The following is a 61,452-nucleotide window of genomic DNA, read 5'->3' as shown; positions in this document are numbered from 1 at the left end:
TCTTAAAAGTCGTGTCCCCACCAAATGTGACTCCTATTATGAGACAGATGGAATATAAAATAGTTGGATATAATGTAAAATAGTAAAATAGAGAATATTATAGAATAGAGTCTCTTATCTACATTATGCTATCTCTTACTTCACATTTTCTCCACTCTAACTATTTTATACTTCCTCCGTCCATGAAAAATAGATCACATTGTGAATGCCACGAGTTTTAATGTGGAATTGGAAAAGTAAGAGAGAAGGGAAAAAAGTAAGAGAGAAGGGAAAAAAGTAAGAGAGAAGTAGTGTTAGTGGAATGTGTGGTCCATATTATTAGTAGTGTTTAATTGTGTTAAGTAGCAAATGTAGAGTCCTTTTTCAAACTTGGTCTATTTTTCGTGGACAACCAAAAATGGCAAATTTGATTTATTTTTCGTGGACTGAGTGAGTATCATTTTTTCAAAACGAGTACAAAAATGAAGCGTTTCGCTTATGGTGGGACGAAGGGAATATATAAAAGTAGAACTCACATTCCACCAATGTTTTAAAAACCGGACCGGCAAATGAACCGACGAAGCTACTGATTCGTGGTTCAACTGGTCCAGCCGGTCCAACCACTGATCGGGGCGTTTTACTGTAGCATATATAATAAATATATATTATATAATAAAATGTAGTTTTGATCAAATTCATAAAATAAAATGTAGTTTATGATCAATTTAGTGAATAATAAAATCTTATTAAACTTAATTGAGGATAAGTATAATTAAATTTTAGTGATATATAAATATATACCTAATATACTGAAACTTATATTTAATTATATATATATATATATATATATATATATATATATATAGGGTTTTGATCTATGCAAAACTAGATTTAAATACAGAAACGCAGAACAATATCATAATTAGGGCACTTTTAGGTCATAATTAGGTAATTTTTAGGTCATGCTAACAAAGCATGACCTAAAACGATTTTAGCATGACATTAAACCCAAATATTATAATATGACCTAAAATTGTTTAATTATGACCTTCCGTGTTTTTGGTTAATTATTGACCATTAGATCATCTAATCCTAGGGCCAAGATTTGGTCTGCATTTCTGGATTTAAACACATACTTATTTTGATCATCTCCCTATATATATATATATATATATATATATATATATATATATATATATATATATATAGGGATGTATTCATTTCCTTTTCCTATATTTCCTCCTTTTTCCTTCTTAATATCAGCCATTAGATTAGAGAAATGGACGGTCCAGATCAACATTGGGTAATTAATCCCGTGTTGCATTATTTGTCCTATTTTGTGCATTATGAGGGTACAATAGTAATCTAATAATGGCTGGAAACCGCTACGAATAATGCACCACATGGTCACGAGTAATGCATATAATTGCCTATATAATGCACAATATGTGAACTGCAATGCATACGAACAAGATGTGCTGTGTTATGATGTTTGACACACGTTTCTTGTTTCCCCTAAGGGTTTAATAAGCTTAGGGGCTAGGGTATAGTACGTAGACATGTATGTAATCTTCACATGGTAACGAGTAATGAATATAATTGACTATATAATGCAAAATTTGTGAACTGCAATGCATACGAACAAGATGTGTTGTGTTATTATGTTTGACACACGTTTCTTGTTTCCCCTAAGGGTTTAATAAGCTTAGGGGCTAGGGTATAGTACGTACGCATTAATAACAAATTATAAAATGATACGAATAATTCACCAAATTGTCACGAGTAATGGATGTTATTAACTATATAATGCACAATATGTGAGCTGCAATGCATACGAATAAGATGTACCATGTTATGATGTTTGACACACGTTTCTTGTTTCCCCTAAGGGTTTAATAAGCTTAGGGGCTAGGGTATAGTACGTAGACATTACTAAATGCACGTATGTAATCTTCAATCCGTTGATTAACCCATATACACAATACCTCTAATAATGCATAATATACTGAGATAATGACAATTAACAGCTACATAATGCACTACCTAAACCAAATAATGCACATACGTATATTCCAATAACAACAATTTGTTAGTAATGTCTACGTGCTATACCCTAGCCCCTAAGCTTATTAAACCCTTAGGGAAACAAGAAACATGTGTCAAACATCATAACATGGTACATCTTATTCGTATGCATTGCAGTTCACATATTGTGCATTATATAGTTAATAACATCCATTACTCGTGACAATTTGGTGAATTATTCGTATCGTTTTATAATTTGTTATTAATGCGTACATACTATACCCTAGCCCCTAAGCTTATTAAACCCTTAGGGGAAACAAGAAACGTGTGTCAAACATCATAACACAGCACATCTTATTCGTATGCATTGGAGTTCACAAATTGTGAATTATATAGTCAATTATATCCATTTCTCGTTACCATGTGAAGATTACATACGTGTCTACGTACTATACCCTAGCCCCTAAGCTTATTAAACCCTTAGGGGAAACAAGAAACGTGTGTCCAAACATCATAACATGGTACATCTTATTCGTATGCATTGCAGTTCACATATTGTGCATTATATAGTCAATTATATGCATTACTCGTGACCATGTGGTGCATTATTCGCAGATACCAAAATGTGGCAGTTACTTTTCCGTAAAATGTCAATAATAACCCTGTAATGCATACAACCACCTTCTATAATGCAACACGGAACCAGTTTTATAGAATCAATCTGATCCGTTGATGCCTTAGATCTAACGCGTAATATTAAGAAGGAAAAAGGATCTAAGATGTGAAAAGGAGAATAACGCTCCCCTATATATATATATATATATATATATATATATGACAATATTCAAATTTAGTGTGTTAAATTACTATTAAAATTTATTAGATAAAAAATATAAATAATATATTTTATTAATAATTAATCATAATTAATTAATCAGTTTATAAAAATAATAATTAATCATAGAATGAATGAAAATTTATTTATTGATTATAAGAATAATTAAAGTTATTATTATATCACAATAATTGAATTGGTGGAGTGGTAATGGAATTGGAATGGCATACATGAGGTCTATGGTTCGAATCTTATTAAACTCAAATTTTTGAAAAAAACTGTTGAAACTTTAGAAAACAGGTTCAACCGGTTGGCGGTTCCCAGTCGAACCGGTCAGTTCAACCAGTTGGAAACGGCTCAACCTCCCGGCGGTTTTATGTGGTGAACCAGATCGGATTGAGCATCGGTTCGCAGCCGAACCGGTCCGACCGGCTGGTCCGGTCCGGTTTTTAAAACACTGCTTCCACTAACTTTTTCTATTAACTTTTACTATCAAAGTCAAACAAATTTTTAAAACCCGCACCGATTAAACATGAGACATTTAATGAAGATCGGAGGGAGTATTATTATAATTATAAAACTCATTTTAAAAGAAGCGTGTAGTTTTGCTTTAAAAAACGTGCCACGTCCTTCTGAAATAGAACTGCTTTAATTTTTCTAAGTCCATTTAAATTAGAGTGAACTACACTAATAGTCACTGATCTTGTTGAAAAATGTACCAATGGTCCCTAAAAAAAATTTATAGCCTATTTGGTCCCTAAAAATTATATTTTTGGTACCTGTCGGTCTTTTATACCTCTTTGCATTCGAAAAATCTCCTAAATGTCATGGGGGGCATTTTCGGTATATGGAATTTACAGTTTTGGTACCTCTTCATCATGCAATTATTTTGGACATACATAAATCACCTTTTACAACAAAAAATATTTTCTTTTGACTTAATTCACTTTAATTTTTTAAACAATTACTTGAATAATGTATAAATTAAACTTTATAATAAAAAAATTACTATAGTTCACTTTAATATTTTTATTAAAAAAATGTTACTTACAAGAGTTCGCTTTAATTTACGTTAGATATAATTCACTTAAATTTTAATTATTTTATTTAAAAAATATTTTTTACTATATTATATTTTAATTAACGTAATTAAAATATTTATTTTTCACTTAAGTATAGTAACATTTAAATTTTTAAGTAACATTTTTTAAATAAAAAATTACTAAAATTCACTATAATATTTTTTCTTCTCAAATTTTAAAAATTCAAGTAAAATTTTTAAGTAAAAATAAATCCCACAAAGAATTTTCTATAACTCACTTTAATGTTTATTTTAAAAAATGTTACTATTAAATATAAGTTTTTCTTCGCAAACATACAGATTACAGATTAAGTTGTATACTGATAAATATCATTTAATTTTAAAAACAAATAAAGCATAATTAAAATATTTGGTTTCGTATTTAAATTTTTGAAATCATAAAGCATCAAATATTATTTAAATGTAAGTATAATTGAGTTTATAAAGAAAATGGTGATGGAAGAAAAAATGGAAAAAATTAAAAGGAGAGTTGAAAGGTCTAAAATGCCCCAAAACTTTAAATATTCACACTAGTGGTGCCTAGGGTTACTTTAGTCTTATCGTACCAAAAACAATATAAATTTTTTTTAAGGACTATTGATGCATTTTCGACAAGAACAGGGACTATTAGTATAGTTCACTCTTTAAATTAAATTTAAAGTGCTACATTTGCAAAGAAGTACTAGTATGTAATTTGCGTGAGCAAAATTTAATGCATAACTTAATTTTCAATAAAATACCCTCACTTCCTAGGAACAAAAGCACATTAATGGAAAAAATGTTGAATAAACATTGTTTGAACATGTAATAACAGAATGAGAGGGCAAAGATAACAATCAATGTCTGTTTATAAATTCACACTTACCCCGAAGCAATTCAAATTCGCAATTACAGAGTTTGAGTCTACACAAACAATCATCATGGTCTCTCTGTCATTCATTTCTCTTCTGTTTTATTATCTAATTGTTATTATTGCAGGCAAGCAACTGAACCATTAAGAGAATTCACCTGAATCATATCTTGTCATTTCAGTTGGACGAGGCATAGCATCTTGCCACAAACCGACAATTTCAAATTCATAGTTTGTCAACCTACCGCGATTATTTCTGCGAGTTAGACCCGACGCTCGTGCATTAGTGGGACAGCATGGCCAAGGCCTACAAAATCACGCTGGGATCATACAATTTGGGACTTGATAGGCCTTTTTCCGCCAGGACCACCCACAAGCTGTGGTGGGAGCATAGATCATGTTGCCGCTAATGGGCCGATTAAGGTTAGGATCAACTTTGCTAATTAATCACTAGTAGTATTAAATACTCCATCTGTCCCATTAGAAATTTGCACGTATTTTGAGAAATTAATAATAAATAGTTAAAGTGAAAAATAGGTAAAGTAAGAAAGATAATGATGTAGATGAGACTCTTTTTGTCACATTAGAAATTTGCACGTGCAAATTTTTATAGAAATATGCACGTGCAAATTTCTAATGTTTCGTGAGTACTATGTAAATAGGATTGGATCTTTATTTTAAACTCACACGCACATAATTCAAACTTTTGAAATGACACGTGTTTTAAGGCCCAATTTGGAAAGTGTGAGAGAATAATTGGAATAGTAAGAGATAAGAAAAGAAAAATGGGTTAAGTGAAAGAGTGAAGGAGAAAAAATAATGAAAGTAATGTTAGTGGACTGTGAATTCACGTCCTAAAGTAGAAAGTTTAGAAATAATCTATTTTTTTAGGGATGATCCAAAATAGAAATAGTTTATATTTTTAAGAGACGGCCATATGTTAGTGTTAGAAAGATAATATCCACAATAAATAATGAGATATCTCAAAATTGAGCAGATTTCGTGATTTGAACAGTCACCAAATCCACCATAAATAATGAGATAGTATGAAATTGACCATATTTCATGATTTGAAATTGGAAAATATAATATTCGCCATATCCACCAGAAATCAAGCATATTACTCCGTATGATTTGAACTTGAACATCAATAATTTGCAAATGCAAAAGAAAATATTGAGCTAGAAAAAGATAATGAAAGAGCATAAAAAGGGAAATTTGATGTCTCATAACAAACTTTAACTTTGACCTTAAAGACGAATCCTTATACGAGCAACCCAAGCTTCAAAAACCAACTCAGATTATTTTCAAATTTTGACCCATTTACAATTATACTGATACTATTAACTTACACGATTTCTCCAATAGGCTATTGTCCCTATTCTTAACCTCAAAGCTGTTGAACAAATCCATGGTTACATCAAACCATAATTTGAGAGATGAATATCCATGTAATAGAAATAGCATGGATTTCAGATCATTCATGCACCAATTGGTCATCAAGGTGATAATTCATGTTATACAAATATGTAGCATTTGAAGCCTCATATTCAAATCTACAACATTCACTCAAAGTTATGAGCAAGTGCAACTTGTACATATTCTACTACTTGGTTGCATGTCAGGACCTTTGATTCATAAGCATGGATCAAATTAATCATCTCAACTTCTGCAGTTGAATTTACTGTGATTGTACAGCCTGATTATTATGTGACCAATACTCCTTCACTAGCTCACCAAATAATGAACCTTCTCTCTTCATCAGCTTCATTGGTTCATCATACTCCACCAATTTCCCTGTTTATCACATAAAATATTTCAGTCTTTTACTGAATCATGCCACATACTATGTCTTAAACACGAGACACTCACCATCGCTGATGGCGAGAACCATCGTTGAGTCCATCACCGTGGGTATTCTGTGAGCCACGGTGATCACGGTGCAATCTGCAAACTCTGTCCTTATAGTCTTCTGCAAGATTGTGTCGGTTGCATTGTCAATAGAAGCAGTTGCTTCGTCTAGTACCAGAACCTTGCTCCGTCTCAACAGGGCTCGCCCCAAACAGAACAGCTGACGCTGCCCCATACTCCAGTTCGATCCATCTTCCACAACTGTGATCACATTTTTTTTGTCAACTACAACTCAATCTACTCATATATATCCAAGAAATGTAATTGAAGAATCAATTACCAGGTGCATTTAACCCCTCTTCTTTTTCTTGAACAACCTCTTTCAGCTGACACTTCCCTAAAACCTTTAGTTTCAACAAAGAAAACCACTCTTTAATAACACTACACTCAAATCTTCATAGATAATAAAATACTAATTTCTTGAAATTTTTACCTCCCATATTTCCATGTCACTATGCTGGCCTAATGGATCCAAATTGTATCTAACAGTGCCAGTGAAAAGAGTAGGGTCTTGAGGTATGATCCCAAAGTGAGACCTCAAGTCATGAAGGCCGATTGTCGAGATATCAATTCCATCCACCACGATCCTCCCTCCCGCTGGCTCCACCAGACGGAAGAGGGCGCTGATGAGGGTAGTTTTCCCACTGCCAGTTCTACCAACAATCCCAATTTTATGTCCTCCCTCGAATGTGCAGCTGATCCCGCGTAAAACAAGTGGTGCATCTTCTCTATACCTGATCTGTTCAAATCAAAACGCGGTTTAAAATCACGCTGAGAGCTGAGAGCTGAGAGCTGAGGAAAATAAAAGTTACCTTTAGGTCATGAATCTCTACTCTACCCTCACTTGGCCAATTGGTCGGGGGTCGACTCTCTTCTACCACCTCCGGTGCCTCACTAGGTATGTGCATATACTGGTCGAGCCGCTCCACAGAAATGATGTAGTTCGACAGCATACACTGGTTGTTGATAGAGAACACTAGGGACATATTTAACGAGAGACCATATGACAAAGCCATTCCAATGAATCCTGCAACGACAAATGAAGGTCGTGTAAGAAAAAGAAACGAAAGATGAAATGAAAACCACGATGTAACAGTACTATCACGCACCGGAGCTGAAAGTTCCGGTAGGAAGTAAAACCATACAAAGCCCTGCAAAGGAAAGAACTGTTGCACTAATGATTTCCAGCCTCTGGATCAGCCACTCGTTCGCTGAAAAGTAGTTGAAGTAAGGACTGCCATTTGTGTCGATCAGTTCAAGATTCTTTTCTAAGAACCGGTCTTCCTCGTTGAAAGCTCGTATAGTGGTGACTCCAGCTACAGATTCAGCAAGATGGTTAGCTACAAGAGATTTTGTGGTTCCGTTGATCCTCATCAGCTCTTTAGCCGAGCAGTAGTAGTAGCTCTGTGATATAGAAATTTGTATCAGAATGATTGTTTAAACATCACAACGTCTATAAAATCCGTATCTATAGCGAAAAAAACGAAACAGCTACCTGTAGTCGAATAGCGAGAATGATCATTGGAATGGAAACAAACAAAACTTGCCATGTTATAATGGCCAAAACAGCAAGGTTAGCATAGCAATTCGTAGTCGATCCAACCGTGAATATCAAGTTGAAGGGGAGATCAAGATCAACTATACTCAAATCAGCAGAGACCTATGCCAAAACAATCATGTACACATATTTAGTTTTACAGATATCATATGAAAAGATCAGAGTTTCAGCTTGGAAATTTACCCGGCTCAGTATTCGTCCCAAAGGCGTAGAGTCATAAAACGCCATTGGTGCACGGAACAAAGATATCAGCAGCTGTGAAAACAATGCTCGTGACGACTGCACGCCCATGACAACGGTAGTAAGAGTCCTACCAAGGAGAAACACTGTTGAGACGAACCCGATCAGCAAGTATACGAGGATCAATCTCAGGCTGTCAAAATTTGGATCATCAACATTTGCTGCCATCCATGAGTTTTGCAGTATTTGACCAACGACAAACGTTAAATGACAGAGAGCACCCACGCCAAACGTCAAGAATCCCTTGTTCTGCTTTAGATACAGGAGATACGGCTTGAATCCAGTATCTCCGACCTCCCTCTCTTCTTTCTTTATCAACTGATCAACCCCAGCCGCTGGTGCCTTCTGCTCAGCGTAACTCCTACGAATCTCTCTTGAGGAAGCTTCACTTGTTCGGCCCTCAGTCATCTCCGAGAGCCCTTCAGAACCAGCAGTTTCTCTGTGAGCATGGATAAGATCCTGAAACTCTTTGCTCGATTCCAGCAATTGAGAATACGGAGCCGCACACAAAATCTCACCATCCGACATCAACTGTCAAAGAAAGTGAAAACTTCATGAAAACCGAACTGTCGAAATCTCTGGCCAAAATGACTATCTTTGTCCATAACTCACCAAAACAGAATCAAATGCTGGAAGAAAATCAACTTGATGAGTCACGAGTAAAACTGTCTTCCCCGAGAGGGCGCCCACGATGTATTCCTGTCCATTCGAAATGAGCGTGTTACTACTTAACAGCCGCGAAAGTTACAAGTTCATAAAATAAGTAGATACACTCACGTTAAACAGGCTTGTGGCAGTGTGTGCATCAACAGCACTGAAGGGGTCATCCAAGAGATACACATCGGCATTCTTGTAGAGAGCTCGGGCGAGCTGGATCCGCTGTTTCTGCCCACCACTGAGATTAATACCTCTCTCCCCTATCTCAGTGAGATCACCATAAGGCAGCAGCTCAAGATCCTTCACGAGCGAACATCTCTCCAACGTATCTTGATATCTCTTGCTGTCCATCGCTGACCCGAAAAGAATGTTCTCCCGGATACTCCCTGTCTGTATCCATGCTGATTGTGACACATAGGCAATGGATCCTTGTACTTGAACCTGAAAACAAGAGATCAATGTGTGTTAAAACAGAATTAGTCAAGCCGAAAACAAACATCCATGTTCGATAACTCACTGTTCCTCGGGTTATTGGAACCTCTCGAAGAACTGCAGCTAGAAGGGTGGACTTGCCAGAGCCCACTTCTCCACAAATAGCAATCTTTTCACCTTGTCTGAGTTCCAAGTTGATGTTACGAAGCGTTGGCTTCGATGGATCCTCATCCCACGACAGATCAGCCGATTTAAAACTAACACTGGAAACTTCACCATTCGCTCGAGACTTAGCCCGGGCATTTGAAGCTTCCAGCTCAGGCGCTTCGAGAAACTTCACTAGCCTGACAAATGCAACATTAGCTTGGATGAACACTGCGAGAACATCAGGAATCGTTCTGATGGGATCTTGAACGAGGCGTAGCGTTGCCACAAAAGTGAAGACATTGCTAGACGACAACGGGACGCCAAGGACATAGCATGCACCGAAGGTAGCTGCAGAGACTAATACAGGAGAAGACCAGAAAAGGTAGGAATTGTATGCTTTACGCAGCTGAACAGCCGACAGGCATTTTTCTTCGACCTTTCTCAGATTCTCTACGACGTGCCTGAAATGAGTCTCCCACGCGTATAACTTCAACACCTTCATATTCACTAGAGCCTCGCTCATGGCCTTCAACCTCCCGTCCTGCGCCACCATGAGCCTCGACTGGAACTTATGCTGCAATTTTGCAAGAGGCATGTTGCACAGAACAGATAGAAGGATAACAACTATAGACGCGAACGTTGCTAGTCCAACAGCATTGAAGAGGATGATGACCGCGAGGCAGAGCTGGAGAGACGTCGTCCATATCTGATGGAACCAGAATGGGAACTCTCCGATTCTGTAAGCATCAACGGTTACATAGCTCATTATCTCACCACTGGAATGAGTCAGCCGAGCAGCGTTGGATAGTTTCAATTGTTTCTGATAGACGGCTGCAGTGAGTAACGATCTCAGCTTAAGACCGACTAGCCTTGATTTAAAGTACCACTGTCGTTGCGCTAAAGATTCAGTCGTCTTAGTTAGGAAAAGTGCTGCAACCAGCATGTATTTCTCGTACTCGGATCTAGCATTGCCTTCTGCAACGTTGATGAAGGCGTTGAGGAGCACGGGACCAAGAGAGAGAGCGACCACCTTCAAGCACGCGTACAACCCCGACACGAGGATCTCTTTCCAGTGGCACAGTAAAATGATCTTCAAGATGGAGGGAGGACTCGAACGACTAGACTCTTTCTGCTTGTTATATATATCAGAAAAAAGCAAGTAGCACGACTCTGCACGGTCATCCTGACGAAGCTTGGGCATATCTTCATCCTCGAGCGTTTTCTCCTTCCCTCTCTTCATCAATGGATTCAGCCACCAAAAGGTGAGCTTGTTCAAAAAACCAGCTTCTGCAAAGGGAGTCACGTCTCCGCGAGATGATGTTTTACCGCTGCCATTGGCAACAACACCGAGCAACGGATCACTAACACCATTTTCGCCATCACCATCCTCTTGATTCCGGTAACCTTTGTACACACACAAGATCAGCATACTCGATCCAACAAATGATAATATGTCGAAGACTATCTTAACTGACATCTCTTTACTAAGAACGGCTGTGAAAACCGATATTCCACATGTGATTGCAGCGAAGAGGAACGCAAGACTGGATAACAGCCTCAACGGAGTTCTTGAAAAACGATGCCCCCTGAGGCTAACAGCTAACCCCAGCAGCAGCCATACTAATCCATGAAACAAGTATAGCACCCACCAATGCAGGGGCAAAACAGAATCCAATTTTCGCAACTTCTCTTCCAAAATCCAGACTCCAAAACACAAATAGGCCAATCCCAGAAAACCATTATAAATTGCTGATGCTAGCTGCAAATTCGACCGAAAAGATGCAGCCACACGCGAGGATTTGAGTGGTTTCTTGAAAAATACGGTGAAGCATAACATCACCAGGAGCAAAACATCAAAACAGACTATCAAGGCATGATTGCTGCAGGAAGAAGGTTGTGTCACAAAACTCAAATCTGCACTACAAGATACTCCGTCTCCGTCTCCTCCTCCTCCACCTGCACAGTCGTGTTCGCCACAAAACACACTCCACAGACTCCCCATCTCTCTCCCTTCCTATTCACATCAAATAGCTAATGAACATCAGCAAAAAGCATACTTGAGCAATAGATAAGTTCAAATTGCTATTGACTTGATCACCAACTAAGGTTTTACACTAAACATCAACTATTACAAGCTCAGACAAGGCAAGGAAAGATGAATTGAGTGAGGATCTCATCAGTCATTAGGAACATACAGCTGTATCTTTAATTAATGCTCACAACAAACACAAATGCACAAAGGAGACTGGAAAATAAGTAAACAAAGACCTTAAAGAAGTGTAAATCATCCAATGCTCATCAATGAACAGTCTCAAATGCAGACATGCATATTAATTAATAGTACATATACATCATAAATGTCTGGATCATGACCGTTTCCATATTTCAACGCATATGCTTAAAAAGGGAAAGGGCAGCCGCTGACAAAGGAATCTGTAACAAACAAGTGATGAATGTGTGTATAGCATTAAATATTAGTATTATACTATATCAAAAATCAGAAGAAAAAGAATAAAAAAAAGATTAATAGAGAGAGATAATGGGATGCAGAGACTAACCACACAAATCCCTGCGGCTTCGGAGATGTAGCAACTCCTCCCGAGAAGGGAGGAATATTTATATATATATATATGAATGTTGGTTTCACATAAGAAAGCAATAAAATTTCAGATTCTGCTAATTATGAAGCGTTATCAAATAATCAAAAGTGGAGTATGTTATATATATGTGTGTGTGTGATTAAGAAGGGCGTCATTGCTCACGTCTCTCACCGCTCGACAAGTGTTGCCTGGCTTTTTGATGATAATAAACAAGATAATTTTCGAATATACTAATGCAAAAAACGAAATTTACTTGGATTGTTTCAGTTTCAGCTTGTGGAGTTCGGCAGTTTCCGTAACATAAGCAAACTCTGTGAATAGTATAGCAAAAAAAAGGAATCTTTGATGAGTAAGCAGAAAACGTGTTATCTTAGATATTTAAAACTGACTAAGAGAAAACGTACTTCAAATTGACGATTTTTGTGTAATTATTTTTCTTGTAGCTTGCCTTTCGGAGAAAATACAGTAATAATGATCAAATCCGGAAAATCAACCAAATAACAACAAAATAGAGAAGAAAATGCAAAATTTGCTCTCTAACTTTAGTTGTCGTAAGGCCATTAGCAATAGGGCGCCCTATGGCGCGCCACGTCATCAGTTTTATCCTCCTACCCCCACCTGCAATGGGGCGCCCTAAGGCGCGCCCTATATGTTTTACTATTGTTTTATTAATTAATTTAAATGTTTTCAAATATGTACTGCAAATTAATTAAAAAACACAACGATTAACTAAAAACCGGCGAAGATTGCATTGATTAAACAAAAGTTACACGATTCAAATTGACTAATCTACGCAATTCCCAACTTCCGGCGGAGTAGGGGTATTTATACAAAAAATCGAAAACGCAATTCCCCAAACATCATACTCTTGGGACTTGAATCTATTTCGTAGTAATAATAAAAATGTGAGTTTCGAGAGTGAAATCCTGAATGAAACGTTACAAATGAAGGTGGGGTAGGGGTATTTATACAAAAAATCGAAAACGCGTGTCATCATTCGCGACCATCGTCCGCCGATCCCGCAATGGGGCGCCCGATGGCGCGGATGATGGCCTATCGTCCGTCGAGCACACAATGGCGCGGACGTCGAGCACACAATGGCGCTGACGATGGTGCGGACGATAGGCAATCGTCCGCGACGTAGGGCGCGGACGATTGCGGCCACCCACAATGTGGGCATCGTCCGCGCCCAAGGACGATGGACGCCATCGGGCGTGCCATCGGGCGCCCCATGGCGGGTGGCTTAATGCTGGTCCAATTAGAAAATTGGATACAACATAGGAGGGCATATACTGTTTAATTTGGGGTTCGTTTTAAAATTTAAATTGGTAATTGCCTTAACTTCGTTATCTAATTAGACCTCATCTGCATATAAGTATATTAATGTGTCTGAATTGCATATATTCAATATTATCTAAAAGTATAAAGTCGAAAATATTGTGTATATTCACTTTGTCCGCGCTCATAGAAATACTAATTTTAAAATTGTTTTGGAATGTTTGCCTTCAATTTCAACGGATCGGACAGATTAATAATCAACTATTTAATTTTATTCTTATTTCATTTTATTCTATATATAAATGACGTAAGATCGGTGATCACGAATTATATAATTTTATTTATATATTGTCAATTATAATTTTATTTATATTTAATCCAAATGTAAGATCGGTGGTCCGCACAAATCAAATTGTATACCCTTTGTCCGTGATATAATATGCATTATTTTTATCATTTCGATAACTAAAAATCTAACAAAACCTTTTTTATATAAATGGACCCACTCTAATCTATAGATTTGTAATGACGTCATTGCTCACGTCTCTCATGCAGTTATGAAGAGTGTCCACATCGGGGGAGCCGCGGCCAGTGGCTCGGATGCGCGGCCCCCACTGCAGAGAGCCACGATTCGCGGTTGAGGGCCGAGAGCCACGAGGGAGCCGCGGCCCTCCACTGCAGCGGGCCATAAAACGCGACTGAGCCACGAAAAATTATTTTTTTTTTAATTTTTGAAAATTCTTTTATAAATACTACCATTTCCATTTCCATTTTTTCCACTCCATTTTACACTTCAACACCACAAAATCCTAATTAAAATCCTACCAAATATGCAAGGTGGAGATGGTGATTCCCCGGGGTATGGAGACTCGGGATACGACAACTTTCCAAATCAGATGTGGAGTCCACAATCTCCACAATATCATGTTCAGTCGTCCTCCCATCAGCAGAGGAACGTGGTTCGCCAACCATCGGGATTCGGTGACTACCGGCCGAATATGGACGCGATCAACAACCCGTCTCAGCACTTCCAATCCTCCCAATTCCAATACACCCAGTCTCCTTGGTCTATAATTCGTTTTTTTATTAAATTATGTTTATTTTCCAAATTATTAGGCTAATTAAATTTGTTGTAGTTAAATTTAAAAATATAATTAAAAAAGTAAACAAATTAATTTTTTTTTTGGAGAGGGCCACATTTCGTGGCCCTTGTTGTTTTTGTTTATTTACCATTGCGGAGGGCCATGGAGAGCCACATTTCGTGGCCGAGCCAACTTTGGTGACCTTCAAGGGCCACCATTGTGGACACTCGAATAGTGTCTTGTCGATCTCGTGTTTAGAGATTCATTCAAGCATAAATCTTATATGTATCATACTTATTTATTTATAATTAGTGTATTCTCATTTCTCCATCAACACTTATTTATTTATAATAATGCAAATAATATTCCGTGATTTTAATTAAATCTATATTTTGTCCTGAAAATTGTACTTCCAAAATAGTTTTACTTATATAAATGCAGTAATAACTTTTTTTTCTATAAAATAGTACTCTACTACTATAAGATAATTAAGGAACACTTAACATAATTATTTATTCTTAATTGGATTGCACATTGTACTTTTACCAAAACAATTTCAGTTTATGGAGTACTTATTTCATTAGATTTGGTTAAAATTTGAAAAATTGGTGCTGGTTTAAGGTAAGACATTTTTTGTTTAGTTATTAGACCTTTTCATAAACAATTAAAACCAAACGTCAAAGTTCAAATAGGTCATTCCAAATTTATATATGTTTCAAAAATCTGAATGAACTTCTTTTATGTATGTCATTAATTTTGTGGAAACAATATAGTGCAATGAGTCAGTGGTGATGTTGAATGGTAATAACATGGACAGATTATAACGTAACGTTTTTAACGTTATTCATAAAGTCAGATTCCTCATCAAATCATACCCACAAATTTTTATGAGATAATAATTGCTAGTACTTAATTTAATCCAAGCTTTTGTAGATGATTGTTGTGATTGTGAATTAATTTCTCTTCCCCAACTTTTTGCACTGAAATTTAGATATACATCGTTGAAACTCCCAAGAAGCTGCCGACTAAGTGCTAAATATAACAAATTTAAATTCTATACATATTACCTAGGTCTCCCTCAAAACGTCCATGTTCTTGAATGCCACGAGATTTTAGTAGTTGTTAAATGGAGTAAGTAAAAAATAAAAAGAAGTTGAATATTTTAATAAAGAGTGAGGAGAATGAGGAGAAAGAGAGGTTTAATTTATCAATTAATTTTCCTCATTTTCTACAAATTTCTAGCTCCGCCATGCTGTTAGTTTATCAATTAATTATGACTTTGAACACTACTCAATCATATTAAACAAGTTGATTATCGAAATTAAACTCAAAATAGATAAGGGCTTTCAACGCACACTGGTAAGATTGTAATTTTGTGTTATCAATTTCATCATTACACGTCCGATTAATAGTTATGTTTCATCGTCATGATCAGATTCGAAACCATAAAATGGCATAACATCGTCATCAAGTAGAATCTAGCTACATCGTACATTCCAAACGACTAATGCAAACACTAAACTTAAACGTATCTATTTTTCTACACATGAGAGATCATTAAATCGCTTTGTATGCAACATTAGCACCCCACTTGTCACGACCGCCCACCCCAGGGGTGTTACAAACGAGGCGATCGTGACCAAGGGACAAACATTTAAGAATATCATTTAAGGATTTTAGTTCATAAGAAAGACTCAAGTAGCTTGAAAGAATAGTATTTTAGTTCAAAAATATAGCAGCGGAAATAAGGTTTTAAAGAGAGTCAAGGATGACGCCTATGTATGAAGACACAACGCATCCATATTCCCTATGCCGACTCAACATCCACCGCAACATCCCGCTCAACCTGCACATAGGGAAAACACATGCAGGGCTGAGTACTTGATGTACTCAATGGGCTCATGCCGAAATTTTTTTTTCATAAAAACAGTTATGTCATCCATATCAGTGATCTCGAGTTTTATGTGTAGTTAAGAAATATCACGAGAACACAAAAATATTTCAAAGTCTGGCCAGACAATCTATCTCCCCACTTTCTCATCAATCATTCAATCACATTCTCTTTCCATAGTGCGACGAAAGTGTGGCCACACTATTCGCCCACGAGACCGGCCGACTAGCAAGGACGGCTCACGATCCCACTTGTGTACACAGCCTGATAGGGTTTGCGGCCCTACTCAGACCCGAATTCGTTTCATTCATTCATTACAGCCATATAGCCTAACGGAGCAAGCTCAGACGAACTAGGCATCAGGCAACAATCTCATAAACAAAACATCATGGCATGACATAACACTTTAAACCACCCTTATTTCTCCATAATCATACTTTTGAAAGCGTAAAAGAGTTTAGTAAAAGAAAGCCCACCTCGTTTGCTTAAACCATTCAATATCCATTTAAGGCAACCCTCGTTCCTCGAGCTCACGTATACTCAATCACCCTTGCCAACGACAAAACAGATCAGCCTTTCGTAAACTTATATTATCATGCATGTCCTATCGTTCCTTTTATCATTCTCTTACCCATATATAAATCATGTATATCACTTATAACATAACAATATAGTCATCTTGTAAAGATAAATATTTGGCAGAACTGCGCAATCATTTTGTAAAAATCACTATAAAATCACCCGACTTCCGTTGGGGCTAAAACTTTACCAAAATGCAGTAGACTCATCAAATAACTTCCAGTTTAAATTTCATATCAAAATACCCCCTTTTGGTCGGTCAATTCGGAAACGTAACCTACTGGTCGAGAATATATTTTCTGACAGAATTGCACAGTCAACTTCAAAAATTCACCAAAAATTCATCCTTCCTCATATGATGCTAAAATTTGGTCACAACACATTAGACACATTCAAGTTCACCCAGTTAAAATTTCACACCGAAATCATATCATTTGGTCAGTCAAAACATTTATGCAACTCTCTGATCGGAACATAAAATTCTAGCAGCACTGCGCAGTTCATTTGAAAAATTCACCGTAAATTCATACAATGTCCAATAAGGCTGAAATTTTCACAAGACTCAGAAGACACTTCAAATTTTCATCTAGTTCAAGAATCACATCAAACGGAGGTCATTTAGTCGGTCAAACAGATTTCGAAACATTCTGGCCGAGAACACACGTTACTGGCAGAATTGCGCAGTCGACTTCAAACATTTTTCAAAAATTCATTTTTCGACAAAAAGGGCTGAAATTTATATGAGACACAGAAATCACCTTCAAATTTACTCAGTAAAATTTTCGTATCAAAATTCGACCGTTTGGTCAGTCAAATACACGTCGGAATCCACTAACCGAACACCACAATTTTCATACTCAAAATTTCGAAATTAGGGTTTCTTCCACAATCATCCAAACAAAATTTTCTCATGCTTATAACACACAATCATGCTTGATAAGACTCTCTTAACATGTTTGCACATAAACTTAGATCATTTACCAAGGATTCAAATCAAACTTCACACAACTTAATCAAAAATCGCATAACTATCAAAGTTCTCAAGCAAACTCACTTTCCCACCGATTAACTTTGCGATCTATGATTCCTACACCCTCTATATGCATGTAGGATTCAAGAATAAAGTTTCAATGAAGGAGATGAGAAGAAAATCTTAGTTATACCTTCTTGAATCAAGAAAAACGAACGGTAGAAACAAACGTTGACACGATTCGTCCCTCTCCCTTCACCGCTGCCGCCGCTGCCACGAATCCGCCGTCGCGGATCCGCCGCCATCGGCTCCTCCTCTCTCTTCTCTCTCTCGGATTCTCGATTGCGAAAGAAATGAAATGAAATGAAAGGAGGTTGTATTTATAGAAAATTTTTTTCATAAAAGACAAAAATTCACGTCTTTTCGTTTCGATGTGACGCGTAATTAATGCGGCGTTGAAAAACGTGCCTGATGCGATGTGATTCTTATCCACTTGGAAAACGTGCCTGATGTGACGCGGTTCTTATCCAACTTTTCGTCTCGATTTGTTGTCGAAAGTGTATTTGATACGTGGTTTATTCTTTCGTGTAGGTAACGATTTAGCGGGTCGTTACATTCTACCCACCTTAACAGAAATTTCGTCCCGAAATTTGATCGTCTCACATAAACAACTCGGGGTACTTTTCTTTAATTCCATCTTCTAACTCCCACGTGGCTTCCTTGGAACCATGGTGTTTCCAACACTTTCACGAATGCTATCGACTTGTTTCGCAACTCTTGTATCTTCCGATCTAGGATTGCCTCTGGCCTTTCCTCGTAGCTCATGTCGGGGTTTAGGATCACTTTTTCTTGACGAATCACATGCTTGGGGTCAAACACGTACATTCCCAAACTGGGAGGTAACGCCAAACTGTACGCTACAGGACCTACTTCATCGATAAACTCGTACGGTCCTACAAAGCGCGATTTCAACTTGCCCTACATTCCAAACCTCACAACTTCTTTCGTCGGGGGTACTTTCAAGAACACTTTATCACCAACGTAGAATTTGATTTCCGTTCGACGCACGTCAGCATACGATTTTTGCCTATCTTGAGCTTTCTTGATCCTTGCGCGGATTTGATGCAAAATTTCGGTCATTTCCTTTATAGCGTTGGGTCTTAACATCTTCCTCTCGCCAACTTCATCCCAATATAGTGGGGATTGACACTTCCTGCCATATAAAGCTTCATACGGAGCCATATCGATCGTCGCTTGGTAGTTATTGTTGTAGGTGAATTCAACCAACGGCAGAACAGTTTCCCAACTTTCCTCTCAATCTAAGACAACGGCTCGTAGCATATCCTCAAGCGTTTGAATCGTCCTCTCTGACTGTCCATCCGATTGCGGGTGATAAGCAGTTCTGAAGTTCAATTGCGTGCCCAAATCTCGTTGCAAACTCATCCAAAACTTTGATGTGATTTTCGTATCGCGGTCGGACACAAAAGTCTTTGGCACTCCATGCAAACGTACAATCTCACTCACGTAGATCTTAGCTAATTTTTCCGATCCATAGGAAATCTTTAATCGGTAAGAAGTGCGCGCTTTTAGTCAGTCGATCGATAATCACCCAAATCGCAGTGTTGCCCTTATGTGACTTTTGCAAACTCATCATGAAGTCTATGGCTATATGCTCCCACTTCCATTCGGGAATTTCGAGTGGTTGCAACTTCTCATATGGCCGCTGGTGTAAGGCATTCACTTGTTGGCACGCTAGACATCGTTCCACATGTGACGCTACGTCTCCTTTCATCCCATTCCACCAAAAACGTTGCTTCAAATCTCGATACATCTTCGTACTTCCTAGGTGAACAGTATAAGGCGTATTGTGCTTCACTTATAATCTCATCTTTTAGCGCCTCATCGCTCGACACACCCAATCGTCCATCGTACGTCAAAACATTACCCGCCTCCTCACGATAATGATCGAGCTTCTCGGCTCTCACCTTCACACGAAATTCTTCCAACTTCTCATCACGTCGTTGGGCTTCTATGAGCTTGGTTCTCAAATCTGACTCAATCACTAGCGTCGTTATTCTTTCTCCTACTGTCTCGGGCTCTTTTACTATTTCCAATCTCATTCTATCGAATTCGCGAATCAACGCTTCCTCTGGCGTTAGGAAATAAGCTATTTGCGGTTGGTTCTTCCTACTCAAAGCATCGGCTACTGCGTTCGCCTTGCCCGGATGATAGTGAATACCACAGTCATAGTCTTTCACGACTTCTAACCAACGTCATTGTCGCATGTTTAGCTCCTTCTGCTCGAGTACTTGAGACTCTTATGATCCGTATAAATCTCACATCACACTCCATAGAGATGGTGTCTCCAAATTTTCAGTGCGTGCACTACTGCTGCTAGTTCCAAATCATGAGTCGGAAAATTCAGCTCATTCGGTCTCAACTGTCGGGAAGCATATGCTATCACCTTCCCATCTTGCAGTAACACGCATCCAAGTCCTACTTTTGATGTATCAGTAGAGACGGCGAAGTCCTTGTTGGCTGCCGGCACCGTTAGAACAAGTGTTGTGGTCAACTTTTATTTCAATCGTTGGAAACTCGCCTCGCATTCCGGCGTCCAAACCTCTTTGATTCCTTTCTTCAACAATTGTGTCATTGGTCTCGCGATTTTAGAGAATCCCTCGATGAAGCATCGGTAGTATCCCGCCAATCCCAAGAAACTGCGGATTTCACTCGGCGTTTTCTGCGATTTCTAATTTTGTACAGCCTCAACCTTTGCGGGGTCTACTTGAATCCCATTTGCCGTCACGATATGACCAAGAAAGTTCACTCGAGTTAACCAAAATTCACACTTACTAAACTTGGCATAAAGCTTCTCCCTTCATAACGTTTCCAACACAGTTTGCAGATGCCCTCCATGTTCATCCTCGTTCTTCGAGTATACTAAAACATCGTCGATGAAGACTAACATGAATTTGTCGAGATACTCGTGGAAAACTTGGTTCATCATGTCCATGAAGACGGCCGGGGCGTTGGTCAGCCCAAATGGCATCACGACGAAATCAGAATGGCCATAACGAGTGCGAAAAGCAGTCCTAGGTACATCCTCTCGTAGGACCTTTAGTTGATGATATCCCGACCTCAAGTCCTTTTTTGAAAATATGCCCGCTCCTCGAAGTTGGTCAAACAAATCATCAATCCTCGGCAGTGGGTACTTATTCTTCAGGTCATCTTGTCGAGCTCACGGTAATCGATGCACATTCTCACCGTTTCATCCTTTTTTCTTTACGAACAACACCGGCGCTCCCCACGGTGTCACACTAGGTCGGATAAAACCCAAGTCTAACAATTCTTGCAACTGAATCTTCAACTCTGCCAACTCTTTAGGGGCCATTCGGTATGGCGCCTTCGATACTGGCGCAGGCCCTGGTTCCAAATCAATAGTGAACTCTAATTGTCTGTCGGTTGGCGGTTCAGACAAAGCTTCTGTAAAACACATCGAGAAAAAAAAAATCTAGTACTACTGCCACTTCTTCCACTCTCAATTCCTTCCTTTCCTTTCCGTTCAAGTATACAAGATACGCCGGACGCCTTTTCCTTATCATCATGGTTGCTTGCAATGCGGAGATTATAGAGGTTTGTCGATTTAAAAAAAATCCCTTACAAAAATAGTCGGCTCGTCGCCAGGGGTTTGAAAAGAAATTTGCCTCTAGCTGGTGCATCACTTTTACGCATGTCTGAGTATAGAAACTTATTCCCCCGTGTGCATTCGAAAAGCTCAACCCCTCCCTTTTCTCCAAGTCTAGCATCAAGAACTCGAAAATTGATCATGCAGTCTTACTTGGATATGAACTGAATTCAAAATTGTAGCAACACTGCTGAAGGTGTCTTAATCAAAAAGGTTGTAGAATTAATCAAGAAAACAAGAACAACACTTCTAGTTCGACTCTTTTAGATCTCATCACCAACTTGCATAAATTGGTTTGAAAAAGTAAGGCAGGGTCTAAGTTTCATTGATCTTGATCATGTTCATTCTGGAAATTAAGGTTTCAAATAAACTCATAAAGGTTGAGACTTTACTTCTGACGAGAGCTCGAAAGAATATGAGATAGGCCTTGAAAACATGATGAAACTGAATCAGGTCTCAAATTCCATAGTAGGCTGCCAAATAAGATATTTCAATTGTCAAATCAAATTTGCAAAATTTTGGCATCAATGAATGATGGTTCCAACATGTCATGACATGAGATGATCAATCGTGGGAGGATTTAGAAGCATAGACAAATGTCATGAGGTAGCACTGATCATGGTTCGATGACATCATGTTATTGAATAATGATGTCACATCAATGGATTCACAGGGTTGCAACCAACGTGAAGTGAACTTTTTTTAGGAAGATCGGCTAGATCAACCACGTTAAGGAAAAAGAGACACAATAGCCTTAACTTGGTGTTGCAGAAAAAAAAATCATTGAGCATGAAACAATATGTGTAGTGAAACTGAGCTAAAAAAAATTTTCACTTCTGCAAGGAAGAACTTGCCGCATGCATAGTTACCAAATAAAAAGGTGTACAAAAGTTCCAAGAAGAATATTCCATCCTTTGAAGAAACATGTTTGGGAATGGGATCGTACTGAAAGTCATAACTGCAAACAACTTTAGAAATGAAGCTCAAAGGCGGAAGTTCATAAAGTCAAAATATTGTCCTTACAAAAGATGAATCAAAGAAGACTACTAATCAAGATGTCCAAAGTTACAAAGACAAGCACAAATTTTCAAGAACTGAAAAATGAGTCATGACATGACATAGGAAAAAGAAATAATGAGCATTACTTGCAAGGTTTGAGTCAAACAGAGTCTTAAATTGAACAGGGCTCCCCGTTAATCGAAAGAACGTAGAAAGAATTTCTTAGGATCCAAGTAAGTACTGCTGATTAAAATCATTCATTATAGCCACGAGGGTCACACTCTCTCGTTCATCTTTCTGAGGCCGAACATGGTAACATCGTTCTACGAAATTGCGGATTCCAAGTTGAGATTCATCGTGTCGTTACAACTAATAACAGTAGTCGAAAGCCATATCTTCATATATTCCTTGCACGTGATAATCGTCATTTTCTTAAAACGTTGTAGTTATACTCGCGCTCTCAACATGCTATAACGGTCGTTTTCGCCGCATCGCTACTTTTGACCGAAGATCGGATTTATCTATTAGATCGCAGGTATGATCTCTACATCCGTTGTAGGATCATTTCGCATCTCTTCTTGCTTCGAACATTTTCTCGTTTGGAACATCTCTTCAATTTGCACTTCTTCTTTTCTTAAACTCTTTATCATATGCTACGTCCTTTCGCATTTTCCTTGTTCTCGTCATTCAGGAAAAAAAAAACAATTCTGAATTTGTAATCATTCGATAAAGTTCGAGTTCACACCACATATTTCCATTTGTCCTATCACTCGGAAAAGTGATATTGCAGTTGTCACCAACTAACTTCGATATCATTCAATCTAACATACTTCTTAGGCACTCTATGTTCGCATGCAAGGTTCATAGCGTCATTCCAAGAAATAGAAAAATTTCATGGTCCACTGGTCTCCATCCTCTATCTCGATACTCTAGTCTCATATCTCGATAATTTGGAAATTTCGCCCCACTTTTCATTCTCGTTCGTTTTCATTGCTCGGGAAAGCAATAGGTGAGTTTTCAAATTAGAACTACGGTCCGCGTGGTCAACTAGGTCTACATCTTCGGCACTCTAAGTTCACGACACATTTCATCATCTCGTAGAGAACAAAATATCACAACAAGTACTATAACACACAACATTTTCACATATCAAAGCAAAACACTTTCTCACTTCACATTATCATTCAAAACTTTTGAAATAAAATTTTCTTCAGACTCTCACACTTTCCTCAAAATTTTCACATTTCAATTTCAACTTTAGAGTAAAAGTTTTGACTCAAAACTCAAAACATACTTTCACATCAACTTTCATCACTCGTATAAAACACTCCATAGAGTAACGCTTCATACTTCGCACCTCATAACATATATAACATCACACTCCATAGCTAAATTTTCCAATCGAAAAGGAAATTTATTTTTTTTTTAATTTTTTTTTTTCAAAATTTTTTTTTTCAAAATTTTTTTTTCAATTTTTTTTTAACAACTTTCCACAACATAAACATTTTTTTTCCTCAATCAAACTCCACTAGACAACGAGTCATTAATATTACAAAACATCAACCACAAAATCCTTTTTCCATTTTTTTTTCTACATATCAAACCATGCAAATCTTTCAAAACTCATAACACATTTGTATTCCAAACAAAACACTCATGCACTTCACATGTATGTTTGAAACAACATTCTTAGATTACTCATTTATTTTCTAAAAATTTTAACATTCTCAAAACAACTCATCAACTTTCGTCCTTCATGTAAAACACTCCATCATCCTATGTTGACATGCTCACGTTGTAGTACTTTCACACATATAAAACATACTTAGTCATCATACTAGTCTTGCTCATGCTCCATATAATCACATCATAACAATATCATGATCAACATACCACACGTGCTTAGATCATCTTGTCAATCATGTGCATACTTCACATAATCATACTATCACAACATCGTGTTCACATATATAACACGTGCTTAAATTTTCATGTCAATCGTACTCATATTCCACATAATCATATCATCAAAATTTAGCTTCACGTATAACATTCATTCACATGCGTACACTTGCCAAAACATCCTCATCATATCATCATCAATTTCATACATCGATCTCACATTCTTTCAACAACTTAAAACATACCTCACTTTCTTTAGTTGAGCGTGATGCTTTGGATGTTGAGCCTTCGTGACACTTCCAGTTTAAGGTTTACCATTCTAGACTTAAGGTGAAAGAAGACTCTCGGACCAGAGCGAAAGAACGAAGCTCTGATACCACTCTGTCACGACCGCCCACCCCAGGGGTGTTACAAACGAGGCGATCGTGACCAAGGGACAAACATTTAAGAATATCATTTAAGGATTTTAGTTCATAAGAAAGACTCAAGTAGCTTGAAAGAATAGTATTTTAGTTCAAAAATATAGCAGCGGAAATAAGGTTTTAAAGAGAGTCAAGGATGACGCCTATGTATGAAGACACAACGCATCCATATTCCCTATGCCGACTCAACATCCACCGCAACATCCCGCTCAACCTGCACATAGGGAAAACACATGCAGGGCTGAGTACTTGATGTACTCAATGGGCTCATGCCGAAATTTTTTTTTCATAAAAACAGTTATGTCATCCATATCAGTGATCTCGAGTTTTATGTGTAGTTAAGAAATATCACGAGAACACAAAAATATTTCAAAGTCTGGCCAGACAATCTATCTCCCCACTTTCTCATCAATCATTCAATCACATTCTCTTTCCATAGTGCGACGAAAGTGTGGCCACACTATTCGCCCACGAGACCGGCCGACTAGCAAGGACGGCTCACGATCCCACTTGTGTACACAGCCTGATAGGGTTTGCGGCCCTACTCAGACCCGAATTCGTTTCATTCATTCATTACAGCCATATAGCCTAACGGAGCAAGCTCAGACGAACTAGGCATCAGGCAACAATCTCATAAACAAAACATCATGGCATGACATAACACTTTAAACCACCCTTATTTCTCCATAATCATACTTTTGAAAGCGTAAAAGAGTTTAGTAAAAGAAAGCCCACCTCGTTTGCTTAAACCATTCAATATCCATTTAAGGCAACCCTCGTTCCTCGAGCTCACGTATACTCAATCACCCTTGCCAACGACAAAACAGATCAGCCTTTCGTAAACTTATATTATCATGCATGTCCTATCGTTCCTTTTATCATTCTCTTACCCATATATAAATCATGTATATCACTTATAACATAACAATATAGTCATCTTGTAAAGATAAATATTTGGCAGAACTGCGCAATCATTTTGTAAAAATCACTATAAAATCACCCGACTTCCGTTGGGGCTAAAACTTTACCAAAATGCAGTAGACTCATCAAATAACTTCCAGTTTAAATTTCATATCAAAATACCCCCTTTTGGTCGGTCAATTCGGAAACGTAACCTACTGGTCGAGAATATATTTTCTGACAGAATTGCACAGTCAACTTCAAAAATTCACCAAAAATTCATCCTTCCTCATATGACGCTAAAATTTGGTCACAACACATTAGACACATTCAAGTTCACCCAGTTAAAATTTCACACCGAAATCATATCATTTGGTCAGTCAAAACATTTATGCAACTCTCTGATCGGAACATAAAATTCTAGCAGCACTGCGCAGTTCATTTGAAAAATTCACCGTAAATTCATACGATGTCCAATAAGGCTGAAATTTTCACAAGACTCAGAAGACACTTCAAATTTTCATCTAGTTCAAGAATCACATCAAACGGAGGTCATTTAGTCGGTCAAACAGATTTCGAAACATTCTGGCCGAGAACACACGTTACTGGCAGAATTGCGCAGTCGACTTCAAACATTTTTCAAAAATTCATTTTTCGACAAAAAGGGCTGAAATTTATATGAGACACAGAAATCACCTTCAAATTTACTCAGTAAAATTTTCGTATCAAAATTCGACCGTTTGGTCAGTCAAATACACGTCGGAATCCACTAACCGAACACCACAATTTTCATACTCAAAATTTCGAAATTAGGGTTTCTTCCACAATCATCCAAACAAAATTTTCTCATGCTTATAACACACAATCATGCTTGATAAGACTCTCTTAACATGTTTGCACATAAACTTAGATCATTTACCAAGGATTCAAATCAAACTTCACACAACTTAATCAAAAATCGCATAACTATCAAAGTTCTCAAGCAAACTCACTTTCCCACCGATTAACTTTGCGATCTATGATTCCTACACCCTCTATATGCATGTAGGATTCAAGAATAAAGTTTCAATGAAGGAGATGAGAAGAAAATCTTAGTTATACCTTCTTGAATCAAGAAAAACGAACGGTAGAAACAAACGTTGACACGATTCGTCCCTCTCCCTTCACCGTTGCCGCCGCTGCCACGAATCCGCCGTCGCGGATCCGCCGCCATCGGCTCCTCCTCTCTCTTCTCTCTCTCGGATTCTCGATTGCGAAAGAAATGAAATGAAATGAAAGGAGGTTGTATTTATAGAAAATTTTTTTCATAAAAGACAAAAATTCACGTCTTTTCGTTTCGATGTGACGCGTAATTAATGCGGCGTTGAAAAACGTGCCTGATGCGATGTGATTCTTATCCACTTGGAAAACGTGCCTGATGTGACGCGGTTCTTATCCAACTTTTCGTCTCGATTTGTTGTCGAAAGTGTATTTGATACGTGGTTTATTCTTTCGTGTAGGTAACAATTTAGCGGGTCGTTACACCACTTGCAAAGCAAGACTATTTTAAAATTGAAAAAGGTGTCTTTACACAATAAAATAACATAGGGTGTTTTCATGAGAAGATATAATTGGGAGTGATCAATTGCTCTCGACCTAGTGATTGAAATAATGCCGACATGAATTATATTTTAAATTTAAAAAATTATTAAATAAACTTAAAGGGTATTAATGTCAATTATCTCTCATCAAAATCATCTTAAAACTTTAAATTTAAGTAACTCTCTCGATTTAAATTATTTTTTCGCAAAAAATATATCAAATTAAAGATAATTTTGTAAAGATTCCAACGAAATCTCAATTGCATATGTTCCGACGGTGTTCGAATGATGAAATTTGATAAATTATATTTCAATTTTCGTACATGTTGATAAGCAGATTTATCAACAAATGCAAAAAAATCTCAATATAGTGTATGCAAAATCACAATATAATGTAGGTAAAATATCAATAAAACTGTGTTGATATTTTCTTGTACTTGTGTTGATATTCTCATGTCATATTGTTGATATTTGTAATACACTATGTTGATATAAAAAACATCCACAAAAATTATCATATGATAACATAATGACGATATTACCATTTTATTGATATGTTGTCTACTATTTATTGAAATTTGTGAACTTTAATCTCATCTACTCATTTCAGAATCTAAGGACTTAGATTTAGTCTTAGTTTTGAGTTATGGTGTTATAAGCATTAGAAGATAACCATTAGGTTCATATTTAGGTCTATCTTCGTAATGTCATTATTGTATGAACACCTACAATAATAATAACAAAAATCTTTCTTTCACGTGTCGCTATGGTGCTAATTGTGCTGCCAATATAATATTTTATAGTAATAATCTATTATACATTTGTACATATTTTAATTATAAGGAATTGAATACTTTATTCATTTACCTTCATGAACTTGGTACTAGCAATTAATATATTAATTGGATAAAAAAAATCTTTTATCAGACAGTACTCCACTTGTCAACCAAAATAAATCTGTTTTTATCATTTTGATATGTCCATTAATATAAATCTCATTTCACTTTATTATAAATGACAAATAGATATCACATTCCATTATCTCATTTTATTTATATAATTCATTATAAAATTATATTCCCTTCGTTTCGCTTAAGATGACACGTTTTCCTTTTTAGTTTGTCCCAACTATGATGATACATTTCCTTTTTTGGAAACTTTTTCTCTCAAATTAATACACTCAACCACTTTTTCTCACTCTTATTAAAATATTCATCTCTCTTTCACTCTCTATTTTAATACTTACTACCACATTTTCTCTCTCCAATTAAACACTTTAATCAATAACTCCTAAAATTCCATGTCGGCCAAAAATGTGTTATCTTAGCCGAGACGGAGAGAGTAATATATTTAAACTCAGTGGGTAATCTTAGCCTGGATGGAGGGAGTAATACATTTAAACTCAATGGATATATCAAGTGACATATGATTTGACATCCTGATCACTTGATCAAATGGCTAGGCGTTTCAATTACTGTATTTTGCTATAGACTACTCCATCACTCCGTCCCAAAATAATATACACTTTGGGTTTGACACGAATTTTAATGCAAAATTGGTAAAGTATGAAAGAGGTAGAGAAAAAAAAGTAATTAAAATATTGTTAGTGGAGAATGAGTCCCACCTCATTAAAGATAACAGAGTTTTTAAAATTGGAAATTACATATTCTTGTGGGACAGACTAAAAAGGAAAGAGTGTATATATTCTTGTGGGACGGATGAACTATAAAATTGTAACCATATTCCAATAACTTTTTCAACTAACTTTCTTCGTGTCTCCTGAAAACCTTGCTGACAACAAGTAGAACTCCTATTACTAGACGGACGAAGTAAAATTCGATTAGAATGTATACATGCCAAGTCTTGGTGCGCATTTTTGTATATATACACCAATATCACTACTCCCTCTATATGCAGGAAGGACCGCAAGAGCACCTTGAACGATTGAAAATATTTTGGGATCAGAAATATTCTCAATTTTTTTTCATATCAAAAACTTATACATCAATTTGTCACAAAGTGTAGATATGGGGACCCTAAATCCACAGTTCTTATCCACATGCGTATGATGTGTATGCATCTAAAATAAAAATAAATCTGACATATAATTCACCAAAGTAGATTTACTTTTATAAAGGTTGAGTGCTTTATTTTGCACAAGCGAAAAGTTTAATCACCTTTCAAATAATTCAGCTAGAACTTTCTAGTCTTCCTTTATTCTGTTTGTGGCTGAAAACAAATTTTATCTTCTCTTATTTTCTAAAGAACATAACTTCATTACTAGATATTCTTAAAGATGGTAATCGAAAAAGATGTAGAAAGATTGAATAGGCATATTAAGGTAGAATATGAAAACAATTGTATTTCTTGTTGTGAATGTTTCCTATGTATGATCTTGCTAATTTCCCTAGTATTTATAGGGAAATTAGTGTCTTGTAAATTAAAAAAGATGCACACTTTCTTCAATGGTAATAGTGCATTAATTAAAAGATACATTAATTACATTAAAATGGCCGGACGTTAAAATCCGTCGTTAGTCAAGTGGTTTTTGACAAAGTCGTGAGCTAACCAAAAATAAATGGTAATAGTGCATTAATTTAAAAAGATGCACACTTTCTTCAATAAAAATATATTTTCAAAAATAACATTTTTCAAAGATGAAATTATGTGATAATTGGAAACGCTTAGCTCATTGCATTGCATCATTGCATGTTCCACGCCAAAGAATATTTTTGGAATGCATAATTCATAATTGTACAATAGTAGTAGCATTGGATGTGAAAAATGTGGTAATGATATTAAATACATGTCTCAGTTCACCAACTTTGGCACTTGCATCTTTTAGGTGCATGGAATAAAATTATTCAAACATTGAGTATTATTTTATATACCTTTTGATTAATAATTGAGGAATATGAAAAATATATTGATATGGCTAAAGCGGTAAAGCCTAAATGCCAAGAGCGTCGGTTTGGTGGGATTAGATTCTCAATTTATTTGCTTTAATCTAAACACGTTTTAAAAACTTAGATTATGGACTCTCTTAATCATGTGGTCGGCACTAAATCAGATTAGATTGGTGTTTTAAACTGTTTTGGATCTTAATAGCGTATGTTTAATTGAGATCGTTAATAAAATAAAGATGTACAAATCGATCTGTAAATACGGGAACATTTTTATGTATAAAAAATAAGTATGAAAGTGCCAGCCTAAATATTTCAAAACTTTTTAAGTTCCATTTCGCGCATTCATTTTCATGACTTTTTTTTAATTTAATTGCTATTTTGTAAGATGTGATTAAATGTTATACTTTATGTGTCCTATAATAAGAGTTCACTTTTATCATTTTAGTCTGCATACAATAAGAATTTACTTTTATTTTTATTATAAATGGTAAATAGACCTCATGTTACATTAACTACTCATTTCACACACATTTCATGTACTACTATAAAACTAATACTTCATCTATTTATGAAAAATAATCCTATTTGTGGACGATAAAATTTTTAATAAGAAATTAGTAAAGTAAGAGAGATGAGAGAACATGTAGACAACATAGGAGAGAGAAAGAGAAAAAGTTAAAGAGACGGAAAAAGAAAAGAGGAAAAGTGGGTGTAAAGTATGAGAGAAAATTTATATTTTTGAAATGCGACTTTTTTTTATGAACACCCCAAAATAACAAAATAATACTACTATTTTTCATGGAAAGATGAAGCATACGCCGTATAAAAATGACTCATATTTCACTAACATTTTTAACCCACTTTCTTTTACATTTTAAAATCGATGTTAACTAAATATAGTACATTAAATTAAGTTTAAAAAATGCCCCAACTGAGTCCCAGTGAAGTGGGCAGTAGTTGATTGGTGAATACTGAATGGCATTACTACTTTGCATTATATTCAAGATTCTGAATTATCTACTATAGTACTTACTACTTAGTACTCCTTTCGTCCCATAATACTAAATAGCACACTTGAATAATGACACAAAATTTTAAAGAATGTTGTCTAATATATTGAATGGAGGGAAAAAAATAATATATTTATATTAATTTGAGAGATAAATTTTTCTAAAATAGAAATATGACATCTTTTGCAGGATAAATTAAAAAGAAAAGTGTGACATCTATTATGAGATCGTCGAGTGATTAATTTTTTTTGTAAACAACACACTTTACAAATTTCTAGACATAATTATATAATCGTATCAAACCCTCCAAATTTCTTTGTATAAAAGTGTACTTAAACTTTATGGTTTGAACATGTGATGATGATTTCCCAATAAAAGACAATGGTCACAGTTCTGGTTGTCACATGATTGTGGCCAAATGTTGACGATGTGATCCCAATAAAAGACAATGGTCATCAATGGGTGAAGGATTGAATATCATTAAAATGTTATAAATAAATTGTAGTATTATCATTTGGAGCCAGCAATTTTGGCTATGATTTGTCATCTATATCAAACTAACGAGAGTGACAACTATAATTGTCCTCATCTAATAGATGAAAAGTACAAATGAAATTGTTTCTTGGACATAGTTTCATTTTATTCGGATTTACTATATTACAAATATTGATGGCCTACAATTCCTATACTCTACACTCTTATCACTATACTACTGTATTTGTGAAATCACACCCGTTTTCACGCAATTTTTGCACGAATCTTCAATTTTTGTATTTTTTTTGTTTTTTTCTTCGATATTTTTCATTATCTAGCTAAATTGCTTAATTGTATGCATTTATTTACAGGGGGAGCGTTATTCTCCTTATAAGCTTAGGGGCTAGAGTATAGTACGTAGACACGTATGTAATCTTCACATGGTAACGAGTAATGGATATAATTGACTATATAATGCACAATTTGTGAACTGCAATGCATACGAACAAGATGTGCTGTGTTATGATGTTTGACACACGTTTCTTGTTTCCCCTAAGGGTTTAATAAGCTTAGGGGCTAGGGTATAGTACGTACGCATTAATAACAAATTATAAAACGATACGAATAATTCATCAAATTGTCACGAGTAATGGATGTTATTAACTATATAATGCAAAATATGTGAACTGCAATGCATACGAATAAGATGTACCATGTTATGATGTTTGACACACGTTTCTTGTTTCCCCTAAGGGTTTAATAAGCTTAGGGGCTAGGGTATAGTACGTAGAGATTACTAACAAATTGTTGTTATTGGAATATACGTATGTGCATTATTTGGTTTAGGTAGTGCATTAAGTAGCTGTTAATTGTCATTATCTCAGTATATTATACATTATTAGAGGTATGGTGTATATGGGTTAATCAACGGATTGAAGATTACATACGTGCATTTAGTAATGTCTACGTACTATACCCTAGCCCCTAAGCTTATTAAACCCTTAGGGGAAACAAGAAACGTGTGTCAAACATCATAACATGGTACATCTTATTCGTATGCATTGCAGTTCACATATTATGCATTATATAGTTAATAACATCCATTACTCGTGACAATTTGGTGAATTATTCGTATCGTTTTATAATTTGTTATTAATGCGTACGTACTATACCCTAGCCCCTAAGCTTATTAAAGCCTTAGGGGAAACAAGAAACGTGTGTCAAACATCATAACACAGCACATCTTGTTCGTATGCATTGCAGTTCACAAATTGTGCATTATATAGTCAATTATATCCATTACTCGTTACCATGTGAAGATTACATACGTGTCTACGTACTATACCCTAACCCCTAAGCTTATTAAACCCTTAGGGGAAACAAGAAACGTGTGTCAAACATCATAACACAGCACATCTTGTTCGTATGCATTGCAGTTCACATATTGTGCATTATATAGGCAATTATATGCATTACTCGTGACCATGTGGTGCATTATTCGTAGCGGTTTCCAGCCATTATTAGATTACTATTGTACCCTCATAATGCACAAAATATGACAAATAATGCAACACGAGATTAATTACCCAATGTTGATCTTGACCGTCCATTTCTCTAATCTAATGGCTGATATTAAGAAGGAAAAAGGAGGAAATATAGGAAAAGGAAATGAATACATCCCTTTATTTACATATATAAACTTGACTATATGGATATTGTCAATTGGGCTACTCATTTGGTTTTGGGCCATTTAGCCCAAAAAGGAGAATTTGGGTTTGGGCTATATTCAAATTCATTTCAGAATTCAGATTTGCAATTTTCACGTATTTTACACTACTAGTATTTAGCCACGTATTTTACTACTAGTATTTAGTGAAAATATTTTAGTGGAATAAAATTTACAATTTCTTAAACAATAAATGAAATCATTTACGAAATTGCCTCCAAAATTCCTCCCCTTATTTTAATTTTCTTCATTTCTCATCTCCATTACTCAACCAAGAAGAAAAAGTCTCGTTGATTTTCGATCAGATCAAACAGTTCAGCTTGATTTCCACCAAAAATGGAGTACGATTTCAGAAAACGAACCGCGCCGGCGCCACAGTATGATTCCAACACGCCGCCTTACGGCAGGGCTTCCTCCTCCTCCGCCGCCGCTTCTCACCCGGCCTACGGTCAACAGTCTTCACTATACCCTAAGATCGGCAGCGCCGGCCCTCACTCAGCCGCCGCGCATTTCCGCAATCCCCCGTCGCACCACGCGCCGCCTCCCCCTTCTAATCGTAAGTCGCCGCTTCCTTTCCGTTATTTTTCATGTGATTGATTTCGGCTATTGTTGTATTCTGAATTGGGGCTGAATTGCAGCTGGGATCGGGATTAGGGTTTCTATCAAACCTGAATATCGAATTACTCCACCGGTATAAAATCTCATTACTACTGGTTAATTTTAGCTTAGGATTTTTCACTTTTGAATAATTTGCCGGATTGGAAAGTTGATTAACTTGTGCGATGTAGCCCCCATTGCTGCCACATCTGGGAGAAATTCCGCGCAGCAATTTCCACTTTGATTTCGATTTTGAGAGGAATGTGCTGAAGGAAGCAGTTAAGGAGAGCCCTAACTGGGCTAGGCTTGGAATCGATAATGCTCCACCAAAGGCAACTGAGCCAACACCATCTTATGTATGTGCTCTTTCTGTTGATTGGATTTGTAGCATTCTAATTTCAATGTGTGTTCTTGAGCCTGCTTAGTCCTTAGCTTATGGCCGGTTTTGTATCATCTTTGTGCTAATGCACACACTCGTGTACATCCGAATGAACGGTGCATCCACTCCATTAGGGTTTATTTATCCACCGTTAATCTGTATTAATCTATAGTTAGAGTATATAGGATTAATTAGGGCGGATGCACTGTGCACCCCAATGTGCCTCTTGTGCTAGTATGTAGTTATGTATTTGATGAACACTCTCATCTTGAATCTAGCTGGTGATATTAATCTCTAGTTTGAGTATATTAATCACAATTAGGATTAAATAGGATAGATGAACCGTGCATCTGAGTGTGCCTCTAGTGCTAATACGCAGTTCTGTATTTGTTGAACACTCTCTTCTTGAATCTATCTGTTGATATTGACATGAATCTGCTGTTGAATTCAGGGACCGGCTTCTGATCCCGTGGCAAGCAAATACATAGCAGCAGGCCTCAGCAGGGAGGCTGTGCCGCTTGCAGTTGCAAATTATGGAGACAATCCTAGTAAGGTAATATGAATATCCATCTTTCTTCTTTCATAGTCGTATGTTTGATCATTCTATCAATTTGTCTGGAATAATGGAATAGGCTTTCTTACCACCATCTTATAATATCACTCAACCTGTCGCAGGTTAAGGAATTCGCCAATGGATTTACCCTTCTGCGGGAAATGGGATTCTCATCGAACAACGTGGCGGATGCCTTAATCATGTACGACAATGACACAGACACGGCATTGGCTCAGCTTATCAATGCTCCATCCTGAATATCAGTGCGTTGTAAGTGTCTTTTGATACGAAATCAGGTGTAGCTTCACGAATATGTTTGCCGCTGTAAAAAAATAAAATTCTATGATTGTATAGACATTTGTTATGCCCCTTTTGAGTGATAACCATTTTCTTTCCTCTTTCATTTCTTACCTGGGCTTGGTTCCAACTTCCAACATCAGTTTAGGGCATTATATTCATGATGAATAGAATCTTGTATAGAATATATTACAAGCTAAAACATGGATGTTTGGTTTTAGATTTGAAGTACCTAAAATGTCCAAAACAGCTTCCTCATTTGAAAATAAAGAACAGAACACAAAGAATGAAACAAGGAAAAAGATGAAAGAAAGCTGCTACTCGAATACTTGAGCAGTTGCCCGGCCGACTGTTCCGACTTTGAGGCTCCAAGCGTCCGACAGTCGGCTTCTCGCACCCTTTCTGACGCTCGCGAATCAGATAGCTTCCTTTGCGTGGCACTGAGCTGGAGATCTGGGACACCTTATTCAAAAAAATTGGATATACATATATGCTAAATTAATATAAAGGCAAATACGCAATAATATTGCATGACATTATATTTTCTTAAGAAAACAATACCTGTTCACATCGTGGTGATGCAATCGGATTTAAAAACTGTGCTGTAGCTAAGCATGGATGTAGATTATAGTTTAAAGAATCATTAGCTTTTTTTGTTAATAATTTTTGGGGTCGGAATAGTTGGTTGAAATTGTCCTGATTAAACATTATTATGCGATGTGATGTCACTTTCTTCATGCATAGTCAATCGTATATCATCTTGAATATAATACGAACACGATCCCTACAAAAATAATCAGGATTTACCAACTCTTTTTCATTAGTAAACTCTGAAAAATACGTTGATAATCTAGATCTCTAATAGATATATGCAATATCATTAAAATCAATGTAGGTGAAAGTTTTAACTTATCACCTCCGTCGATAAACTTTACTACAACTATCAATAATTTATTATTCAGGATAAATTTAGCTTTTTTTATAATGATTTGATATAAGTATAATTTATAAATAGAATACATGTATCACTAAATTAAATTATAGTGATCGATATATTAGTGAAATAAAGCATCATCAATACATGAGAATCTGATCATTCAAAACTTCTTTAAATTATTTGAGAAGTTATAATTATATGATGGCTATATAAACTCTTTCTAAGATCCCAAAGTCATAATTAATACAGTACCAGTATATTTTTGAACTTTTAGTTATTTCAAAATTCATAGGTGAGACTATTACACCGTTTGCTGACAAAGTTTATTGTCCACATAAAATTAAAAATATGTATGTCGACTAGATTTGAATTAAATAAGTCTACACAAATTGAAAAATTGAGAAATACTATCATGTTGCCAAGGAAAAATACATTTTGGTGAATTGTCCATAATTTAAATTAATTAAATCATCGTTGCTTGGTTGTGGTGTAAGATGATAAATCCAGCAAAGCTTTAATCATTATGAATCTTTAGGCACGTGAATAGTTATAATAGAACCTTTACTCTTCCTAAAAACTAGGGCTATCAAAATGGATATCGGGTATTAGATACCCGTTATCCGAACCCGAAATATTGGATAATTAGATACCCGATATCCGATTTTTTGGATTTCGGGATCGGGTTCGGGTATAAGATTTTTGGATTATCTGGTATTGGATATACCCAAATTACCCGAATTACCCGATTTTTTTGATTTTTTTTAAAATTTAATAAATTATGTATTTATTCTATTATTTAAAAAAAATCAATAATTAAATGTTCCCAAAATCCTTCATTCTAAAGTCACATTTTGGGTTAAAGTATGAATTGTAATGTTTATTATGGATGAATAGTGGACGTTATCACTTATGAATTTTTTTTTCTAAAAATTTATAGTAGTTTTTTTTTTCTTAAATTCAAACTACTTCAAGTTTGTCACAAATTCGAATTACAAGTTTGTATTTCTAAAAGTTTGTAGTTAATTTTCTTGAAAAAATAATAAAATAAAAATTCAAAATCGGAACTGGATACCCGAAATCATTTTTGGGTAGGGTATCGGGTATTAGATTTTGAGAAATTCGGGATCGAGTACCCGAAATTTTCGGATCGGGTATCCACGGATACCCGATTTGACAGGCCTAATTAAAAACTATGAACCTTATTGTATATATAAACATTATGTTTTTAATGACTGTATTAATGTATCGTCATTCTTAGATTATTACAAGACCCTAAACTATTAGTATAAGCTTGCATTGACCCATATATATTTATGGTGTTTTTTAACGCTAAAAGTAAAACTATCTTAAATTTATATTCAGGTAATAAATCATAAATTTCTACCGATTGAAATCTGAATTTTTGTAACGCTATAAGTTACACACTTCAGCATATTAATTATTCATACTCATAAGTGATAACCATCACCGTACACTTTCTATAACCAACAAAAAGGACTATTCACATTATTATAATGGGAAAATATTCATTTATATAAAATTATGAGGAATTTAAACTGCACATATTTGATATTTCTGTTAGTGTTGGGAAAATCGTGCAAAAGAGGTGCCATTTACATGACTTAACTCCCTAATCCACCTCTAAACCATCATTCCAATAATTATATAATATTCCTTTTTGGGAAATTATATTACCATTTAAGTAATAAAAAAATTAACTCCTATTATTACTTTATTGCCTTATGGGTCTCAATAACAACACTGAACTAATTAAATAGTAAAGTCAAAATTAAAATTTTAATTTAAGGCATCTTTCCAAAATACAAATTTTATAGAAGGCAGCGTTTTCCTAATTCCATAAACACGTTCAAAATTTTCCTATAATTAAGTAAATATCACACCTAATCCATTTCCTATTGTACATATTTAAAAAATAATTATGTACACTATTAAAAATTGAATAAATCTGATTAAAAGAAGAAAGTGAATATATCATCAAAATGTTATTTTTCACTAAATGTGAACAATTCTTGAGAGTAGACATTCATCACTAGACGTCACCACGGTTCCGGAACCGGCAGTTCATGGTTCGGAACCGCCGGTTCCGGTTCAATAAATTGATGAACCTGAACCGGCCCGGCCAAGGTGCGGCGGTTCCGGTTCGTGAACCGTGGAACCGCCTGTGATTGGCCGGTTCCGGGCCGGTTCGGCGGTTCGTTTTGATTTTTTTTTTCATTATAAATATGTAATTCAAGTAAAAAATGTAAATATATTTGCATAAATAAAATTAGAATAAAGCAATTTTAGAGATACAAATTACAAATACAATTTTATTGATACAAATTACAACTTCAAAATTGCAAATTACAACTGTAAAATTGCAAATTACAACTTTAAAATTACAAATTACAACTTAAAATTTACAAATTACTACAACTTAAAATTACAAATTACAACTTCAAAATTGCAAATTACAACTTATTACTTAACATTACAAATTACAACTTTAAAATTACAAATTACAACAATTACAAATCGAAAAATTTAAATACAAGTTACTTACAACAATTACAAGTTAGTTACAACAATTACAAATCGAAAAATTTAAATATAAGTTACAACAATTACAAGTTACAACAATTACAAATTTACAACTTACAAGTGTTGACAAAAAAGACTTAGAAGATCATTAAAAGATATTCCTCATTTGATAAGTATCTTATTGGTGAAAAAGTGGGTAATGAGCATCTTTGGGGCAGATGGTACTGGAACACAAATTTATATATGGAATCTGGATGAATGAGGATCAGATTATAGTTTAAAATGGGAAGCTGGGTTCATTGGCGGGAGTTCGTTTCATCGTCAGACTCGGATGAATATACCACCCTGATGGCCTGATGAAACGAACTCCCGCCAGTGAACCCAGCTTCCCATTTTAAACTATAATCTGATCCCCATTCATCCAGATTCCATATATAAATTTGTGTTACAGTACCATCTGCCCCAAAGATACCCATTACCCACTTTTTCACCAAAAAGATACTTATCAAATGAGGAATATCTTTTAATGATCTTCTAAGTCTTTTTTGTCAACACTTGTAAATTGTAAATTTTTAATTGTTGTAACTTGTAATTGTTGTAACTTATATTAAAAATTTTCGATTTATAATTGTTGTAAGTAACTTGTAATTGTTGTAAGTAACTTGTATTTAAATTTTTCGATTTGTAATTGTTGTAATTTGTAATTTTAAAGTTGTAATTTGTAATTTTAAAGTTGTAATTTGCAATTTTACCGTTGTAATTTGCAATTTTACCGTTGCCCCGATCACCACCACGACGAGATGAAGACATGATATTATGGAAATTGGAAGTAGAGAATAGAGAGTAGTGTTTATGTGAATATGATAACGTGAACAAGAACAACGTGAGTAAATTATGAGCGCAAATAACGTAAACAACTTGAGAGAATGAGGATGGAGAATAGAGAAATTGAGATTGAGAGAGAAATTCTTATCAACACAAGAATGAGATAAGTAGAAAATGAAGAGGAGAGGGTATTTATAGGGGAAAATGTGATTAAAAAAAATAAAAAAAAAGAAAAAATTTCAAATTTCAAAATTTTGAAATCCGGCGGAACCGCCCGTTTACTCCTTGAACCGCCGGTTTTTGGTCAGAAACCGCCGGTTTCGTCAACGGTTTTCTGACGAAAACCGGCGGTTTCTGACCCGGTTTCTGAAAAGGCTACGTATAGGCCGGTGGTAGCCTGAAAAGGTGTCAGAACCGGCGAACCGGCGGTTCGGAACCGCCGGTTCCGGCGAAACCGGCGGTTCGGAACCGCCGGTTACGGTTCGCAAATTTCTTGAACCTGAACCGGCCCGTCGGAACCGCCGGTTCCGGTCACGGTTCGAACTGCCGCCAACGGTTCCGGTTCCGGTTCGGAACCGCCGGTGACGGTTCCGGGCAGGTTCAGCCGGTCCGGTTCGGTTTGGTGATGTCTATTCATCACTTCCTCTTTCTCACAAATTTCAACATGATTCAATCAAATTTTGTTGTTTAATCTGCCGCTGCAGCCATCTTTACGCTACAGCACGTGCAGATCCCACTCTTCCCGCGCCATGGAAATTCAGTAAAGAAGAAAAAGAAACCAACTTTCCCAATCATTAATTCTTCTGTTCCCTTCACATTTCCATTGCCTCAAGCAAGAAATCTCCTTTTTCCCATTCATCGCACTGCCACCAACCGCTGCCTCAGTTTGTGTTTGGATTCTTCCATTTGTTTTCATTAAATATTGCATTTTTTTTGTCTCTGCTCTTTCTTTTTTCCATTTGGGATTTATGTAACAGAAGCTCTGACTCTGTTTCCTGCAGAATTCTTGGTTGTTGGGTAGCTGAGATTGGAAGTTTCTGATCTCTTTTCCAGAGGCAAGACTACATTTTTCAGTTCAACTCATTTTTTATTAGACGAGATGTTATTGGTTGATGCATGATTCTTTGAAACGGTGAAGAATTAGGAAAACCCTATTGAAATTAGTGTTGTTTGTAATGTTTGAAAATACAGAGGTGATTGATCAGAGTCAATGAAGGTGGGGGGAAAAGGGCTTCTATACTGGCTAAAAAAATTGTTTCTTTGTGTTTTAAAAGTATTCGATTTGGTTGTTTACCTAACATTGTTTACCATGTTCAAACAAATGTCACCAATCATTGATAAGTAGTATCTTAAATATGATTACTGTTTCTCCTTAAACTCAAGCTTGTTTTGGTTTTTCATGATCTCAGGGATGGGGGAGATTATGCATTAGTGTTTGAGGGTTTTAAGGTTCTTGATTGGAGAGAAACAAGAGATGGGAATCAAGTTGATCCTTTCAGCAGTGCTAGTGTGTGGTGCTCTCTTCTCATTAGCTAGTGCAGAACCGGTCGAGGATAAGTTTGCTTTGCTCGATTTCATTAGATACGTGAACCATTCCCGGAATTTGAATTGGGATGAGAGGACTTCTGTTTGCCATAGCTGGACTGGAGTCACTTGCAATCATGATAGTTCAAGGGTCATAGCTGTTAGACTGCCTGCTGTTGGATTAAAAGGCGGAGTTCCTACGAACACTCTTGGCCGTTTATCCGCCCTTCAGATCTTGAGTTTGAGATCTAATGGTATGAGTGGTCCTTTCCCTTCTGATATTTTGAAGCTTGGGAATTTGTCTAGTTTGTATCTTGAGTTTAATCATTTTGAGGGTCCATTGCCATTGGACTTATCTGTCTGGGAAAATCTCTCGGTGTTGAACTTGTCGAATAATAGGTTTAATGGGAGGATCTCATCTTCAATCTCAACTCTGACTCATTTAGTAGCTTTGGATCTTGCTAATAACTCTCTCTCCGGAGATGTTCCTGATCTCAATATCAAAACTCTGCAAGTGTTGGATTTGTCCAACAACCATCTCACCGGAGATGTGTCTCGATATCTAGGAAGATTTCCTAGCTCAGCCTTTTCGGGCAACAATTTTTCATTCCAGCCCTCTTCTGCTACTTCACCTGAAGCTACACGAAAGAAGCATTCGCCTAAATTTAGCCACCATACCATTCTTGCAATTGTCATTGGCTGTTCCGTGGCAGCCTTTGTGGCAATCGCCTTGCTGCTGTTTGTCACCAGCAGAAGGAAGAAAGGCGGGGAGAGTGGGCCACTTCAGAAGGCAGAGATGTCAACAAGGCGGATGGGGTCGCAGCACGTGCAGGAAGGGGATGTGGGGATGATATTTTTTGAGGGGTGTAATCTTGCTTTCGACCTTGAGGATTTGCTGAGGGCCTCTGCTGAGGTGCTCGGGAAGGGGACATTTGGGGCTACGTATAAGGCGGCTCTAGAGGATGCAACTACAGTTGCGGTTAAGAGATTGAAGGAAGTCATTGTTGGGAGGAAGGATTTTGAGCAGCAGATGGAGGTCGTTGGGAATATTAGGCACGCGAACGTTGCTCCTTTGAGGGCTTATTACTACTCCAAGGACGAGAAGCTAATGGTGTACGACTTCTATAATCAGGGAAGCGTCTCAATGCTGCTCCACGGTATGTTACTACTTATACATAAATCGCTATCTCTGTGTCGTTTGCGTTATCTGTGATCTGCGAATTGGCCTTTGATTTTAGTAGAGTTTCATTCTGTATTGTGTATGTCCACTCTTCTGTATAGTGTTGTTAGTGAACTGTGTTTTATTAGTACAGAAAATTTATCTTGATCATGAAAAAAGGTTGAATTTTGGTATTGCTAGTTGCTTTTGGCCTCTAAATTGATGACTTTTGCCACATTTGGCAGCAAGAAGAGGCGAAAACCTGTGTCGTCTCGACTGGGAAACACGGTTAAAGATCGCCATTGGCGCAGCGCGAGGCTTTGCACACATCCACACACAATGTGGGGGGAAGCTCGTGCACGGCAACATAAAATCATCGAATATCTTCCTCAACGCCCAACAGTATGGCTGCGTGAGTGATCTCGGGCTAGCAACACTAATGAGCCCCACCTCGGTGCCCGTTGTCCGCTCGGGGTATCGTGCCCCGGAGGTGATGGACTCGAGGAAGGCGCTGCAGGCGTCCGATGTGTACAGCTACGGGGTTTTCTTGCTCGAGCTTCTCACGGGGAAGTCCCCTGTCCACGCCTCGGGAGGGGAGGAGGTCATCCACCTCGTGAGGTGGGTGAACTCCGTGGTCCGGGAGGAGTGGACGGGTGAGGTGTTTGACTTGGAGCTCCTGAGGTACCCGCACGTGGAGGAGGAGATGGTGTCGATGTTGCAAATAGGGTTGAGTTGCGTGGCGCGGATGCCCGAGCAAAGGCCGAAAATGGAGCAGGTGGTGAAGATGGTGGAGGAGATTAGGGTTGTTGTCCCGGCCACGGCCACGGCCACGGCCACGAGGAATAGCTCTCGTGGTGGGACAAGGTCTTCGAGTCCGAATATTATACCGCATGTGAGTGAGATTGGATCCTCTTCGACTACAAACTAGATTCTTGCTAATTTGGTTTAGGTCCAAGAATTTTATTTTTTTTAATATATTTTTCATTGAATATGGTTTTGTTTGCTAAGAAGTATTGTTTGTCCCATTTGCCAAAATTATGGTGCCAAATGATTGGATCAGGTAGATGTCAGTTTATGTTTGGGAGTGGAGAGAGAGGGGTGTCTACGTCATCATTAACCCGTCCCCATTTCCGGCCCCAAGTCCCCTCCACGTCATCATTCCTCTACAGTTGCGGCCCATGCCCAACTGCTATAACCCTGCACGTTGCGGCCCGGGCCGCAACTAATAAATGACACTATTCACAACTCCAACATATTTAACTCGTAAACGCAATTCGTTGAACAATTGAAACCAGGAAAATGCATTATTCATTAGAAATTAACATTACATTACTAGACGAATCAAATTTGAAATAACATTTCATTAGAAATTAACATTTCATTCCTCTACGTTGATCGCTGTTGAACCAATCCATTGGCGCCGAAACAAAGGGTATAATAGAGTATTGAAATGGAACGCGGGATTGAAATGGATGGAACGGATGCTCGTATTTATAGACATCGAATTAAAAAAAATTGGATTTGCGGCCCGGCCCGAAGAGCGTGTAACGCTGGGCCGGGACGCGGGACATGCGGCCCGTCACCGTGCAACCCCGTCCCGGGCCGGGATGCGGGACGCTCCCCAGGCCGGGAACGCGGCCCCGGGACGGGCCTGAGCCGTGCCGCCCTTCCGTGTAATGCATGGGACGGGCCGGGACTCGCGATTTGCGGCCGGGCCCATGGCGTTACAGATGCTCTTAGGATGTTGTTAAGCTACCAAGGTTCACCCAAAGTCAAAAGTCTAGTTTGTTTTAAGGATTAAATACAATTAAAGCTTGTTAAAAGTCAACTGATACATTTGGTGATTTTAGTTTTGATTACTTGCTACTCCTATTTTGTAATCTTAAATGACCTTACTTTTGCGTTGAGGTAGATAAATTTTTTTAAGTCTAATTATTTATAGGTTACTCATTTTTAGAAAATATTTGCAATGCATGTTTATATAAGGTTAGTAGTCATTAAATTATGAAATTTAGTCTAATTATGATTAATCTCGTAATATTTGAAATCAGAATACTAAAGTGAATATTTTTTTTCTCAATTGTTCTATTATATACAAAATGACATTTTTGTTGATGTTAAGAACAACATGGAATAAGCGAATAAGAATAGGAATAAGAATCAGACGAAGATTTTTTGATACAATGCAGACATTGAATGAATAAGATAGATATACGAACAACCCACACACATTAACACGTAACGTATTTTCATTGTGAACACTAATTTATTCAAAAAAAATGGTTGTAACATTCCACCACCAATTTTTTGTTAAGACTGCTTTTATTTTATATTGATATATATATATATATATACATAAATTAAATTTATTTATTTGATGGAATTCTTTTTTCTTTTTTAATGATAGAGACATTAATTAAATTTTGTTAGCATTGCACACAATAAGTTAACTATACGAATGACTATACAATGTATTTTTTATCATTACATATTTTAATATCAATTTAAGAAATTAAAATACTGATTCAAATGGAGTATAAGGATAACAGTCTTATTTTTATATAATTAATGAGATTTTGTTAACAATGAAACATCAACTATAAAACTAAGAAAATAAACTTTAGTAGACATAATTTTATACATATAGTCTTTTATAGTAACTCAACTATAAAAAATAATTAAAAAGTAACGAAGATAAAAAAAAACTTGAACATGCACAAAGACATACTCAATAACATACTTGCTTAGCTAAAACCAAAGTTTGATGCATGCAATTCTACGAAATTATGAGGTGAAGTATAAAACATGAATAAATATTTACTCAAGTTATAACTTATGTACTGAAGTTATAAAATATGAATAAATATGAAGCTTGTGCATATACTCCGTATGTATATATGGTTGTATGCATAGTATATATGGGAATTATAGAAATTTCCATAAATAATCACATTTTTTCCTTTAAAATTCATTTGGCCATGTATGCTCCAGCTGGAAGTGGGACCTACTATAATTCCATTTGGCAAAGAAATATTAGTGAGACACACCAAATCAGATTGCTTACGTGGTATACTTAGACCATGGAATTTTTTCTCACCTCGAAGCACCAATTTCTCCCGGCGAAGATCGAATAAAATAAAAAAATACTTATTTTATTGAAGCACATTATTTTGAAGATCATCAAACAGTGACATTATATATTTGGATTTGGCAATTAAGAAAAACTGAAATTTTAAAATTTAATATTTCGATTTGACTAAACTTTATAAATAAAATGACTACTAAACAATCTATAAGTTTCTAATAGAATAAAATATAATTAACGTAATTTTATGTAAAATATTTAATAGTATAATCTTAGAATGGGCCTCATGTCAGCCCAAAGTTCATCATTCAAATCTGATAAACGCAGCCTTACAAGCCCATTTTCTGATTGGATTTTCAAAAAATACATATGCACAGCCCATGGTCGGAAATTTTTATTTTTATTTATTTTATTTTTTTGGTCGGAATTTCAGTTCTTAGAGTAGTACTAATAATAAAGTTGAAGCATATTCTTAATTCGTGTTTATATAAATTTATAACACAAAATTTACACAATCATTTTATTAGTGTAAATCTTCAAACATTAATATCAATTGGTTAAAATATTCAACAATAAATTTTCGTACCATTTTATTAGTGTAAATCTTCAAACATTAATATCTATTTTTATAAAATTAAGGCTTCACTCACAAATATTGATAAACTATCAATTGCTTTAGCTATTTTGCAAAATAGAAATAATCCTCTCTACAGAGGCAGTCTAGGGATCTTTAGCAATCGCTGCCGTTTTTTCTCAGCTTGAGCTACCGATTTATCGGAATCTCGTTTCTAGATCCGAATATCGCCGCCGATCTAGGCTCTAGCTACTGGATTGTTAATTGTAAGAATTTCTCGTAAATCTGTTTTTTTATTTTATTTGAATAATTCTTCGTTGGATTTGACGGTATTTTTGTTGGCGCTTCTTAATTTTGTTGTGAAGTTTTCGTTTTGATGCGAATTCGATGTTAACTTAGCCCTAATTTGAACTGAATTGGATCTGATGAATTGGTGTTTTCCCCCGGAGATTTATCCCCTGGTTGATTGCCTGATTGGTGCCTTACTTTGGTAAATTAGCTGTTTGAGAACAACTAATAGTATTTAGTTTGAAATGTGAGGCGTTAATTTGGTAAATTTAGTCAAGTTGATTGTACGAACAATATATGGTTCTCATCATGCTTCTAATTGTATGATTAGTTCCTTGCTGATTAAACTTCATTGGTTGTTTTTTTTTAACTTTGGTTGATTAGGTATTGTCGAAATGGGTAAGAAGAAATCAGATGAAGCTGGTGCTGGTACAAAGTCGAAGCAGGGTGGGAAGGAGAAGTTCTCGGTGACTGAATTACTCGCGAGCATGGATGCAAAACCTGAAAAGCCGAAGAAAGCAAGCGCCTCCACTAGTAAACCCAAGCCAAAACCTGCTCCTAAAGTCTCGTCTTACATTGATGGTATAGATCTTCCTTCATCTGATGAAGAGGAACAGGAATTGGGCTCAGAGGAGGAGGCACATCTGATTGAGGTAAACAGCCGCAGAAATATTGCAAAGCCTATTGACACAGGTCTCACCGACAAAGAGTTGAAGAAGCGTGGAAAGAAGGATGTGCTTGTGGCTCAGGCTGCAGAGGTAGCCAAAAAGGAGGCACTCAGGGATGATCGTGATGCGTTTACTGTTGTAATTGGTAGCCGGGCTTCTGTACTTGATGGTGAAAATGATGCTGATGCCAATGTCAAAGATATAACAGTTGAAAACTTCTCTGTTGCTGCTCGAGGGAAAGAACTGTTGAAGAATACTTCGGTGAAAATCTCTCATGGGAAGAGATATGGATTGGTTGGGCCCAATGGAATGGGTAAATCTACCCTGTTAAAGCTTCTTGCTTGGAGAAAGATACCTGTGCCCAAAAATATTGATGTACTTTTGGTTGAACAAGAGGTCGTTGGTGATGATAGAACAGCTCTTGAAGCAGTTGTTTCAGCCAACGAAGAACTCGTCAAACTTCGAGAAGAAGTTGCTGCTTTGCAGGATGCATCAAATATGTCCACTGGTGACGGGGAGGAAGATGATGATGAAGGGAATGATGTGGGAGAGAAGCTGAGTGAATTGTATGAGAAGTTGCAGTTGATGGGATCAGATGCTGCTGAGGCCCAAGCTTCTAAAATTCTTGCTGGGTTGGGTTTTACTAAAGATATGCAGAGTCGAGCAACACGGTCCTTTAGTGGTGGTTGGAGGATGAGAATTTCATTGGCTAGAGCACTGTTTGTTCAGCCTACTTTGTTGCTGTTGGATGAGCCTACAAATCATCTCGACCTCAGGGCTGTTCTCTGGTTGGAAGAATACTTATGCAGGTGGAAGAAAACTCTTATTGTTGTCTCACACGACCGGGATTTTCTAAATACAGTTTGCAATGAGATTATCCATCTCCATGATTTGAAGCTTCACCTTTATCGTGGAAATTTTGATGATTTCGAAGGTGGATATGAACAGCGCCGCAAAGAGGCGAATAAGAAGAGCGAGGCATATGAAAAGCAGCTCAGAAATGCCAAGAGATCTGGCAGTCGAACCCAGCAGGAGAAGGTCAAGGATCGAGCTAAATTTAATGCTGCCAAGGAAGCCTCGAAGAGCAAGAGTAAGGGTAAGGTTGATGAGGATGAGCCTATTGCAGAGGCACCACGGAAATGGAAAGATTACACAGTGGAGTTCCATTTCCCTGAGCCTACTGAGCTAACACCACCACTTCTGCAACTACTCGAAGTTAGCTTTAGCTACCCAAATCGCGAGGACTTCAGGCTGTCTAATGTGGATGTGGGCATTGATATGGGGACCCGTGTAGCAATTGTCGGACCCAATGGAGCTGGAAAATCAACCTTGCTCAACCTTCTTGCTGGAGATTTGGTTCCAACAAAGGGTGAGGTGAGGAGAAGTCAGAAACTGAGGATAGGCAGATACTCGCAGCACTTTGTGGATCTCCTGATAATGGATGAAACACCCGTTCAGTATCTACTTCGATTACATCCGGAACAAGAAGGGCTCAGCAAGCAAGAGGCTGTCCGGGCAAAGCTTGGCAAGTTTGGACTTCCCAGCCACAACCATCTGACTCCTATTGCAAAACTATCCGGAGGGCAGAAGGCGCGCGTGGTTTTCACTTCCATATCCATGTCTAAGCCGCACATTCTACTGTTGGATGAGCCGACCAATCATTTAGATATGCAGAGTATTGATGCATTGGCAGATGCGCTGGATGAGTTCACAGGAGGAGTCGTTCTCGTCAGCCATGACTCGAGGCTTATATCGCGCGTGTGCCAAGATGAAGAAAGGAGCCAGATATGGGTGGTGGAAAACGGAACTGTTGAGGCCTTCCCTGATTCATTTGAAGACTACAAGGATGAGCTTGTCAAGGAAATCAGAGCCGAGGTTGACGATTGATTGGTCACTTCGCATGAGGTTCGAGTTATTATTAAGAAATAGAAAGACCATATTTTTCCTCTCAAGATTTGGTGTTTATTTGGTGAAACTAGTAATAGTGAGTGTATTTTTCCTAAAACTTTTTTCTTGTAACTTTTACTATATTTTGAAAATTTTGGAGCATAATATTTCTTCGACTCTGTCATTTCATAACCTTATTTGTCGGTGAAGCTTTCATTGACGTTGAAATTGCATCGAAATTTCAATGGAAATAAAGAGGCAACTACCATCTACTCTGCTTTGTGTATATAAATATAGAGTGAGGAAGAATTATAGTGTGAATGTGAAAAAGGATGACTAAAGTTTATGAAGATTGGGAGAGGCTGGTGAGAGCTGCGGTGAGGAAACAAGAGCTATGGGAACTCTTTCACGACCACTCGAGGACTCAACCACCACCACCACCTCCACCTCCACCTCCGGCAGCCCTGCTTCGGCTTCTCCCAGGACTCTGATCAGCCGCCACGCTGAGCCGCTTCCGAGTAGCTCTGCCGAGAAGAAGATGAAGACAAGGAAGTCGATGGGTTTTCACTCGATGGATTTCCAACACTTCTCACTCCACTTCGCCATTGATCAATAAGAATCCAAAAGGATCTGGGATTCGAGTTGGTCTTTAAATGTATTATTTATGTTCATTTATTAATAAATTAATAAAAAAATAATATTTTTTTACAGCATATTTTAAACTTTAATGGCTTTGTAATAAACATAGAATTATTCTTGTGAAATAGGAAAACAATGCGATGTAAAATGATATTTTACCCGATTTTTTTATGTAAAAGTAGTTAAAGTATATTGTTATTCCATCCATCCGCAAATAGGAGTCTCACTTTTTTCCGAGTTTTAAGAAATGTTAATAAAAGAGGGTGGAAGAAAATTGGTAGAATATGAGTCACACTTGTGTATAATAGTTTTAAATGACATATGAGTGGAATGAGTTAGCGGAATGTGAGGCCTTTTTATCATTTATTAATAGAGTAGTAGTAATTATGAACCGGGGATTCATATTCGCGGACGGACCAAAATGAAAAACAAGATTTCTATTCGCGGACGGATGAAGTATTAATTAGTAGCTAAAGTTTTGAAGCCGTTGAAAATAATCTAATGATGTTAAGAGATCTATCAGTATTAAAAATAAAATAAAATAAGTATGTTCTAATTGAAGAAATATTTGAAAGACCATTTTGAAAAGTAACGCAACGCAGTCTAAGTTGAATACAATTTCAATGCACTTGACCCTTTTGAATATATTATAAATTGACATGCCACAAATTATTACACATTGACTTACAAACTGTCTTTTTAATCAACTTTACAGCACCCTCAAATTAAATGTTGAATATTCAAAAGTTATATTCGAATTCAAACATACAAATATAAATATTAGTATCGCCAGTTTGAAGAATTCCAGTAAATGAAACCCAACAACCCAATTTGAATACTCTTGTATTATTATATCATCAGAGCATCTCCAATAGCACTGGACGTCAAATAGCCATCAAATAGCCTTCACACTGCCACATCATCAGCACTACAATTCTCCTGCCACATCAGCTTGCCACATCAACTGGACATCAAATAGCCCTCACATAGCCTTCACACTACCTATCCACATCACTAATAACAATTATATAATTTAATTTATACTCGTATCAACATACGGAATTTAATTTACGAGACAAATACGGGAAATTCGAATAATACTATTAAAATTTAGAAAGTACATTAATTTTAAAAAAAAGTACAATAATTTAAAAAAAGTACAAAAATTAAAAAGTACAATTAAAAAAGTACAATATTTCTATATGGAAACATAAAACATTCAAGGATGTTTCTATAAAAGAGAGACAACCTAGAATGATTTTTGTCCCACATCGAATGTGAAACATAAAACATTCAAAGATGTCTCTATAAAAGAGAGACAACCTAGAATGATTTTTGTCCCACATCGAATGTGAAACATAAAACATTCAAGGATGTCTCTATAAAAGAGAGACAACCTAGAATGATTTTTGTCCCACATCGAATGTGAAACATAAAACATTCAAGGATGTCTCTATAAAAGAGAGACAACCTAGAATGATTTTTGTCCCACATCGAATGTGAAACATAAAACATTCAAGGATGTCTCTATAAAAGAGAGACAACCTAGAATGATTTTTGTCCCACATCGAATGTGAAACATAAAACATTCAAGGATGTCTCTATAAAAGAGAGACAAGTCTCTATAAAAGAGAGACAACCTAGAATGATTTTTGTCCCACATCGAATGTGAAACATAAAACATTCAAGGATGTCTCTATAAAAGAGAGACAACCTAGAGTGGTTTTTGTCCCACATCAAATGTGGAACATAAAACATTCAAGGATGTCTCTATAAAAGAGAGACTACCTAGAGTGGTTTTTGTCCCACATCGAATGTGGAACATAAAACATTCAAGGATGTCTCTATAAAAGAGAGACAACCTAGAATGGTTTCATAATTCGCAAACCCATTAAATATATATGGGCTATTAAGAATTTCTTGTATAAATTTATTTGTAAAAATTGTTTTTAAATATTAAAAACAATTTTTATAAATAAATAGTATTTTTAATTTTTTTTTTAAATTCGAATTTTTAAAATTCGAATTAAAAAAAAAATTTAAATCCGACGCCGGTTTGGCGCCGATCCGGGACGCACAATGGCGCCCGTGAGGATCGGCGTCGGAACCGGCGTCAGCGCGGGAATCGGCATGGCGACGCCGATTTTGACGCCGATTTCGCCGACGCCGGTTCCAATGGTTAGGCGTCAAACCGGCGTCGGCGAAAAATCGGCGTCGCGGTGGTGACGCCGGTTATTGGAGATGCTCTCATAGATTCATAGATACTGTCACTATCTTTATCAAGTGATTTGATTCAAATCCAGCAAGATTCCAGCAAGAAACCAGTACGTACCCCACTCGACCCCATTGTATTAAAATAAAATCTAATAAAATTTTAATATTATTGAGAAATAATAGAGTAATTATAGACTCTCTTTTTCCGAGGGTTAAGAGTAATAAATAAACTATTAAAACTTGCATTTTACTCAAAAACTCAGAATTAGCCGCCCTTGTTTATCAATCCAAACCCATAATCAACTTGGTTTTCCCACCTTTCTCTATTTTTTTAACCTTTAGCATTATTATAATGAAAGATGAAAGATTTGGCTTATTTTCACCATTAAGTTTAGCTTTGGATAACCTCTTTCCACAAGTGGGATTTAAGAATTAAGAGCAATAATTTTCTTACATATACTTTTCCCCATCATATATTCATAGTACATGATTTGTTAAATAAAAATTGGTAATGATCTTTGTTTACCTCACTATTCCTGGAATTTCTCCTTTTATTTATTCTTGCACATATAATTAATTTCACAAGAAAATAAAACAGAATACATAGAATCTATACATAATTTATCAAATTTCTTAATACCCAAAAAAGTAAAAGAAATTAAAAGTAGCCACTTGACAAATGGAGTCATCCCAATGTCAACATTATGAAATCCAGTGATGACAAAAAACAAGGAAAATAAAAAGAAATATGACAATTGATTAATTATTCATTTATGAGTTTCTTTCTTTCTTCCTCATTTCCTCACTCAACAAATATCTCCTCTGCAATTTCATTTTCGTCGTCCACTTTTCTGTGAAAAAAGTAATAAAACTTTCCCCTCGAATTACGCAGGCAGGAGGATCCAATCTTTCTCTCAGGTACAATTTCCAACCCATTTCGAGAAATTTTGCTAGAAAATTTAGATCTGCCTTGTTTTTTTGGGGGATCACAGGAATCGCTTATGGCTTCAAAGCGGATCTTGAAGGAGCTCAAGGATCTCCAAAAGGATCCTCCTACCTCTTGCAGTGCTGGTAATTGTAACTAAATTTCGTCAAAATTTACATTTTAAACCCGAATACATCAAAAAGATTCGATTTTTAGTTTCTGTACATGAATGTGTTTTTCAATTTTTTTTTTGATTTTGATATGTACTCAGTTTTGGGGTTCTAGTAATTTGTTTGATGTTTTTTTTTCTTCTGTGGCCATATATAACTAACTAATCATTGAGGTGTTTTGTTTCATTTTTCTTATTGTGGGATTTTAGTGGTTCTTTTTAAGGCAATTTTGGTGGTTGACTGGTTCTTCTTTGTGCATATATTTTCCAGTTTTGACATTGGCTAAAAATCCATTGAAGTAAAAGCAGGAATTGTGCTTATATGATTTCTTGTTCTGTTTTGATTGTGAAAAATTTACCCAAGTTTAGGAGTTTTTATAGCCTTAGGGATGGTTGAGGCATCTCTCTAAATAGAAGTTTCTTGTGGTTAAGCTTTAAGAAGCTGCATGAAGATGAAAATGTATGTGGATGGCCCATTATGTCTTCTGTTTGCACTGGATTGTTTGCATTTGGTGAATGACATGTCTAATTCACACAAATGTTCATGTGTAAAACAATATGTTAACTGATTTGTGTGGTTGGCCATCTGTGCCATGCCACATACAAGATATTGAGTTCGTAACAAGTTTTAATTTGGTGAATGAATACTTTCCTGATCATGATGCAATAGCCGGCACCGTTTTCTGATGGTATCCTTTAGTTCAGCATCAGTTTGATTTGAATTGTAAGTTTGTAACATGGCTATAGTCTCTAAGGAGTGCGGGCGAGATATCGAATCCTTATGCAAAATCTGTTTTTTTTATAGTCGTAGACTTATTTTCCATTACTATTAATCCAAATCTGTCCAAGTAAAGAAGGTGGACCAGCATTCGATAAATGCCTTTTTGTTCCTCTGCCGTTGAACCACCTACGTTGTCTTGCATTCTCACCAACCTACTTTATAGTTTTGCTAATGTTTCACTTCACACTTGAAACTTCAAATTCAACCTCAAGATTTCTAAATGTGTCTTCGATTTTTTCCATTCTTTGTAAATGGCAGGTCCTGTAGCTGAGGACATGTTTCATTGGCAAGCTACGATCATGGGTCCTCCGGATAGTCCTTACGCAGGAGGGGTTTTCTTAGTTACGATCCATTTCCCTCCAGACTACCCTTTCAAACCTCCTAAGGTATTGTTTCCGTCCACATTTCTTAGGTTCATCGATTATTTCCTTAGTGTCATATCCTCTTCCTCAGTTATGATTTGCATGTCTGACATATTCCGCTCGATGAATTCTGCAGGTTGCTTTCAGGACAAAAGTTTTCCACCCAAACATAAACAGCAACGGAAGCATATGTCTCGACATACTGAAGGAGCAGTGGAGCCCAGCCCTAACCATCTCTAAGGTTAGTATGTTTATATATCTAATTTAACACAATCTCTTGCTCATAAATCCAAATTGCTGAAAAAGTTGGTGTTTGTTTGTGCTTCAGGTGTTGCTTTCCATATGCTCCTTGCTGACAGACCCGAATCCCGATGATCCATTGGTTCCAGAGATTGCCCATATGTATAAAACTGACAGGACCAAGTACGAGACCACTGCAAGGAGCTGGACTCAGAAATACGCCATGGGCTAACTTTGCGTGGACGAGTGGTTGGCCCGTTTACCTTTGAACATTTTGCTTTCTACATTTTATTATGTATCAAATGGTCTAATCTACCTTTCAAGTCCTAAATTTGGACTAAAAATTACCAGACACATTCCTTTTAAACTGTTTGTATGTGTAGTTAATCTATCAAATGCGTTTCTATGATTGAAATCTTGTGCTTGTTATCCCAACTCATCTCATTATTGTCATTTCATTTGTTTTGCTGCAAATTTATTCTAGAATTTATAAGATAGATAACTTCTATTTCATGGAGCTAGTAACCTTTAGGATTCATACAGCATTCCGACCTGCATCGTTGCTTGGGGTGGGGTTTGAAGCGTGGGAAACGCGGGCTTGCTGTTCTTCTGCAGAAACCTATACAGATAATTAATGGTGAACCGTGCAAGCATCCCACTCTTCTTGTTCGCCTTGAGGATAGTCCTTCCGGTGACAAACACAATCCCTCTCTTCATCGTGCTCTGAATCTTCTGCACCTCGCTGGGGTCATCGATCAACTCAACGAGCTTTGCCACTATTGAGCCAGCATATTCCGCTCCATTCATGTTCTTTGCATCGTTATACCCGAACTGAATCAAACATTGGTACACCCCGTGGCGCCCTAGCTTCTGGACATAGAGACGCTCAGTGGGCGCGATGGTTTTGATTGGCAAAGTCCTGATGGTGACGAGGACCATGATCTCACGCACCGAGCTCGTATGCTGGATGTAGTGGCGGATGATGGGTGGGATGCCGTACACGAGATCCGTAAAGAAAAAGCAAACACCTGGAGTGCGGCAAAAGCCGTTGCTTCCTGACAAAGCATCGTCTAGCTCCGTCGCGCTCATTTTGTTCTTGGCCTCGTACGTCGTCTTCTTGCTCCTTCCGTACTTCCACGACATCATCACGACCATGAAGAGCGCCGATATGGCGAACGGCACCCACCCCCCTTGCGGGATCTTTTGAAGCAACGACGTCATGAACGCACCCTCCAGTACGACGTAAGGAACGAAAAACCCTAGCACTACAACCGCGTTCATTTTCCAAATGGTCAGCATCACCAGACTCATGAGACACGTGGTTATGATCATAACCCATATCACCACGACACCGTACGCATTGGCGAGCTCGACCCCGCCTTTGAATCCGACAACGAGTCCAACGGTGAGGATCATGAGAATGCAGTTGATCTCAGGGGAGTAGACCTGGCCTTGGTGCTTGGAGGATGTGTGAATTATGCTAACCCTAGGGAAGCAGTCGAGCTCGAGCGACTGCTTCACGATGGAGAAGCATGCGGAGATCATAGATTGGCTCGCAACAACTGCAGCTAGCGTGGAGATAACGAACATCGGCCAGTAAACAGGATCCGGAACAGAGCTGTAGTAGGCGTCAACGACGTTTTCAGGGTGCTTCAATAGATAAGCCGTTTGGCCCGCGTACGTCACTATCAACGATGGATAAACTACGAAAGAGAAGCCCAACTACAAGTAGAAACCATTGATTAGATGATTGAAATCTAAGCATGGATATGATATATATGGTTGTTACCAACCTGGATACCCCTTTTGTTGAAGTGCCCCAAATCTGCAAACATTGCCTCAGCTCCTATTAAGATAAAAATTGGTCAGTTTAGTAAGAAAGATAAATAAGCAGAACATGATAAGAACACACATTTTACGCGCCTGTGATGCTCAAGAAAACGGTTCCGAGGAGATCATAGGCGGTCTTGGTGTTGGCCATCAAGAATTTGACAATGTAGTGTGGTGAGATAGCTTTGAGAATGGATGGATTATACTTGATGATGTTGTAAACTCCAATTGAGACATTGGTAGCAAACCAAATTAGCATTATTGGAGAGAATAAGAAGCTTACTTTGCTAGTCCCATAACTTTGGAAGAGAAATAAGATTACTAAAAGAATTACTGATATCCACACTACATGTTCTGAAAAACAAACAAACAAAATCTTCATTAAAAACACATATATATACACCGTGTTTTGCAACTAATTGAATCACATTGAATGTTATTATCCATTATAATTTTTAAAATCAAAATGAATATCCACACATTGTCAACAAATATCAGTGTACTATTCAGGCAATATCATCGTCTCAGATAAAAGTTTACATCGCATATCACCCTTTTTGGTTTGTTAATTTCATTCCAAATGAATATTATCACAAGCTTAAATATATGTAACGTAGTAATCAGACAATATCATTGTACCAATTCAAAATAATCAATATATACCATCTTTCGTACATTATTCGATCACATTTCATAATGACCATGCAAAATTCTTCATATAAACATATACAATTATGATTTTGTTAGGATAATTATGATTTTAATGCGGAATTAGTAAAATACTAAGAGAGAGGAAGAGAAAAAATGGATAAATTAAGAGATATGAAGAGAAAAAATGTATTCCCCCCGTCCCATTGAAAATGACCCACTTTCTTTTTTAGATTGTTCCAACCAAGATAATCCCTTACCAAAATTGGAAACACTTTTTTATCTCTACTTAATTCTCTCTCTTACTTTACTCTCTCCACTGAACACACAAAATAAACCTGCATAAAATCTCGTGCCGCCCAGGGAAGGGGTCATCTTCATTGGGACGGCGGGAGTAGTAAAATTAGTGTTAGTGGATTGAATGGTCCATTTCCTAAAATGAAAAGTTTTTATTTTTAAGAGATGGACCTAAAAGGAAAGAGTTTCTATTTTTGAGAAACGGAGGGATTATCTGTTTTGTGAAAAAGTAATTTAAATTGAAAAAGTTATATAAAATTTAAAGATTTAAGATATTTTTAGAAAAGAGCAAGTGATTACCTTTAGTTTAGTATAGCTGTATTTATTATCTTAAGACATTGTATAATGGGTGTGATGATATATGCATTAGCCGCACTAGGCTCTCTATTTTCCGATCTAATGACTTATACATAGGTGTATTCAAATACATATGTATACTTATTTTAATGTAGAACAAGACTAAATATCAATCTTTGGCTTTGGAACTCAGATGGTCCTAATATATACTCCCTTTGTCCCATTAGAAATGAAACGTTTTCCTTTTTGGGTTGTCCCATTAAAAATGAAACGTTTCCTAAAATGGAAACAACACTATCTCTACTTTTTCTTCTCTCTTACTTTACTCTCTTGTTATTAACTCACAAAACAACACTGCATAAAATTCCGTGCCGGAAACCAAATGTTTTATATTTATTGGGACGGATGGAGTATAAATTACTTGGCCACAAACCTTGTGTGATCTTGGAAGAGCGCGACTGAATTCCTTGAAGGGCTGAAAGAACTGCAAATTCTCAAACAATTGCAAACATATATAAGAATCACATATCAAATATCAATATATAGTTTGGGTGAATATCACGATACATAGTTTCTCAAAATATATCCAACTATTGATATAGTAGCAATGAAATGCTCGAAAAAGTCACAAAAATACATCCTTGAATTTTCAGCAACATAAAGGGAAGATGAAATCACTTAGTTTCACATGTAATTTTTATGCTCATGCTTCTCCACTTATCGAAAAAAACGAAATCATTTTTGTCACATCATTTTTAAGGTAACGAGTCAAACCCATGTAATTGTCTTGTGTCCTACAAATCGAGGGTTTGGACAAATTTGTCACATTCAAATAGTTAATATTTGAATGGTAGTTTAGTCTCTTAATTAGAATTAAATTATGCAATGAATGATTTTGAAAACGAGTTACCACAAGTTGCAGGAGTAAGAGCTCCATCTCCAATAACCATGCAAGTTCCCAATAGCACTATAATAGTGACAAAATTCTGACCAAAAGTGCTCCTCTCAAGAAAGCCCTTAACCCTAGTCGGAGAAGGGGTTCTCGAATCCAATCTGACGTTGCGAATGGTGAAATTGGTCGTAAAATTAATATGACGCCGAATATAAGAGTAGAGAGCAAAGGTTCCACCCTCTCCATGATCATTTGCATGCATCACGATGAAAACGTATTTGATCAACACTAGCAAGGTCAGAGTCCATATGATAAGGCTCAGGGTTCCCAAAAGGTCGTCTTCACGGAGATTAGTGAATCTTGTCGCGGAGAATACGTTCACCGGAGAAGTTCCCAAGTCTCCATACACTACTCCAAGTGATTGGTAGGCTAATACAATGTTCTCCCAATTTGAATATATCTAACCAAAAAAATCGTTATAACTAGTTTAAGTAATTATAGATTAATTATAATTTTGAAATTATACCTTTTCTATTTCAGGAGGCAGATGAGTTGTAGCGAAACTCATGATATTATCCGTATTAGAGATATGCGTGCCGGAGTGGTCCCCACCACCACCACCCTCACTGCCAATTTCGGGATCAGAGCTTATGGAGCAATTGTTTGATGGATTATCATCCATCTTCCTAGTGCCAATCAAATTGAGTTGACACAATTAAGTAACGTAACCTCTTTTTATTGTTGAATGGAGTACAATCCATTCTAATTTTAATTATTTAGTATTTGCTTGACTACAAATATATTCAAGTTATACATTAATTGATGTTTTGTCATAAGGTTATAGTACAGAGAATTTACGGCCGCACACTGAGATCAATTATACAAAGTGCTGTCAAATAATAGCATTATTGGCATGTATAATTAATTCGAATTGTGTCCAATTTATGGTTGCATTATTGTTTTCAGGAAAAAATTACAAACAATTGGATATGGAAAGATTATGATACCGTAAATCAAGAAGAGGGCAGTCTAATTTGTAAGTGTAGAAAGTTTTTTGTGGTGATATGTGCATATATAGTTAGTTTATCATATATACTACTCGCTATAAAAATTTACTTCATTTTCTCTACATTATTCTCTCTCTTACAAGAATTTTCTCTACATTCTAATTTTCAGTCTAATTTTCAAAAATTTACAGTCTAATTTTCTCTACATTATTCTCTCTACTTTAACTACTCCCACCATTCCACAAGAATATACACTGTTGATTGAACACGAGTTTTAATGCATAATTGACAAAGTAAGAGTAATGTAGAAGGAAAAAAATAAATAAAGTATTGTTACTGGAGAATGAGTCTCCTCTCATTAGATAGAAAATGGTTTCTAAAATTAGAAAGTACATATCTTGTGGGACAGACTAAAAAGAAAATAATGCATGTTCTTATGGGACGGAGGGTGTATTTATTATCAATTTTGTAAAACGAGTACAAAAAAGAAACGACTTTTACCTTGGGGCAGATGGAGTATCTTTTAATGATATAAAAATTAAGACGCAATTACTAGCGTTTGATTTTTTTTTTCAAATATCCGTAATCTATGACGCAAAAGAAAGGGTCCCTAAGTAAGGATAAATTATTTTAATATTTTTCTTTTTATAGGATGCTTTTATTTGTGTATCCAATAATAAGAAGTGTTGATGGTTTAATTAAACACACAAATTAACGACCTCAACAGCATTAAAAATATCCTTAGCCGGTCGTTTTGTTATAGTGACTCCATATTAGATTACTTTTGCATTTTATGTAAATGGTCCTGAAATATATCAAACCACACATGAGATATGATCATAGTCAACTAAACATTTTTATATCTAGTAATGCATGTTTAACCTTAAGCAAAGGAATTAATGAAAACAATTAGAGCATCAGCAATGGAGGCGTCAAAACCGCGACGCCGATTTTTCGCCGACGCCGGTTCTGACGCCGAACCATTGCGACCGGCGTCGGCGAAATCGGCGTCAATTTCGGCGTACCCATGCCGATTCGTGTGGTGACGCCGGTTCTAACGCCGATCCTCACGGCGCCATTGTAGGCCCCGGATCGGCGTCAGACCGGCGTCAGAATTTAATTTAATTTTTTCGAAAACACTATATATACGCGCTTTGGACGTCATTTTTATTCGCATCACTTGTTTTAACGAGTACACTCTCTATCTTTCTTTCTAACAAGATCAATTTAAGAAATGAGTAATGCCGGTGGTAGTGGTGGTGGTAGTGATGGGGATGCTGATGAGTACGAGCGTATGCTGAACGAAGAGCTAGATGCCTATACAAGTCGTGAGGTTGATCGATGGATGCAGAGTTATATGCAGCCGCCGGTACCTCGCCCACGACCAGTTGTCTGCCGTCGACAAGTGGTTGATCGTGATCATGTAGCTGCACATCAGCGCCTGTTCACAGATTACTTCGCAGAGGAGCCGCGTTTTAACGCCAACCATTTCAGGCGTCGTTTTAGGATGAGGCGGGACTTGTTTATGCGTATTGTTAACGGTTTGGAGCAGCTATATCTGTATTTCCGCTTCAGGCACGATGCGGCTGGCAAACCCGGCCACACCCCTATTCAAAAGTGCACTGCGGCAATCAGGCAGTTGGCCTACGGCACTTCGGTAGACATGTGGGACGAATACCTCCACATCGGTGAGACCACTGCCCTCGAATGTATGAAGTATTTCTGTCAGGGAGTGATTGAAGTATTCGGTGATCAGTATCTCCGAAAGCCTACCCCCGAAGATTGCCAGGATCTGCTGCGGATGCACGGGGAGCAGCATGGGTTCCCGGGAATGTTAGGCAGCATAGATTGTATGCATTGGGAGTGGAAGAACTGTCCCGCTGCCTGGAAGGGGTTCTACACGACCGGCTACAAGGGAAAGAATCCCACGATGATCCTCGAGGCCGTTGCTGATTACCGACTGTGGATTTGACATGCGTATTTTGGGATAGCCGGTTCGAACAACGACCTAAACGTCCTCAACTCGTCGCCCCTTTTCAACGAGCAGTGAAAGGGCGTCGGTCCGGTCATCAGTTTTGTCGCCGACGGCAACCAGCATGATATGAGCTATTACTTGGC

At 36.9% G+C, this 61,452-nt stretch overlaps 6 protein-coding genes across 8 annotated transcripts; 4 read left to right on the top strand and 2 right to left on the bottom strand.

Annotated features, from left to right (window-relative positions):
• Positions 1-6,201: 6,201 nt before the first annotated feature.
• LOC121778779 (ABC transporter C family member 10-like) lies at positions 6,202-12,534 on the bottom strand. 2 transcript variants are annotated; one of them, XM_042176182.1, is made up of 13 exons: positions 12,274-12,534; positions 11,984-12,148; positions 9,654-11,729; positions 9,257-9,577; positions 9,092-9,178; positions 8,423-9,010; positions 8,177-8,341; positions 7,791-8,085; positions 7,494-7,708; positions 7,115-7,420; positions 6,962-7,025; positions 6,643-6,882; positions 6,202-6,567 (listed from the first exon to the last, which is right to left on the bottom strand). In XM_042176182.1, the coding sequence occupies exons 3-13, from the start codon at positions 11,715-11,717 to the stop codon at positions 6,452-6,454; spliced, it is 4,461 nt and encodes a 1,486-aa protein (XP_042032116.1). In that variant the 5' UTR covers positions 11,718-11,729; positions 11,984-12,148; positions 12,274-12,534; the 3' UTR covers positions 6,202-6,451. The 2 variants fall into 2 exon arrangements, with proteins under 2 accessions (XP_042032116.1, XP_042032115.1); XM_042176181.1 differs by lacking the exon at positions 11,984-12,148.
• Positions 12,535-33,931: 21,397 nt separating this feature from the next.
• Positions 33,932-35,651, top strand: LOC121778479. The gene is made up of 5 exons (XM_042175837.1): positions 33,932-34,275; positions 34,358-34,410; positions 34,508-34,672; positions 35,147-35,248; positions 35,371-35,651. The coding sequence occupies exons 1-5, from the start codon at positions 34,056-34,058 to the stop codon at positions 35,503-35,505; spliced, it is 675 nt and encodes a 224-aa protein (XP_042031771.1). The 5' UTR covers positions 33,932-34,055; the 3' UTR covers positions 35,506-35,651.
• A 4,888-nt stretch (positions 35,652-40,539) lies between these two features.
• Positions 40,540-43,566, top strand: LOC121779393 (probable inactive receptor kinase At4g23740). 2 transcript variants are annotated; one of them, XM_042176730.1, is made up of 4 exons: positions 40,540-40,732; positions 40,850-40,903; positions 41,258-42,529; positions 42,777-43,566. In XM_042176730.1, the coding sequence occupies exons 3-4, from the start codon at positions 41,323-41,325 to the stop codon at positions 43,457-43,459; spliced, it is 1,890 nt and encodes a 629-aa protein (XP_042032664.1). In that variant the 5' UTR covers positions 40,540-40,732; positions 40,850-40,903; positions 41,258-41,322; the 3' UTR covers positions 43,460-43,566. The 2 variants fall into 2 exon arrangements, with proteins under 2 accessions (XP_042032664.1, XP_042032665.1); XM_042176731.1 differs by having other exon boundaries at positions 40,540-40,738.
• Positions 43,567-46,175: 2,609 nt separating this feature from the next.
• Positions 46,176-49,200, top strand: LOC121780241 (ABC transporter F family member 4-like). Its single transcript, XM_042177781.1, has 2 exons — positions 46,176-46,456; positions 46,863-49,200. Exon 2 carries the CDS (start codon positions 46,874-46,876, stop codon positions 49,031-49,033), a length of 2,160 nt encoding a protein of 719 aa, XP_042033715.1. The 5' UTR covers positions 46,176-46,456; positions 46,863-46,873; the 3' UTR covers positions 49,034-49,200.
• Positions 49,201-52,645: 3,445 nt separating this feature from the next.
• Positions 52,646-54,778, top strand: LOC121780244 (ubiquitin-conjugating enzyme E2-17 kDa-like). Its single transcript, XM_042177784.1, has 5 exons — positions 52,646-52,804; positions 52,879-52,957; positions 54,020-54,147; positions 54,260-54,364; positions 54,452-54,778. The coding sequence occupies exons 2-5, from the start codon at positions 52,888-52,890 to the stop codon at positions 54,593-54,595; spliced, it is 447 nt and encodes a 148-aa protein (XP_042033718.1). The 5' UTR covers positions 52,646-52,804; positions 52,879-52,887; the 3' UTR covers positions 54,596-54,778.
• Positions 54,779-54,786: 8 nt separating this feature from the next.
• On the bottom strand, positions 54,787-59,083 carry LOC121780243 (potassium transporter 26-like). The gene is made up of 6 exons (XM_042177783.1): positions 58,854-59,083; positions 58,346-58,787; positions 57,869-57,919; positions 56,287-56,547; positions 56,157-56,209; positions 54,787-56,085 (listed from the first exon to the last, which is right to left on the bottom strand). Exons 1-6 carry the CDS (start codon positions 59,007-59,009, stop codon positions 54,892-54,894), a joined length of 2,157 nt encoding a protein of 718 aa, XP_042033717.1. The 5' UTR covers positions 59,010-59,083; the 3' UTR covers positions 54,787-54,891.
• Between the last annotated feature and the right edge of the window lie 2,369 nt (positions 59,084-61,452).

The sequence above is a fragment of the Salvia splendens genome, chromosome 19, assembly GCF_004379255.2.
Source record: "Salvia splendens isolate huo1 chromosome 19, SspV2, whole genome shotgun sequence".
Lineage (NCBI taxonomy): Eukaryota > Viridiplantae > Streptophyta > Magnoliopsida > Lamiales > Lamiaceae > Salvia > Salvia splendens.
The sequence above is the reverse complement of the archived record's forward strand: the minus strand, read 5'-3'. Positions and strand labels throughout refer to the sequence as shown.

Bases quoted from the DNA above. Each gene is read 5' to 3' on its own strand.
- LOC121779393 (XM_042176730.1), top strand. From the start codon at position 41,323: ATGGGAATCAAGTTGATCCTTTCAGCAGTGCTAGTGTGTGGTGCTCTC. The intron at 42,530-42,776 runs GTATGTTACTAC...CACATTTGGCAG, and splicing joins CGTCTCAATGCTGCTCCACG to CAAGAAGAGGCGAAAACCTG.
- LOC121780244 (XM_042177784.1), top strand. From the start codon at position 52,888: ATGGCTTCAAAGCGGATCTTGAAGGAGCTCAAGGATCTCCAAAAGGAT. The intron at 52,958-54,019 runs GTAATTGTAACT...TGTAAATGGCAG, and splicing joins TCCTACCTCTTGCAGTGCTG to GTCCTGTAGCTGAGGACATG. The intron at 54,365-54,451 runs GTTAGTATGTTT...TTTGTGCTTCAG, and splicing joins CAGCCCTAACCATCTCTAAG to GTGTTGCTTTCCATATGCTC.
- LOC121778479 (XM_042175837.1), top strand. From the start codon at position 34,056: ATGGAGTACGATTTCAGAAAACGAACCGCGCCGGCGCCACAGTATGAT. The intron at 34,411-34,507 runs GTATAAAATCTC...TGTGCGATGTAG, and splicing joins AATATCGAATTACTCCACCG to CCCCCATTGCTGCCACATCT. The intron at 35,249-35,370 runs GTAATATGAATA...AACCTGTCGCAG, and splicing joins ATGGAGACAATCCTAGTAAG to GTTAAGGAATTCGCCAATGG.
- LOC121780243 (XM_042177783.1), bottom strand. From the start codon at position 59,009: ATGGATGATAATCCATCAAACAATTGCTCCATAAGCTCTGATCCCGAA. The intron at 58,788-58,853 runs GTATAATTTCAA...TTTTTTGGTTAG, and splicing joins TGCCTCCTGAAATAGAAAAG to ATATATTCAAATTGGGAGAA. The intron at 56,210-56,286 runs GCGCGTAAAATG...TTATCTTAATAG, and splicing joins CGTTTTCTTGAGCATCACAG to GAGCTGAGGCAATGTTTGCA.
- LOC121778779 (XM_042176182.1), bottom strand. From the start codon at position 11,717: ATGGGGAGTCTGTGGAGTGTGTTTTGTGGCGAACACGACTGTGCAGGT. The intron at 9,011-9,091 runs GTGAGTTATGGA...TTTCTTTGACAG, and splicing joins CAGCATTTGATTCTGTTTTG to TTGATGTCGGATGGTGAGAT. The intron at 8,342-8,422 runs GTAAATTTCCAA...GTTTTGGCATAG, and splicing joins TGGGACGAATACTGAGCCGG to GTCTCTGCTGATTTGAGTAT.
- LOC121780241 (XM_042177781.1), top strand. From the start codon at position 46,874: ATGGGTAAGAAGAAATCAGATGAAGCTGGTGCTGGTACAAAGTCGAAG.